We start from the raw sequence: 60,928 nt of genomic DNA, 5'->3' as shown, positions 1-60,928 counted from the left end.
CCTGTTCCGCAAATCTAATTTTCATCACTAAAAGTGGCATTTAGTCTACGAGACCTAATAAATGGCGACTGTTTCATTGGGTACATAGTGGAGAAGATGTAAAGTTGTCCAGGATATACCGTATATACTCGAGTATAAGTCGACCCGAATATAAGCCGACCCCCCTAATTTTACTACAAAAAAAAACCGTAAAACTTATTGACTTGAGTATAAGCCATGGGAGGAAAATGCATGACATTATGTTTGTGCTCATGTTAATCCTAGCCGGCTTCGGGCCTATATGGTAATATCCCAGACGTCTGGGGCATCATCATACAGGCCCAAAGTATTATGGTAGCAGTAGCAGCCTGTTGCCATACAGGTCCAAAGTCTGTGCTAGCATTAGCAGGCTATTACTACTACCACAGGCTTTGGGCCTATATGGTACTGCTAGTACAGGCTTTGGGCCCGAAGCCAGCTAGGATTAACATCGGATCCCAGAGAAGTGAGTAAAACTGTTTATTGTTTTCTCTCACCTTCCCTGGGGCTCCGATTATTATACTCGGGGGGGGGGGGGGGGTCTGAAAAGACCCCGAGTATAATAATAGCGGCAGTGGGATCGCAGCCTGGTCTCGGGCCCACTCACTGCCGGCTTCCGCGGTCTATAGTATAAGGTGAAGCGGGGGTCGGCTGCGATCGTCATAGAACTTAGCCTAAGACTTCTGTTGGAAGAAGTGCTACAAAATGCGCCAAGTTGAGGCCCATTTTTTGGCCACTTTTCAGGCACAAACGCCTTTGTAAACGTGGGCCAGCTGCTCTGATTCCACATTTCTTACACGGACATGTTAGCTGCCCTATACAGCCGACATCCGTTTGTCCATTCATTTCCCTGAGTTGGCTTATTCAACTCTGTTATTTTGGTATTAATCCTTTTTATTTTTAGCTCTCAATGTCTAGTCCCAGATGTGAAAGGAGAAGGAATTGTAAGCACAGGGTGTACTCCAAATGTCCTCAGCGCATGCCAGGCAATAATGAAAGATACAGTCATGAGAAAGATAGCGTCCACCTCTGAATTTTCTGGTCTTACTTATCAGGACATTATAACAAAAAACATCTGGTCCTTGGAAGGTCTTAAAGGGATTGTCCAGGACAACCCCTTTAACTTTTAAATCAGCCAGGGTCTGTGAAAAAAAAAAAAAATCATACTCACCTGTCCCCGAGGCTATGGTGTCCTCCTGGCACAGTCTGGTCTTTCTCCTGTACGTTGCAGATTGGCCTCAGCAGTCACGGGAATTTTTTTCAATGCCCCCAGCTGATTTAAAAGTTAAAGGGGTTGTCCATTTTTGCCTGGACAACCCCCTTAAGATGAGGCAATTACAACCTGAGGTGAAAAAACACACAACAGATTCCACTGGGTCATTTTTTATTGACATGGAGTAGCCATGTGTGAGGACCCTCATGAATCAATGCTTGTACAGAGATGACAAAGTCCTGCTTTTCTGGATGACTTTATCTGTTTCATACATCGTTCTCGTGGAGTTTTGACCATCTCTTCTTTACAACGATGCCTGGGATCATTAAGTTTTGTGGCAAGTTCCCACAACAGCATTTCCATTTGGTTGGGGTCTGGACTGCGACTGGGCTATTACAGTTCCCTGATTCTAGTCTTTTTCAGCCATTCTGTTGTAGATTCGCTGCTGTGCTCTGGATTATTGTCCTGTTACCCAACCCAGCTTTGGGAAAGCTTTAGTTGTTAGATGGCCTCACATCTGACACTGGAATACTTTGGTTTACAGTGTTCATGGTTGACTCAATGAGTGTAAGGTGCCCAAGTCTTGTGGCTGCAAAACAAGTCGGAATCATTCCTCTTACACCAGGCTGGACAGCTGCTACACCAGACACGACATTGTGCATCATAACCAGATATCTCCATTTTCGTCTGCCTAAACTTATTCAGCAATAAATAAGGAATAGTCACAAGGGCATTTTTGTGCCAGTCTTTTCACTTTTACGGAAATGTGCACGGTCTCATCCTGCACCATATTTATCAACAGTTATGCCATATATGTGACGTAAATGTCAGCAGAAAACTGGCACAGAGGAATCGATAAATGTTCTTTGGACGTGGAACTGTCTGATCAACAGCAAATCAGGAGGTTCTTTAAAGGGAGTCTGTCATTGGGGTTTTTTAATTTTAACTAAATCTATCTTAATGTATCCTTTAGAAAGACTATTGTAGACATGGGTGTTTTCATGAAAAAGGAATGGAAATGCCCCCCTGGGCTCCGTGAACACTAATTTGCATAAGAAGCAACATAATAACAGGGAGGATTACAAGTTCCAGCCCAGAATCCTTCCTCCTCCTTAGCATAACCACTAAACCATCATTCTGTCTATATAGAACAGTCTGTGATATATAGTATATGCAGTATGTGATGTTGTTATAAGTATGTTCTGTATGTTCTGTTCTGCTTACTTATTCTGCTTTGTCTGCCTAGCAACAGTGAGGTAGTAATGGAGGAGGAGCTGAGCTTAGGGGGAGGGGTTGTTAGACAGGGAGCCATGATGGAGCATGGAATAAAGTGTTCTGATCTACAAGAGTAACCATCTCATAGTGGACTTATTCCAGAAGACCTGCATCCTCACTACAACACTACAATTGGCGACGAGGATTAAGAATCATCAGCTAAAGGTATTTCACTGCTACAGGAAACTGTTTACAAGACTGCAATCCTAGCACCAGCCATGGCCTGCTTACCCTCCTTTGCTGTATTTGATGTGCACCAGCCCCAAGCAAACTTGGCAGCATGCTGGAATAAATGGCTGAAACGCTTTGAGATATTCCTGCAAGCAATGAACATTACTGACAATGCAAGAAAGAAAGCCATGTTATTACACTATGCAGGGGAGCAAGTCTATGATATCTTCACAACTCTGCCCAATACAGGGGAGGACAGTGACTATGAGCTAAGCAAAGCAGCACTAACTAAGCATTTCTCTCCATACATAAATGCAGCTTTTGAAATTTTCAAGTTTAGACAGTCAAAACAGTCAGCAACAGAAACCATTGATGAATATCATGTCCGCTTAAGACAACTTGCAGCTTACTGTGAATTTGCAGATATAGACAAGGAAATTCTGATGCAAATCATACAAGGTTGTGTGTCCTCTAAGTTAAGGAGACAAGCACTCAGAGATCCCACCATGACTTTAGCAAAGCTACTGGACATTGCACGTATTCATGATGCAGCAGAGAATCGAGCTAAACTTATAGAGAACACAGACTGTATACCAGAGCAGCCATCTTCTGTAGCAAAGCTCACTCAGAAGCCACATGTGCCTCACACACAGGCTGCAGCCTGCTACAACTGTGGAGGTCCTTATCCTCATCAGAAACCATGCCCAGCAAAGGGAGTAACTTGTCATAACTGTGGGAAACAAAATCACTTTGCAAAAGTCTGCAGATCAAAATCACAATCTTCTCTCTCTGCTAAACAAGCCTTGCCACAGAAAGTTCAGGCAGTGCAGTCAGTGTCCCCTGCGGATGAGCCCAGTAGCACCTACTTATTCTCAGTGACTGAGGGGTCTCGCAATGTGCATGCAATGTCTAATCCCAAACAAGTCATCTTAATACATGGCACTCCGGTGGAGACACTGGTAGATACAGGGGCGTCTGTCAATGTTATTAGTCATGCCACTTATAGCCAGCTAAAGAACAAACCTGCTTTGCAATGTACTAACCTGAAGATATATCCTTATGGTTCAGCTACTGCATTACCCTTATGTGGCAAATTTCAGGCATTACTAACGGCTGATGGGAAATCCATCACGGACACTTTCTATGTAGTGGAGTGTTCTGCAGACACTCTTCTCAGCTGCAATAGTGCGGTATCTCTGGGCCTAGTGAAACTGGCAAACAGCGTAACACACTCTTCTGTCCAAACTATTATGCAGAAATATCCTCAACTCTTTCAAGGCATAGGAAAGCTGAAAGACTTTCAAGTGAAATTACACATTGACCAGTCAGTCCAGCCGTCAGTTCAACCTCACAGGCGCATCCCATTCCATGTCCGCAAGCTAGTGGAGAAAGAGCTACAAGACCTAGAGACAGATGATGTTATTGAACGTGTCGAGGGCCCAACTCCCTGGGTCTCACCAATTGTTGTTGCGCCTAAACCTAAGCAGCCTGGTAAAATCAGGTTATGTGTGGATATGCGACATGCCAATCGAGCCATTCAAAGAGAAAGGCACATTACGCCTACCATTGATGATATTCTCACAGATCTAAATGGTGCAAAAGTATTCTCAAAAATTGATCTAAAATCTGGTTATCATCAGCTTGAATTGCATCCAGACTCCAGATATATCACAACTTTTAGCACTCATGTCGGTCTAAGAAGGTTCAAGAGGCTGAATTTTGGCATTTCATCGGCTGCAGAAATCTTTCAGAATGTTATCAGGCAGGTTCTTTCAGGAATACCTGGAGTCCTCAATGTTAGTGATGACATCATTATCTTTGGCACAACCCAAGAGGAACATGACAATCACCTAGAACAAGTCTTTCAGAGACTGCAAACCTGCAATTTAACTGTTAATCCATCAAAATGCGAGTTCAACAAGACGTCATTGAATTTTTTTGGCTACATTTTTTCTGAAAATGGTGTTTCTGCAGACCCTGAGAAAGTAGCAGCCATAACCTCTGCTAGCCAGCCACAAAATGTCTCAGATGTTCGAAGTTTTCTTGGTCTGGTCACATACTGTGGACGATTCATACCTGATCTGGCTACTGTTTCTGAACCCCTACGACAACTCACTAAAAATGATACTCCTTGGTCATGGACAGTTGAACATCAATCAGCATTTGACACACTAAAGTCCAGTCTTTCTAGTGACACGGTCATGGCCTATTTTGACCCACTAAAGTCTACTGAGCTCATTGTGGATGCCAGTCCTGTAGGCCTTGGTGCAATTTTAACTCAGGTGTCCAAAACTGGCAGTATCTCCACAGTCTCCTATGCGAGCAAGGCTTTAACAGAAACGGAACTGCGCTATTCTCAAACTGAGAGGGAAGCTCTCGCAGTTGTATGGGGATGCCTTCATTTTCATCTTTACCTCTTTGGTTGTCCATTCACAGTGGTCAGTGATCATAAACCACTCATTCCAATCTTCAATAAACATTCATCAAAGCCACCCCCACGACTTGAACGCTGGCTACTCCGCCTGCAGAACTATCGCTTTCACTTGAGATATGAGGCAGGAGCTGGGAACCCTGCAGACTATTTTTCAAGACACCCTTCACCACAGTCTACCAAAGATGACTTGCCTGCCACTGTCTTAGCTGAGGAGCATGTAAATTTCATTGTTACACACTCTGTGCCAAGAGCAATGACCCTCGAAGAAATTAAACATGCGGTGGATTCTGATCCCCAACTTCAGTTGGTAATTGACACTGTTCGGTCTAAGAACTGGAACTCTTTTCTAGCTGACACTCGTCTTCAACCGCAGGGCCAAACAGCATATTTACAGGCCTTCTTTAATGCAAGACACTCTCTTTCTGTATCTGACTTAAACATACTACTACGTGGCAACCGCCTGGTCATTCCTCAGAAACTTCAGAGTAGAGTGATCGATCTGGCCCATGAGGCCCATCAAGGTATAGTTAAAACAAAGCAATTACTTAGGGAGAAAGTATGGTTTCCTGGACTAGATAAACAAGTGGAAGCACTTATTGCCACATGTATACCTTGCCAAGCAACTACGGTGGACCATAGCCGAGCACCAGTACAAATGACACCTCTGCCAGACAATCCATGGACTGCTGTGAGTGTTGATTTCTGCACTTTGCCAGATCATTCCTATTTACTGGTTGTCATAGATGATTTTTCTAGGTTTCCAGTCATTGAACCCGTTTCCACCACCTCTGCAAGAGCTGTCATACCAAAACTGGACAAAATCTTCTCTGCATATGGCATACCTGAAACAGTGAAGACTGACAATGGGCCACCTTTCAATAGTGCAGATTTTCAGTCTTTTGCAACTTATCTTGGTTTTAACCACAGGAAAATAACTCCTTACTGGCCTCAAGCCAATGGTGAAGTGGAGCGCTTCATGCAATCAATCAACAAAACTCTTCGGATTGCTACCATGGAACACAAGGATTTGCAGCAAGAATTGTACAGATTCCTTAGACAGTACAGAGCCACCCCACACTCTACTACAGGAACTCCGCCAGCGACTGCGCTTTTCGGCAGGCCTTTGCGCATTAAGCTTCCAAACATCCCAGTAGTTCACGTCCAGACTCCATTGGTCCTCAATGATTCCCTTGCCAAAGGCAGGATGAAAAGATATGCAGATAAGAGAAGTTGTTGCTTCAAACAGCTGGATGTGGGAGACTGGGTCCTCGTTAAAAGGCTGAGACCCAGTGACAAGTTATCATCCCCTTATCATCCAGAACCCTTTCAAGTCACACACGTCAAAGGTACCATGGTTACTGCTCAACGCCAGGGTCATCAAGTGACACGAAATGTCTCCCATTTTAAAAAGCTTTGTGACTACAACCCAGGAGCAAGTGCAGAGGAGACAGATGATGAGGAAATTTCACCAGGTACAACTGGTTCAGCAACACCAACAAGAGATACCGAAAATTCACAGACTGTTTCTGATAACGAGATGTCTCAACGCTACCCGACAAGGATAAATCGAAGGCCACCAACGCACCTCAGGGACTATGTTCTGCAGTAAAATTTTCTTTTCAGTTCGGACCTTTTATTTATTGTTCATTTATAATGTTTGCATTTTATTTTATTTTTTTTTATAAGAAGGGGAGAGATGTGATGTTGTTATAAGTATGTTCTGTATGTTCTGTTCTGCTTACTTATTCTGCTTTGTCTGCCTAGCAACAGTGAGGTAGTAATGGAGGAGGAGCTGAGCTTAGGGGGAGGGGTTGTTAGACAGGGAGCCATGATGGAGCATGGAATAAAGTGTTCTGATCTACAAGAGTAACCATCTCATAGTGGACTTATTCCAGAAGACCTGCATCCTCACTACAACACTACACAGTATCAGTATATAGTGTGGTGTGTGATATGCAGTCTCAGTATACAGTACAGTGTATGTCGTGTCTATATGTCTGTACAGTGTGTGATATGCAGTGTGTAGTAACAGTATATAGTACAGTGCCTGATATACAGTGTGAAGTGTGAGTATATAGTATAGTGCGTGATATACAGTGTATAGTGTCTGTATACAGTGTAATGTGTGATATACAGTGTGTAGTGTCTGTATACAGTGTAGTGTCTGATATACAATGTATAGTGTCTGTATACAGTTCAGTGTCTGATATACAATGTGTAGTGTCAGTATACAGGATAGTGTGTGATATACAGTGTGTAGTGTCTGATATACAATGTGTGATATACAGTGTATATTGTCTGTATACAGTGTAGTGTGTGATATACAGTGTAGTGTGTGATATACAGTGTGTAGTGTCTGTATACAGTGTAGTGTCTGATATACAATGTGTAGTGTCAGTATACAGTTCATTGTCTGATATACAATGTGTAATGTCTGTATACAGTGCAGTGTGTTGTATACAGTGTGTAGTGTCTGTATACAGTGCAGTACATGATCTTGTCCATAGAGGGCAGGCTTTTTTTTTCCTTCAGACATGAAAGTGAAAGTAATGTCTATGAGGAATGTGAGACTGCGCCGCGGCCATTACAGGGTGTAGGACAAGAACCAGGAAATGAAAAGCTGTGGAGAACATGAAGGAGCCGACACATCCCCTCTACTTACTGCTGATGTTACTGGTGACCGCAGGTAAGTGTCAGGGCCTGGGGGTGGAGGAGGATGTGACTACATATAAGTAGTATCTGCCATGCATGGCCCGGATTCAGCTCCTGAGCCTTCTCCATACATCCCTTTCCGGCCAATCACATACATTTACCTAATTATGGATTAGCGATATCACCTCCTGCTATTTCAGCTGCTGACAATAAGCTGATACTGTTTATATTCTGCATCAAAGTTATTTGACTCCTGCAGGTCTGCACAAAATGTCATATAGACACGACATACACTGTACTGTATACTGAGACTGCATAGCACACACCACACCGTATACTGAGACTGCATAGCACACACCACACCGTATACTGAGACTGCATAGCACACACCACACCGTATACTGAGACTGCATATCACACACCACACCGTATACTGAGACTGCATATCACACACCACACCGTATACTGAGACTGCATAGCACACACCACACCGTATACTGAGACTGCATAGCACACACCACACCGTATACTGAGACTGCATAGCACACACCACACCGTATACTGAGACTGCATAGCACACACCACACCGTATACTGAGACTGCATAGCACACACCACACCGTATACTGAGACTGCATAGCACACACCACACCGTATACTGAGACTGCATAGCACACACCACACCGTATACTGAGACTGCATAGCACACACCACACCGTATACTGAGACTGCATAGCACACACCACACCGTATACTGAGACTGCATAGCACACACCACACCGTATACTGAGACTGCATAGCACACACCACACCGTATACTGAGACTGCATAGCACACACCACACCGTATACTGAGACTGCATAGCACACACCACACCGTATACTGAGACTGCATAGCACACACCACACCGTATACTGAGACTGCATAGCACACACCACACCGTATACTGAGACTGCATAGCACACACCACACCGTATACTGAGACTGCATAGCACACACCACACCGTATACTGAGACTGCATAGCACACACCACACCGTATACTGAGACTGCATAGCACACACCACACCGTATACTGAGACTGCATAGCACACACCACACCGTATACTGAGACTGCATAGCACACACCACACCGTATACTGAGACTGCATAGCACACACCACACCGTATACTGAGACTGCATAGCACACACCACACCGTATACTGAGACTGCATAGCACACACCACACCGTATACTGAGACTGCATAGCACACACCACACCGTATACTGAGACTGCATAGCACACACCACACCGTATACTGAGACTGCATAGCACACACCACACCGTATACTGAGACTGCATAGCACACACCACACCGTATACTGAGACTGCATAGCACACACCGTACTGTATACTGAGACTGCATAGCACACACCACACCGTATACTGAGACTGCATAGCACACACCACACCGTATACTGAGACTGCATAGCACACACCACACTATATACTGTAGGTTACGACCCCCTGGGTGTTTGTGATGTTTTGTTGAATATTCAGATTTTTGGCACATGGTCTGGGAGTGCCCGATAATTAAAGGCAGGGGCGGATACAGGGCCGGGCAACCTCTAATGGGGGTGGTAACCCGGCCAATTTCTTTTTTTCTTTATTTAATTTTTTTTTTTTTTTTTTTTCTTTGAACCAGCCCAGAAGAGCTGCCGCGCTCCATGCGCTGGTTCAGACGTCAACATATCAGCGTAGGCGGCATCATGACGCCGCTTACGCTGATACGGAGACATCTGACGAGAGAAGAGGATCGCTGAGGCAGCGGGATCAGCAGCAGCGCAATCGGTAAGTATAATAACATTGTTTTGCTTTATTTACCAACTTCCCCGGACCTGATCACTGCCACCCCCGCTTCCCCTTGAATTATAGGCCGCAGAGGCCGGCAGTGAATAGGCCTGGGCCAGGCCGCGATCCCACTGCCGCTATTATTATACTCGGGGGTCTTTTCAGACCCCTGAGTATAATAATCGGAGCCCCAGGGGAGGTGAGGGAACATAATAAACAATGTTACTCACCTCTCCGGGATCCGATGTTAATCCTAGCTGGCTTCGGGCCTATATGGTAATGCACAGACGTCATGTGGTCTGGTATATTACCATATAGGCCCAAAGCCTGTGCTAGCAGTACCATATAGGCCCGAAGCCTGCTAAGATTAAAGGGGTTGCAGCTGAAGATGGAGGCGTTGCTGGAAAGAGCTCTCGGGCAGCAGTGGGGACGCCCCCATCGCCGTTTGAGCGCTGGGGCCCGCCCTCATTGCTGCGGAGAACTCATTTGCATACCGGTTAAAACCAGTATTTCTAAGGAATGGCGCCGCGGAGACCATGTCTAAAGATAAAAGATGAATAGCCTTACTTAAGGCTATTCCGACGTGATAATTAGAAAAAATGTTGCTTTAGTGGTAGAATCCCTTTAAAGAGAACTTTTTATGGGTTTGGGCAAAGGCAGTTCTATATGCCGCGGGAAAGCCGACAGCGCGCTGAATTCATATATATATTAGAACTGCCTTTGCCCAAACCCATGAAAGGTCCTCTTTAACATCGGATCCCAGAGAGGTGAGTAACAGTGTTTATTATGTTCTCTCATCTCCCCTGGGGCTCCGATTATTATACTCGGGGGGGTCTGTGGCCCCTGTAACCTCTATTATGCCCCACAGCGGCCCCCCTGCAACCTGTATTATGCCCCACGGTCTATACCCTCCAGACCCTCTGGTAAGTAGGGCCCCACCAAAGTCAATTGCCCAGGGCCCCGCAAAGCCTGGATCTGCCACTGATTAAAGGTTTTTGGTCCGAGGTTGTAAACCTGTTATCGCGCTCACTAAACACCCCAATTCCACTCTCACCTGAAATATGTTTGGTGTTTTGGATGAAGAGATGTGGCCACACCACTCTCGAATCTTTTTGTGGGAATTTCTTTCCCTAGGTAGATAGGCTATTCCCTGTGGTGGATGGATCCCCGTGATTATGTGTGACAGGGTTAAGCAGATCATTGTCGTGAAGAAAGTGATCTAGTTAAAAGTATGGCAAATTTTAATGGCGGGTGGGCGGGCCTCACTGAATCAGTCCGTCTATTAGGGCCTTTGACATTCTGCTTATTCTAGGCCTCAGGCAGTACCGCAGGGCTGACAGTAACTCCAACACCATTTAATGATACTAAAATGGCGCTGCTATGTAGTAACCGAGCCAACTAATAAAATAGAGTCCTGGTGCCATTTACTCTGGCTGTAGTGATAATAAGATGACTCTGATGACCCTGACATACAATAATGAGATGACTCTGCTAATTCTACCTTCTGATGATGATAAGAATACTGATCCCACCTTCTAGTGACATAATGACTGCTGACTCCACCCTCTAATGATAATGACACGACTCTGCCGACCCACCTTCTAGTGATGAGCTGAGTCCATCCTCTAATAATAATAAGATGACTCTGCTGATTCCACTGTCCAATGATAATGACATGACTGCTGACTACACCCTCCAATAATGAGATGACTCTGCTGACCCTAACGACAATGAGATCACTTTTTTTTTACACCACTCTCCAATGATGGTGAGATAACTCTGCTGATCCCTCCCTCTAATAACAATGAGGTGACTCTGAGTGTTTTGTTACAGTTGCCACTGCAAAGCTGACAGTGAGATGCAGAAAATAAGAAATGTCAGCTTAATGATACAGTCCTATGAAAAAGTTTGGGCACCCCTATTAATCTTAATCATTTTTAGTTCTAAATATTTTGGTGTTTGCAGCAGCCATTTCAGTTTGATATATCTAATAACGGATGGACACAGTAATATTTCAGGATTGAAATGAGGTTTATTGTACTAACAGAAAATGTGCAATATGCATTAAACCAAAATTTGACCGGTGCAAAAGTATGGGCACCTCAACAGAAAAGTGACATTAATATTTAGTAGATCCTCCTTTTGCAAAGATAACAGCCTCTAGTCGCTTCCTGTAGCTTTTAATCAGTTCCTGGATCCTGGATAAAGGTATTTTGGACAAACAATTCAAGTTCAGTTAAGTTAGATGGTCGCCGAGCATGGACAGCCCGCTTCCAATCATCCCACAGATGTTCAATGATATTCAGGTCTGGGGACTGGGATGGCCATTCCAGAACATTGTAATTGTTCCTCTGCATGAATGCCTGAGGATTTGGAGCGGTGTTTTGGATCATTGTCTTGCTGAAATATCCATCCCCGGCGTAACTTCAACTTCGTCACTGATTCTTGAACATTATTCTCAAGAATCTGCTGATACTGAGTGGAATCCATGCGACCCTCAACTTTAACAAGATTCCCGGTGCCGGCATTGGCCACACAGCCCCAAAGCATGATGGAACCTCCACCAAATTTTACAGTGGGTAGCATGTGTTTTTCTTGGAATGCTGTTTCTTTTTGGACGCCATGCATAACGCCTTTTTTTATAACCAAACAACTCAATCTTTGTTTCCAAAATGAAGTTGGCTTCTCCAAATGTGCTTTTGCATACCTCAGGCAACTCTATTTGTGGCGTACGTGCAGAAATGGCTTCTTTCTCATCACTCTCCCATACAGCTTCTCCTTGTGCAAAGTGCGCTGTATTGCTGACTGATGCACAGTGACACCATCTGCAGCAAGATGATGCTGCAGCTCTTTGGAGGTGGTCTGTGGATTGTCCTTGACTGTTCTCACCATTCTTCTTCTCTGCCTTTCTGATATTTTTCTTGGCCTGCCACTTCTGGGCTTAACAAGAACTGTCCCTGTGGTCTTCCATTTCCTTACTATGTTCCTCACAGTGGAAACTGACAGGTTAAATCTCTGAGACAACGTTTTGTATCCTTCCCCTGAACAACTATGTTGAACAATCTTTGTTTTCAGATCATTTGAGAGCGGGCTGTCCATGTTCGGCGACCATCAAACTTAACTGAACTTGAATTGTTTTGTAGAAAGAAATGGTCCAAAATACCTTCATCCAGGATCCAGGAACTGATTAAAAGCTACAGGAAGCGACTAGAGGCTGTTATCTTTACAAAAGGAGGATGTACTAAATATTAATGTCACTTTTCTGTTGAGGTGCCCATATTTTTGCACCGGTCAAATTTTGGTTTAATGCATATTGCGCATTTTCTGTTAGCACAATAAATCTCATTTCAATCCTGAAATATTACTGTGTCCATCAGTTATTAGATATATCAAACTGAAATGGCTGTTGCAAACACCAAAATATTTAGAACTAAAAATGATTAAGATTAATAGGGGTGCCCAAACTTTTTCATAGGACTGTATGTTCCCATGGGAGTGAAATCCTACAGATTTTTTGCATTGAAAAAATCTCCTTTCCTGCTATAAATCCACGGCAGATAAAATTTCACCAAATGATATGTTTTTTGTTCTGCAAACTCCACAGCATATACCATATATACTCGAGTATAAGCCAAATTTTTCAGCCCAGTTTTTGTGCTGAAAAAGACCCCCTCGGCTTATACTCGAGTCAGCAAAAAAAAAAAAAAAAAAAGCCGCAATATCAATGTATAGAATCTCCCATAAAATAGCGCAAAAAAAAAATTAAAAAAAATTAAAAAAGTAAAAGTTCTAAATCACTGCTTTCACTAGAATACATTCAAAAGTAGAAAATTACTGCAAGACACATACACATTAGGTATCCCTGTGTCTGACAGTGCCCGGTCTACAGAATATAGGGGATCTGCAGTGCTCCTGTTCCGTCGGGAAGGGGTTAATAGGAGCACTGCAGATACCCTATATTCAGCCAGGCTGAATTCCAAGTGGGGGAAGAAAAAACAGTCCTCAAGCTCAGGGAAGGGGCACACAGACACCAAAACATCCCCTCCCCTTTCCCAGCACCAGCAACTACTGCACCCAAAAACTCTGACAATTTTAATTTTTGAAATTTTCCAGTAGCTGCTGCATTTCCCCCCTCGGCTTATACTCGAGTCAATAAGTTTTCCCAGTTTTTGTGGTAAGATTAGGGGCCTCGGCTTATAATCGGGTCGGCTTATGCTCGAGTATATACGGTAATTGACATGTTGCAGATTTTCACATCTTCATGATTTTTTCTAAATTATTTGTAGATGAGATTTCTTAAAATCCTATTTACTTTGCTTTTACTGTAAAATGTCTGAAAAATTTATTCTATGTTCTAAATATATCAGGGAGTCAAATGCATCATTCTTGACACTTGGACATCCTCTGATATGTTCCTTATTGTTTTATCTTTAGATGGTCTGACAGTCACTATGAAGGCGCCGCTTATCTCGGTGCTGAGAGAAGTGAATGTGACAATCCCATGTGATATATCAGACTTTATTCCTGGGAAAACTATCAATGTGCGTTGGACCAAATCACAGAATGGACAGGATCTTCTAGTGTACACTTATACACCTGGACAACGGATTCCCTCCAGACCAGGATCTTACATGGAGGAGGACAGAGAAATACAGAAAGGAAATGCCGCACTTCACATCCCGCAGGTGCAGTTCAGTGATGATGGAGAATACACCTGTTATGTAATAGTCACCCCAGAGGGCGCAGAAGGGAGGAGCAGTCTGCAGGTGTCAGGTGAGTCAGATATGTACAGGGTAATACTGTCCTCCATACCCGGATAAGGTTCCATAACATTCATACAACTCTGTGTCCCTTTAAAATAGATGTTTCTCCAGGAAATTACCTATTGTTTAACCTTTTCACTGCCAGGGGTTTTCACATGTATTGCACCTCTGGTAGCCAAGGCAATTTGCACAGTTTTGAGATGGACAAATGAAACCTTAAATTGTAACGTTAAAAAGAACATATAAAGTAGATACTTGCAGCATTGTCAAGCTGTCACCAAACCACCTAAAATAAGAGTTCAACATGTGCAAAGTTTATTCTTATAAGGCCTACATTTGCATGCGTATATCTTCTTTGACGACCAGAACTTGAAGGATCAAAAATCTGCTTTGAAGCTGGAAATGTTAGAAAAAAAAAAGAAGCATATAAAATGTAAGGCTGAGGCCACATGGGGTATTTTGGTCAGGATTTTGAGGCGGATACGGCCTCAAAATCCTGACCAAAAAGATGGCTCCCATTGAAATCAATGGGAGGTGCTCTGGTATTTTGCATTTCTGTTTTTCCCTCCCCCCCCCCACTCCAAGAGCCATTATTTTTTTGTTTTTCAGTTTACAGGCACATGACGGCTTATTGTTTGCGGGACAAATTGTACTTTGTAATGGCGACATTCAATATCCTGTACAATGTAAAAAAATATATATATTAAAAAAAAAAGTATTTGTGGCAATTTCTTATGGGTTTCATTGTTACGGCATTCACTATGTGGTAGCAATGAACGGTTACCTATATTCTGTGAGTCAAAAAGATCACAGAGAGACCAAATTTAAGCAGTATTTTAAATGTTTTGCTTAGGCTCAGAGGGGTATTACATTATCCCTGTATGTGACAGCATGCTCCCTGTTTGATAGGAGAGGGGATGACATGGACAGAAGTCCTCACTACCACTCTCCCTGGAGTCACATATAGTTTATGCACAGACATTGATGATTTGTCATGGTCTCTGCAACTCTGCCCCTTCCCCCTCCTTCATGCACCTCTAAATGCTGCCTGAGGTAGGAAGGGGGAACAGCGTTTTCACCAACAAATTGTTCTGGATGTATAATGGTATAAACCTAACAACATGGTATAAAATCTGATGAATTGTGTCACACGGTAATACAAAAATTCACTACCTAAAATTTCATTGTGCTGTCTCTTATTGTATAGCTTTGCCTTCCGCTGTCCTGATACCTGGAGACGTTGTCACTGTGGAGCTGGGGAGCGAGAGATCCGTGTCATGTGAGGTCAGCAACTTCTACCCTAAAGATACCCTAAACATCCGCTGGGTGCGACATGAGAAAGATTCTCCTAAATATGTGCTCCTGGAGAGAGAAACCTGCATCGGGGAGAGTATTAATAATACAGATGGGACGTTCAATACTACCAGTCATCTGACCTTATATCCTACAATGGAGAACAACGGCTATAAGTACTCATGTGTGGTGAAGCACCGATCTCTGCGGCAGGACCTGATGATGGGCTTCACCCTGACAGTAACAGGTGATCTGCTTTATTCTCTGATGTGTTGGCTGCCGCTATACTATATGCAGAATGACTAATAATGGGCGAACCTTGCAAAATTTATTTCACAAAAATATGTGAGGTTCATCCACAGATTTCATTTTAAACTGTAAAATTAATAAACGCTCCTTTCCTGGGAGTCCCTGCATCTTCTGGCCTCTTCTGTGACATTAGTTACCCTGGGTCACCACTGAGGCCTGTGGTTGGGTCTCAGCAGACATGTGGGGGGCATCGCATTGTGATACTTTCATCAAAGTGTTATGATATTGATACCCCTCCACTGGACAGATGAGACCGACTCACAGGCCTCAGACCTGGGACCACTGACATATATATATACATCACGAGGAGGCTAAGAGAGGCCGGGGACGCCTGGGAAAGTCGAGGTTGACGCTGTGTTTGAGCCCTGGAAAGAGAAATGTGAGTTGTTTTATTATTGTTGTACACTTTCCCTGGGACTCAAAGTATAATAAAGATTTGTAGGGAAATCCCAAAAACCTTCGGTTTGCCTGAACTTTTTGGAAATTTTCTTGTAAAATCTGTAAGAAACTTGATTTGATATGAGTGTTTTCTTAATCTCGGATGATGTCATGTGAATTGTCCTCTTATCACTTCTTCAATTAGATTTTATACATCAGTCAGATTTAATCCCTGTGTTTATATCAGATTTCTGCAGCCCTGCACCGAGTGGCAGCCCCTTTTCTGTATAACCAGGGGTCGGTCCCTGTTTAATTGGGGACAGCTACCCCTCCAGTCTTGATATAGTGTTGGGAAGGTAACTCGGTCGCAGCAATGGTGCGGACCCAACCAGTGAGACACAGGGTCACAAAATCTTATAGCAAACAGATTTATTTAGAAAAAAAAAAGCAAAATAAATAAACCTTTACGTCAGGCACAAAATGAGCAAAATAAAATACAGCCTTAACTTCAGGCAAAAAGAGTGAAACAAACCCTGCTCATCTAAGCACTAACTAAATAATAAAGACTAACGGTACATGGGGCTTACTGCCAGCCACACGAATCAACAAAAAGAGCTGAAAACAGTCTCTCAGTGTCAGGACAGACCCAGGCACTTCCTCTCGCTGCCAGGACCTGCTCTGAAGTGCAAGCTCTGCAGCCTTTTATGGCCCAGTAACCAGCCTATGACCCACATCTGGGGCTGAGGCCTATTCAAGACCCGCCCTGGACCACACATAGGTCAGAAATTTGGGGGAGATATACCATGACTCCAGCTCTGTGTCTGTCACCTTCTCACAATCGTTACCGATTTCTGAATGGCTCCTCCCCTACATCACACTGCTTGTATATCAGATCTCTCAGCCTCCTCTCCAGATATGATCACTATGTACAGTATAATGTCGGCCTAATGTCTACATTTTTATTTCTTCCATGTGATTACAGAGCGAGAAGATAACACCGGGACAGTTCTCGCTGCCGTACTCCTGACGCTATTCGCTGTGACACTCCTATTATTTGTTGGTTTACTTTACTATCAAGTGTTCAAGAAAGGTGAGACCTGTGTAAGGAGCCGGGTGATCAGTAAGACAGCTTGTCTGTTGGCGGACCATGTGATATTTCAGTCGTTTTCCCCTTTGTTATCTCTTTCTGGAACAGTTGGGTGATTTTGCAGCTTCCACAATGGGCTGTTGTTACGGTTCCGTATATATATATATATATATATATATATATATATATATATATAAATATTTTTTGAACAAGAGAACCTCTAGTCTGTAGAACACTACAGCGAGGTCCACAGGCCCATATGGGCGGCTGTATGTCTGAACTAAATGTGAACAGGGTGCAACACACACTGGCCGAGGTGCGGCGCAGTACTCAATGTGAAAAACTGCAGTGACAGTGGTGTGGTGCAGTACTCAGTGTGAACAGGGTGCAACTAAACCCTGCCAGTTAAGCTCACTGGCCAGGTACACCAATACTGCAGAAACAAACAAGGCTGCCAAGGGTTAAACACTGACCCCCCAGCTATATGTGATGGTTCTGATGTTCCTCCTATTGATGATTAATTGGGCAGATTTACCATTCAGTCAGTATCTGCTCATTGGTTGTGACGGCTCCCGGTCTATTGTGTGTTTTATCTTTTTGCTTCTTACAGATCCCCCCGTCCTTTCTGAGATCATTGGGACCGATCATCTGATTGACATGACCAGGACGACTCTGACTTGTCAGATTATGAACTTCAAGCCTAAGGACCTGGAGATCTCTGTCTGTCTGAAGAGACCTGGGAAAGAGGTGAAGACGATCCACACCTGGACATCCCCCAGAGACCCAGAATCCTCAGCCCCAGCAATGAAGGGTGACAATGGTGGGGATAGTAGTGTGACTATAGAACAGCAGAGTCTGATGAATGGAGATGTCAGTCCCACACAGAGGCCTCTACAGCTGGACATGTCTCCAGTTATAACACCTGATAGACCTCGTCTTCTCCGCTGTATTCCATGGCACAGACTCTCCACTTACAGCTGTCAGTGTTCTGTTCACATCACTCCCAGCTTCTCTGAAGACAATAGAGCAGAATTCTCTGTACAAGTCTCACACCCGACACTGACAGCAGCGGTCTATAAGAAGAGAACATTGCAGGTCTACGGAGGTAAGAATCCTCTTATACCAGGAATGATGATTTGTTCTTCTACTTATTTGAGAATCTCCCTCTATGATCATCATTGGCTCCAGTCAGTAAAGACAGAGAGCCGCTTCTTCCCACTATATCTCCAGTGCTGTTCTGCAGATTTCTCTTTTCTTTATGTTCCTTTGGTTGTGTCACTTACCTCACACTATTCAGGTAAATGTATGTGTTGAGTCCACAGGACTGCGGGGGAGGGTGAATTTCTATGAAATCCTCACAAGAAAAAAGAATTAGTCTATACAGAGTAATCACTTCATATTAAAGGAAGTTGGGTATAAACCTAATCCCAGTCCCGGGTAGAGGAGACTCCACATATATCTAAGTTATTCAGCTTTGGATCCTCATTATCGTAGAAATTTCTGTTTTATTCATATGCAATTGAGGTGAAAAGTGCTAGAGCTGAGAGCAAAGCCCAGGCAAGCTAAGACACGCCCCCGAGGACTTTACTCCTCATTTGCATATACATAAAACAGCGACTTACATGAAAATGAGGCTGAAAGCTGAATAAGAAAGAAATATATGGACAGATATGGGTTTATCACCAATTTCCTGCTGACAGACTCCCTACAAGGCCCCTTCATTACGTCTATGTCTGCTGGTAACCTAGTAATGTTTATCTCCCCGGTGGATTACTTCCTTGTAGTTTATCATCTTATGTCCTTACTATATTGTAGTCTTCCTTCATGTACTGACTCCCTGCTGATGTACAGCAGCCGGTCTAAAGAAGCAACACTGCAGTGTAAGGGTCCATTCACACGGAGTAAACGCGCGCTCATTTTGGCACAATACACGTGTAAAAATAAGACTCCCTTTGACTTAAATGACATTTTTTTATGCGATGCGTTTTTTGAGACGTTTTTTTACACGTGTAAGAAAATGTCAACGGGAGTCTTATTTTTACATGTGTATTCTTTACACGTGTATTGTGCCAAAATGAGCACGCGTGTGAATGCACCCTAAAGCATAAAAGGAGTCTGTAGATCATCCCGAACCTCTGCTGAGCCAGGAGGTGAATCCAATAGTATCTGAGATTCTAACAGAAGATGCAACTGAAGCCATTGGCTATAACCGGCTCATAAAAAGATCGTTGCTTCAATGTAGAATTAAAGGGGTTGTGCAGGATTGTATAACATGGCTTCTTTCTTCATCTTAGGAAGTGACCTCATATCTACAGGTCAGATGTTAATGCTACAGCTCAGTCTCATGAAAATGAATAAGACTGAACTGTGCATGGCCATGTGACCAATAGATGTGATGTCACTTCCTGAGATTAAGAAATCAGGTATGTTTTCAAATCCTGCACAACCCCTTTAAGTGAGACGCAGAGCAACAACCTGTTGATAGGGGGCGGATCACAGACTACCTCAGACTCCAATAGACAGTGCAGCTAACCTGGAGTCACTGATCAGAGCTGAGTCTTAAGGACAAGCTGAAAAGCAGTCCATGTGTCAGCAATGATGAGAAGACATTTCCCGATGCAGTGTCTGTAGATTTATCGTCCACTTTTCGCCTTAGTTTATTCACTAAATTCTCCTTTTCCCCCTGTAGTTGCTCCAGCATTATTAAGGATTGTCAGTCCAGTGTACATGACCCACGGGGAGCCGATGACGCTGACATGTCCGATTATTGGATTTAAGCCCAAACCTTTACAGATAACATGGCTGAAAAAAGATAAGACCAACCAGGAGACAGAAATCATAACCTGGAATTCTAATGATGGGACTGATGTAAGAAATAATATCCACAAAGTAACAGAGAACGAGCACGAAGACAAGTCCTACAGTGTCCAAAGTGCCCTAAAGATTACACCAACTGTAATGGAAGATGATGGAGCCACATACATTTGTAGAACCTATCACCCCGCAACAGATAAAAGGGTAGAAGAAGCATTGGTCATGGCGGTAACAGGTGAGAGGTCACGGACATACATTGCTATACATGTCTCACACATAACACATTCATAAATAGAATAAAGATATAGAAATGTACAAGTGAATCTTACAATCTACTCCCCAAACACAGACACATTCCTGCCTATTACTAACCTGCAGTAGGCCACCCCTGGTCCACACACCGTATGTCTATTATACACTACAGGCCCCTGTGAGATAAGGACCTTCCTCCTTGTGTCTTATCCCACTGACACAGCTGATATTGAGGTGGTGAACTAGTAACCCATAACTGTCCGGTTGCACTGATTTATATGTCTACACCCAGCATTAGGGTAATGGGCTTTGTCACCGACGTGATTTTTTTCTGGACAACTATATCAGAAAACACAGACACAATTTTTTTTACACAAATTGTACAGATTCAGTGATACATTTGTGTAGCTCAGATACAAATACATACATAGAGATAATGGGGTCCCATAGCAAAAGTCAGATTTGTCCCTCACTCTATATGTAGAATAAGAGAAGGGGTACTGTGCATTGTCTGTATATAGAATAAGAGAAGTGGTACTGTGTAGTGTCTGTATACAGAATAAGAGAAGTGGTACAGTGCAGTGTCTGTATATAGAATAAGAGAAGTGGTACTGTGCAGTGTCAGTATATAGAATAAGAGAAGTGGTACTGTGCAGTGTCAGGATATAGAATAAGATCAGTGGTACTGTGCAGTGTCTGTATATAGAATAAGAGAAATGGTACTGTGCAGTGTCAGTATATAGAATAAGATCAGTGGTACTGTGCAGTGTCTGTATATAGAATAAGAGAAGTGGTACTGTGCAGTGTCAGTATATAGAATAAGAGAAGTGGTACTGTGCAATGTCTGTATATAGAATAAGATCAGTGGTACTGTGCAGTGTCAGTATACAGAATAAGAGAAGCGGTACAGTGTAGTGTCTGTATATAGAATAAGAGAAGTGGTACTGTGCAGTGTCAGTATACAGAATAAGAGAAGCGGTACTGTGTAGTGTCTGTATATAGAATAAGAGAAGCAGTATTGTCAGTGGCGTAACTAGGAATGGCGGGGCCCTGTGGTGAACTTTTGACATGGCCCCCTCCTGACCAACACCTATGCTGAAGACCTCGACCGACCGACCCCCACTTCCCCCTCGAGCTCTATTATGCCCCATAGTGGCCCCTGCCCCCCCTGGGCTGGAGATATTGGTGCCGTGTGTTTCGGCACCGATTTCTGCCCACTGTGAGGAATGTGATGCCTAGTGATGACACTGAGCTGTGAAGAGCGCCCCCCCAGTACAAGTCTAAGGATGACCTCTGTCAGGAGGGGCGTTCCTCACAACCCAGCCAAACTGTTAGAAACGCCCATGTCGTGGTGGGAAGAGATCGGTTCCGAAACTAACGGCACCGATATCTCCAGCCCAGGGGCACATAACAGGAAAGCAGACAGTGCACTAATTTCAGTTCACTGTCTTCTTTTTAGCGGTATATAAAACTGCATGTGCAGGAAGACGTGAAAGATACACCCCTGAATACAGAAAGATGAGCAGCATGTAGTGTCAGTTATAGAAGTGCTATAGACACCCAGTGCTCCAGCATCTCAAATCATCACAAGGGCGCCTGTTGGATATAGACCTTAGAAGAAAGTTCCCTATATTTCCAGACCTCCAGGAACTTACAGACATTACTAACCTGGTCACAGTCATATTTCTCTTGGGGTTTTCTCCAGGTTTTATTGGTTTCCTCCGACAATCCATATACACATTGATCATAATACAATACAGGACAAAATGACAGGAAACATAGACTGATACCGTGTCTGATAACTCTGTGTGATGTTCCCTCAGCTGTTCCCGTGCTGGATCCTATAAGGCTGGTAGAAGACAAGGTCCACGTGGGAGACAAGATGAACCTGTCCTGTAGGATACATTCATTCTACCCCAAACCTATAGAGGCTATATGGTACACAGAAGATGGACAGTCACTGCCCTCTGATACCACTGATGTCCTCTGTGACCCATCTGGTCTGTACCACCTCACCAGCACCATGACTTACTCACCAACATTGAAGGACCTGGGAAAGACATTCACATGTGAAGTGAGACATGAGAGTACTGGAGCCCTGAGAACAACTACATGGAGACTGGAGGATCTGGGTGAGTGGTAGAAATGTATAAATTGTGCTCACTATGGTCATATACTGTAGGGATATTATTATGTATCTGAATACTATCAATCCCATGGAGCCGTACACATGAAAAGGGCTCACCTACTAAAAACAAAAAAACAAGTATAATAAACTGATGTGTTCTCGTAATTTTTTGTCATATTCTTTGTGCTGCTTTTCTTCTTCTCCACTTCACAACGATTGGCCATTACTCCATATACTGCATGCTTATAATCTATGTATCAATGTCAGAGTCACTATTTTTGAGGATCTGCACCTTCCAAGATCTCAATTTTCATCTGAAGTTTTGTGAATCAGGTAGTTTATTAGACTTCTGTTATTCTATATCACACAGGGCTGACTCCATACTGTACTGTGTTATTCTATATCACACAGGGCTGACTCCATACTATACTGTTATTCTATATCACACAGGGCTGACTCCATACTGTACTGTGTTATTCTATATCACACAGGGCTGACTCCATACTGTACTGTGTTATTCTATATCACACAGGGCTGTCTCCATACTGTACTGTGTTATTCTATATCACACAGGGCTGACTCCATACTGTACTGTGTTATTCTATATCACATAGGGCTGACTCCATACTGTACTGTGTTATTCTATATCGCACAGGGCTGACTCCATACTGTACTGTGTTATTCTATATCACACAGGGCTGACTTCATACTGTACTGTGTTATTCTATATCACACAGGGCTGTCTCCATACTGTACTGTGTTATTCTATATCACACAGGGCTGACTCCATACTGTACTGTGTTATTCTATATCACACAGGGCTGACTCCATACTGTACTGTGTTATTCTATATCGCACAGGGCTGACTCCATACTGTACTGTGTTATTCTATATCACACAGGGCTGACTCCATACTGTACTGTGTTATTCTATATCACACAGGGCTGACTCCATACTGTACTGTGTTATTCTATATCACATAGGGCTGACTCCATACTGTACTGTGTTATTCTATATCACACGGGGCTGACTCCATACTGTACTGTGTTATTCTATATCACACAGGGCTGACTCCATACTGTACTGTTATTCTATATCGCACAGGGCTGACTCCATACTGTACTGTGTTATTCTATATCGCACAGGGCTGACTCCATACTGTACTGTGTTATTCTATATCACACAGGGCTGACTCCATACTGTACTGTTATTCTATATCACACAGGGCTGACTCCATACTGTACTGTTATTCTATATCACACAGGGCTGACTCCATACTGTACTGTGTTATTCTATATCACACAGGGCTGACTCCACACTGTACTGTGTTATTCTATATCACACAGGGCTGACTCCATACTGTACTGTGTTATTCTATATCACACAGGGCTGACTCCATACTGTACTGTTATTCTATATCACACAGGGCTGACTCCATACTGTATTGTGTTATTCTATATCACACAGGGCTGACTCCATACTGTACTGTTATTCTATATCACACAGGGCTGACTCCATACTGTACTGTAATATTCTATATCACACGGGGCTGACTCCATACTGTACTGTGTTATTCTATATCACACGGGGCTGACTCCATACTGTACTGTGTTATTCTATATCACACGGGGCTGACTCCATACTGTACTGTGTTATTCTATATCACACGGGGCTGACTCCATACTGTACTGTGTTATTCTATATCACACAGGGCTGACTCCATACTGTACTGTGTTATTCTATATCACACGGGGCTGACTCCATACTGTACTGTGTTATTCTATATCACACAGGGCTGACTCCATACTGTACTGTGTTATTCTATATCACACGGGGCTGACTCCATACTGTACTGTGTTATTCTATATCACACGGGGCTGACTCCATACTGTACTGTGTTATTCTATATCACACGGGGCTGACTCCATACTGTACTGTGTTATTCTATATCACACGGGGCTGACTCCATACTGTACTGTTATTCTATATCACACGGGGCTGACTCCATACTGTACTGTGTTATTCTATATCACACAGGGCTGACTCCATACTGTACTGTGTTATTCTATATCACACAGGGCTGACTCCATACTGTACTGTGTTATTCTATATCACACAGGGCTGACTCCATACTGTACTGTGTTATTCTATATCACACAGGGCTGACTCCATACTGTACTGTGTTATTCTATATCACACGGGGCTGACTCCATACTGTACTGTGTTATTCTATATCACACGGGGCTGACTCCATACTGTACTGTTATTCTATATCACACGGGGCTGACTCCATACTGTACTGTTATTCTATATCACACAGGGCTGACTCCATACTGTACTGTTATTCTATATCACACGGGGCTGACTCCATACTGTACTGTAATATTCTATATCACACGGGGCTGACTCCATACTGTACTGTGTTATTCTATATCACACGGGGCTGACTCCATACTGTACTGTGTTATTCTATATCACACGGGGCTGACTCCATACTGTACTGTTATTCTATATCACACAGGGCTGACTCCATACTGTACTGTGTTATTCTATATCACACGGGGCTGACTCCATACTGTACTGTAATATTCTATATCACACGGGGCTGACTCCATACTGTACTGTGTTATTCTATATCACACGGGGCTGACTCCATACTGTACTGTAATATTCTATATCACACGGGGCTGACTCCATACTGTACTGTGTTATTCTATATCACACGGGGCTGACTCCATACTGTACTGTGTTATTCTATATCACACGGGGCTGACTCCATACTGTACTGTGTTATTCTATATCACACGGGGCTGACTCCATACTGTACTGTTATTCTATATCGCACGGGGCTGACTCCATACTGTACTGTGTTATTCTATATCACACAGGGCTGACTCCATACTGTACTGTGTTATTCTATATCACACAGGGCTGACTCCATACTGTACTGTGTTATTCTATATCACACAGGGCTGACTCCATACTGTACTGTGTTATTCTATATCATAATAGGGCTGACTCCATACTGTACTGTTATTCTATATCGCACAGGGCTGACTCCATACTGTACTGTTATTCTATATCGCACAGGGCTGACTCCATACTGTACTGTGTTATTCTATATCACACAGGGCTGACTCCATACTGTATTGTGTTATTCTATATCACACAGGGCTGACTCCATACTGTACTGTGTTATTCTATATCACACGACTGACTCCATACTGTACTGTGTTATTCTGTATCACACAGGGCTGACTCCATACTGTACTGTTATTCTATATCACACAGGGCTGACTCCATACTGTACTGTGTTATTCTGTATCACACATGACTGACTCCATACTGTATTGTGTTATTCTATATCACACAGGGCTGACTCCATACTGTACTGTGTTATTCTATATCACACAGGGCTGACTCCATACTGTAGTGTTATTCTATATCACACAGGGCTGACTCCATACTGTACTGTGTTATTCTGTATCACACAGGGCTGACTCCATACTGTACTGTGTTATTCTATATCACACAGGGCTGACTCCATACTGTATTGTGTTATTCTATATCACAAAGGGCTGACTCCATACTGTACTGTGTTATTCTATATCACACGACTGACTCCATACTGTACTGTGTTATTCTGTATCACACAGGGCTGACTCCATACTGTACTGTGTTATTCTATATCACACAGGGCTGACTCCATACTGTACTGTGTTATTCTATATCACACAGGGCTGACTCCATACTGTACTGTGTTATTCTATATCACACAGGGCTGACTCCATACTGTACTGTGTTATTCTATATCGCACAGGGCTGACTCCATACTGTATTGTGTTATTCTATATCACACAGGGCTGACTCCATACTGTACTGTATATGTAATTGTATTTTCTCTCTTGCAGTTTCTGCGCCCAGTGTTTCTGAGATTTCTTGTTCTCCTCCAACTCCTAAGTCTTGTGACATGGTGACCTTATCCTGTGATGTCAGTGATTTGTATCCTCCGGAGTTTAATGTTCAGTGGTATAAAGGTCTTCAAAAGATATCACAAGATAACTACAAACAAACAGAGTCTAAGCCCTACCAGAGAACCCTAGAGGTGAAGTTTCCAGCAGATTCTGGATGTCATGAGCAGGATTTCCGTATGGAGATGAATCACTGTGGAAAGTCTATTGATAGAAAATTCAGACTGAATCTAGAAGGTAACTATCAGACCGGTCATGTACTGGGGATGAATTGGTCATTATATGTTTCCTGCTATTCCTGACACAACCACACAGTGATCATTGTATAATGAAGTTCTGTAATGGTCCATGATGGGGATTGTAGTCTTGGGTACGTTACTGTGTTGATCAGAGGCTCCTACTTACGGGGCCATTATACCAATATACTGTAAAGTTGCATCAGCTGTTATCTACAGTAATAGAAATGTGGAGGAGTTTTCTAGAAATCTCACCTACATGTTTCAACTAAAACCACAGTGACTTTAACACACAAATGTCAATTATTTCTTACACATGAATTTCAACCTTTTCAAGGAACACACTGTGGCTGCGTGAGCCGAAAAAAGGCATCCCGTATTACATACATTTAGCCCAACGAGCAAATGGGTGAAAGGGGAAAATTAAATTCAAGCTTCTTTTTTGATCCATCTTCTGACTTACAATAATAATGTTTTCCCAGGACATTCGAGTCTTCCAGTCCTTAGTGACATCACCAGTGACCCCAGTAACCCCAGCTATGGACAGTCTGTGACTCTGCGCTGTAAGGTGACAAACTGTAATCCTCAAGACACAGAGGTTAAATGGTTAAAGGGTGAGAAGCCTCTGGAGAAGGGACAAGGAGTAGAGAAGAGAATCCCCGAGAAGGACGGGTCACTATCCTGCTCACTCCAGATAACAGCGACAGCTCTGGACTATGGGAGACCCTTCACCTGCTGTGTGATACACAAGGGCAGGATAGTCAAGAAAGAACATTATCTAACTCTCCCAGGTAAGATACTGCTCAGAGAGGAAATGAATCAATCATATAAAGTAACATATAGGGGGATCTTCTGAGAGGGGTAAAGAACAAAAAAAGCCACGTCACCTGTACATAACCTCTTGTATTATGGCACCAGACAGCTCTTCTGGAGACATAAAGGTGACCAAAGATATCGGAAAGTCGACATCTTAAGTCTTTTCTTATAACATAGTGAGGTAGATGCCGCTGGTGTCACTTAGGAGTAAGGAAATATTACCTGTGTAGATGTACAATATGAAGAGCACAAATGAGAGAAGCAACAAGAACTCTATGTGCAAAACATGTACAACCCAGCAGATAACAACGGATGGGACATCTGCCAGATATCGGCATCTCTCCTGATATAATATTTTACTCTGACGGCCTCAGATTTCTATGTGGATAAAGCTCTGTGCTATTAGGGAGAGCAGTGATTTATGAACAATACTGGGTATGTGCTTCAGCATTAGACTAATATACTGCCTTCCTCAGACCATCCTCTAGTCTCTTGTGCTACTGTTCAGCACTGCCGGCATCACTTGGCACTTTTCCTTGGTCTCCTCTTGCTAGCAGGAAATAGTAGGGTTTCTTATGTGGGACAAGTCGCTGCCATCCATAGAAAATATCATGGCGGTAAATGGTGATTGTGACTGTAGGATTCTGAGATCTGCAATGTGGCCATATGTGTAATACCAACCAGAGTATCTGACATGTGACGTATACAGCAGCCTGAGGATTACAGGGATGGTTTGTGAGGTCTCCTCACTCCGCAGTGCACAGGTAATGGAGTAATCCTTCTCTTTCTTGGTCTCTTGTTACAGATAAACCTCCAGTGTTTTCAGCGATATCTGTGCGGCCGGAGAGACCTGTTGCAGGGAAGGAAGCCGAGTTTGCAGTGACCATATCTGGATTCACACCAGACATCAAAGTGAAATGGTATAAAGACTTCAGCACATTTTCCAGCGATGCCATCACCACGTCAGATTTACAGATCGGAAGGGACTCTCTATGTACTTGTTCCAGCACCCTGAGGTTCACTCCACAGCCCAATGACCATAAGGCGTCCATCCGCTGTGAGGCGACCCATTCTGTCACTAAGAAAGTCCATGAGCAGACGTACACCCTGAACCTCGCAGGTAGGATCACTATATGTCCACAAACTAGAAATACACATATAGTGTAAGAGCAGATTATTGTATGTTCACACTGAGGGTGCTCTCGAGTGGACAGTCTCTCCGTGTAAGGCTCTTCTATGTGTCTTCAGTAGATTCCTGGATTGTCATCTCATGTACTTTAGCACTTCTCATTCATTGCTCTTTTGGTTAATAGGAAGGACGTCAGATGAAGCTGGAAAACATTTACCTTACCCAGGTAAGTGACAGACATGTGGAGATGATATTTCAGGTGTCACCAGGCAGCGACCACCATCATATCCACTGAAATCTAAGTATGGAGCGGAATCTGCAGAGGAAGGAATCAGGAGTTTAGTTTTTGGGGTTTTTTTTTGCTATATTGGGATAGGGTTTTGCAAGCCCAATGTAATTGTAGGGTACCGTAATGTCCTGGAGAGGCCCAAAGTCTTCAGATCATCTTTAACATTTGTTCTCCAGCTGTCATAAATGAATGGGAAAAAGCAGCCCATTCATTTCATGGGGAGCGCACGTATGCCGGCTCCCATAGAAAGCAATGGGACCTGCTTTAAACGCTGCTGATTCGGAACGATTACACGTTCCGAATCAGCCAAAGTATCCCCCGTGTGAAGGGGCCCTTAGTGGGGAGGGCTCTTTAATAATGTAATAATGACTCCCTAGATGAGGAAATGAAGCTGCAGAATTTATTGTCCTTTCTCTTCTTTCCCCCTCAGGACCTCTAAAACTTCGACTGAGAACAAAAGGCATTCAGTGCCTGACAGAGAGTCCACGGGTGGGGGATAAAGTCACACTTACATGTTATGTCGATGGATGTGATGCAAATTATTCTGAGTTTGCTTGGAAGAGAGGAATGCTTCCTCTGGATGGCGACATAAAGACTGAGAATCTAGAGGACGGATCCGGCAGCTTCTCCACAGTCACATTCACAGCACAGGAGACCGACAGAGACTGTAGAATCACATGTGAGGTGAATTATAACTATGAGACCCAAGTGGAACATTTCACTCTGAAGCTTCTATAAAAATCTACAGGAGTCAATGAGAGAAGCTCAACAATGTCTATAGCGAGCACAGGCTCAGTGATGTCTATAGCGAGCGCAGACTCAGTAATGTCTATAGCGAGCGCAGACTCAGTAATGTCTATAGTCCTCAGATAAATGAGAACAAGGATAGACTAATTTATTTCTATGGTCCTGGAATAAACAAGAGACTGAGTGATGTCTATAGTCCTGAGGTATATACAGTGTTGGCCAAAAGTATTGGCGCTCCTGCAATTCTGTCAGATAACACTCGTTTTCTTCCAGAAAATAATTGCAAGCTCAAACTCTTTGGTAATATCTTCATTTATTTTGCTTGCAATGAAAAAACACAAAAGAGAATGAAAAAAAAAAATCAAATCATTGATCATTTTACACAAAACTCCAAAAATGGGCCGGACAGAAGTATTGGCCCCCTCAGCCTAATACTTGGTAGCACAACCTTTAGACAAAATAACGGTGAACAACCGCTTCCGGTAACCATCATCACCGGTATATGAGAGTAAGCGCAGACTGGTAAATGATAGCAAACATGGACTCATTGAAGTCTACAGACCTGAGGTAAATGAGAACATGCACAAAGTCATTGACGTGTATGGTTTGGGGTAAAAGGCAGTGAGCACTTTAATTTCCAGACAGGAATATGTATTGGCAGCTATATACCTCACTATATACACACGTGGACAAAATTGTTGTTTCCCTCGTTTAATGAAAGAAAAACCCACAATGGTCACAGAAATAACTGGAATCTGGCAAAAGTAATAATAACCAAACTACATGTTGACAAGCCACAAAGCTTCTGGGAGAATGTCCTATGGACAGATGAGACAAAAATCCAACTTTCAGCTCTATGTTCAGAGAAAAATGAAGCCTATCTTGAAAAGAAGACTGTCCGTACTGTGAGACATGGAGGAGGCTCTGTCATGTTCTGGGGCTGCTTTGCTGCATCCGGCACAGGGTGGGTTTTTCTTTCATCAAATGAGGGGGACCAATAATTATGTCCACGTGTGTATATATGTCATATTTACTGGTATTTAGGTGATGTGTATCTTGAACGAAGGTCTATAGAAAAATATCACCAACTAAGGGAATGCTAAATAACAGAATAAACCTATAAGATACTGAACAGCATAACACAAATGATGGTTTTATTAGTTCACACGGGGCAAGGGGGGCATATTTTGGTCCTGATTTTGACGCCGTGTCAGAATAGGACCAAAATACGCCTGTCGCGGCTTCCCACCTTGATGTAGGCCCAAATGAACGGGCCTAGACCGGAGCATGCTGCCGCGAGGCGGACGCCGTGGATGAATCAGACGCAGCATCTGCCTAAAGAAAGGGCAGCTCGCTTCTTTTTTCTGTGAGCGGGAACATGGAAAAAAAGTAAACTAGCGGTCTACATAAACCACCATTGTAAGGGGGCGGATTATGACGTGGATTCAGCACCAAAATCCACCCCCTCTTGCCCCATGTGAACGAGCCCTTAGGATTCAGATGCAAGGCCACAGTAACAAGGAGTAAAGTACAGGCTATAGGAGAGCAGCAGAAACAATCTGACAACTGTAAACAGTAGAAAATGCTTCCTAAATTTAATACACCTCTGCAAGCCAAGACTGGCCTCAGACGCCTTCACCAGAGCTCCTTGCAAGAGGAGGTATTTTCGCTGTCCTCGGGTTACGATGTTTCGCGGTTACGACTAGAGATGAGCGAGTAGGTCCTTGCTAGTCGGGAGTGCTGGCAGCTTGCATTTATGTGCGAGCTGACTTTTTCTCATAGGAATGCATTGGCCAGCGTTGATTGGCCAGTGTACAGCATTCGGCCAATCAACGCTGGTTCTGCCAGAGGCTCGTCTGTGAGGAGGAGGAGTCTAAAATCTGACCACAATGGAGACTGCTGTGGTCCGATCTTAGACTCCGCCTCCTCACAGACAAACCAGCGTTGATTGGCTGAATGCTGTACACTGGCCAATCAACGCTGTTCAATTCATTCCTATGAGAAAAAGTAAGGTCCTCGTAAAAAAAAGCAAGCTGCCTGCTCTCTTCCGATTTGCCGTAGGCTCGTCTTTGCTAGCATTCAGAGTGCAATGTCCGATGTAGCAGAGCTGAGTGTGCAGCAGGGTTCAGCTGAACCTGCTGCACACTCAGCTCTGCTGCATCGGACTGCTACATTGGCCAGCACTGCTACATCGGAGATGAAGCAGAGCTGGCCATTGGCTGAGCTGGGCTGCTCCGGAGTAGCCAGGCTGATCGCACGGCCCAATGTAGCAGTGCTGGCCGATGTAGCAATGTCCGATGTAGCAGTCCGATGCAGCAGAGCTGAGTGTGCAGCGGGGTTCAGCTGAACCTGCTGCACACTCAGCTCTGCTGCATCTCTGTGTGTGCTGAGCTCTGCCGCTTCTCCGTGTAGCATTGCTGTGTCAGCACTGCTACATCTGAGATCGGACCCCAATGGAAAATGCTGTGGACGGATCTTAGACTCCGCCTCCTTCGGCAGAACCCGCAAGCTGACAGGGATCCCGACCAGATAGAGCCCCAAAGAGCTGGGTGAGTAACATTTCCCCCCTAAATAGAGGTAATCCCTAGCTAACCCTGCCAGTACATCTATCCCTGTCTCACAGTCACATAGTTGAAGTCCCAAATTAATCGAATGTTAAATCGACCATTCATCTAAATTGGAGGTCACCTGATTTCGGCAGCCAATTCCTTTTTCCTATTTTTTTTTCGATGCCTCCGTTGTCGTAGTTCCGGTCCCACCTCCCCAGCGCAGTTATTGGTGCAAAAAATGCACCAGGGAAGGTGGGAGGGGATACAAATTTGTACTGCATTTGCCTCGTGGTATTCGATTGGAATCGAATACCTCGAACGGCCTGATATTCGATCGACTATGTATTCGATCAAACGGTGTTCGCTCATCTCTAATTATTAGAGAACCTCCAGATTCAGGATATGTAGGTTTTTGAGTCTATTTGAATAATTAATTGAAAGGGGCGTGTCCAAACTAATAGCAGTGCGCAGGTCAATTAGTGAGGTCAATCATTCTGTGAAACAGGTGTGTATCCAGTGGCCCTTATTTAAGGGTGAAGCCAGCACATGCTGTACATGCATTTCTCCTTGAAAGCCTGAGAAATCTGGCTCATACGAGACATTGTTCAGAAGAACAGCGGACTGTGATTAAGCAGTTGATCAGAGAGGGTTAAACTTATAAAGAAGTGCAGACAATGATCGGCTGTTCAGCAAAGATGATCTCCAGTGCTTTACAATGGAAAGCAAAAGCAGAGAGACGTGGAAGAGAATGGATGACTACGATTCATATGGATGGAAGACTAGCCAGAATGGCAAAGATGCAGCCAATGAGCAAAGACAGTCCCAAGTTACCTGCGAGTACTGGGACAGAAGACGCCTGTGTGAAGCTCATCTATTAGCAAGAAGTCCCCCAAAGTCCCACTGTTAAAAGACATGTACTGAAGCAGATGTGACTTGCCAAAAAAACATACCAACTGGCCTAAAGAGAAACGGAGAAACATTTTATGGACTGATGAAGGTAAAATTGTTCTTTTTGGGTCCAAGGGCCGCAGACAGTTTGTCAGACGACCCCCAAACTGTGAATTCAACCACAATACACTCTGAAGACAGTCATGGTGGTGCAAGCATCATGATAGGGGCATGATTCTCTGACTATGGTAGCAGTGCCTATTTATCGCATAAATAAATTGGGTGGTGTCAGCGGGCAGTGGATAGGAGTACCACCTGACATGGGTATGTCTTACTACATTTGTGTCATGTCTGACACAGATAGGTATAGGCCTATACATGCATGTTACTTGATGTGGTTACATATATCTTACTATGTAATACTACAATGGATCCCTACGGTGCTATACTTACTACTAATGTATACATGATATGACGCTTTACATTGCTCTAATTCTCTGATATTATCAGTATTATACTAGCCTACTGCCATTTGTGCTGATACCCTTGTGTACTGTTTGTTTCTATCTTTTCAATTTTATTTATATTTTTGCATGAATGTTTTAAGCAAGTCTTTAATAGAATTTGGATGTTATCACGGCTACTCTGAGTGCTGTTTTTCCTTTCTTGTTCTGTATTTACCACATACCAGGGATCATGGACCAGTTTGTATATATCGAAATTACACTGAAGAGGAAATGCCCTTGAAATTGGCATTTCAACAAGACAATGACCCTAAACACAACAGTAAACTAGCAAAATCTTGGTTCCGGTCCCACAAAATTGAGGTTACAGAGTGGCAGCGCAATCATTAGACCTTAATCCGAACACTTGTGGGGTGACATTAAAAATGCTGTTTCTGAGCCAAAACCAACAACTGCAAATAAATTGTGCGACGTAGTCAAAGTATCCTGGGCTGGAATACTTGTTGATAGGTGCCAGAGAATGGTTGGCTCTATGCAACATAAATGTGAAGCAGTTCTAAAAAAATTATACAACTAAGTATTAGGTTAGTGATTCACAGGAATGCAAAATCCCCCCCCAAAAAACAATAAAATAGTACCAATTTTGAGCTTGTAGAGACGCTGCTATTTTATTGAACAGCCCAATGTTCATTTTTTTTTATTTTCTGTAAAGTGGTTATAAATTCTATAAATTTCCCTTCATGTGTTGATTTATTAAACAGTGGGCAATGTATGCATGGAAATAAAAAACTATTATAAAGATTTTGAGCTTATCTGTGTGTTTACATGGAGAGATAACTGACTTGGATATATAAGATAACTCAATTATCTGAAGGATTGCCCTGCCTGCAAGAGCAGTGAGTCACTTGTCTTATAGGTCCCTTGTTATGGTAATGCAGTGTAAACAATGGGGGGAATAAATTCACATACCAGGCAAATAAAGCAGAATTTTTAAAGCAATATATTTAGGAAAAGGCTTCAATATACATAAGCTACCAGTATAGATAGGATCATTGAGATGGAACAACCCCTTTAATGACTGTAATATCCATTAACAATTTAGGCCTGAATACTTAGAAGAACTTCTGAAGCCCCGTAATCCTTGCCGACCTCTAAGATCAGCAGGCACAAAGAAACTGTCCATCCCCAGGATCCACCTTTAGTGATTTGGAGCAAGAGCCTTCGGACATACAGACCCCTAAGTTGTGGAGCAATGATGAGGAGTGGGCCCAAGCTGTTGTACCAGGACCCATAAGCCTTCAGTTACACCTCTGCCCATACACCAGACAGGCTTGCAGGTCTCCTTCACCACAATATGGCTGATTTTATTAATCTTATCCTAACTCATCTTGACCTATCAATTCACCTGGGTTTCCTGGGAGTCTCTTGGTTTTCGGGTCCGCTCGCTCTACTTTACTTTCACTGCCATCTCATTTGTATTCACTGTCCTGTGATATCACCTCATTGACTATGATCTCCCTCCTCCAGGATGCCATTCATTGTTGGTACCATATAGTGCCAGTGTAATACAATGAAAGCATAGGGAAAAAAGCCTCCCATTGATTTCAATGGGGAGCGCATGTATGCCAGCTCCCATTCAAGTCAATGGGAGCTGCTTTTTATGCGTTCATTCTGAATGTGTTTTTATGATCAGAATGAGCGCAGCGTTACATCATGTGAAGGCTCCCTTAGAGTCTGCATATAAGAAACCAGTCACGTCTTTGCCTTTATCAGGGGCAAGGAGGTAGAATTAACTAATCCTGGCAATTTAGCCAATTTAAGAATGATAAGATTGGATGTGATACTACTGTAAGAATACACAGAATTGTCTTGCGTATGAAACCACTGAAGTACATCATAGCGACAGTGACATCTCCACATTCCCCCACTATATGGTAACACTTGTTAGTTTGCTTTCCCCTATGGTATGTGTCTTCTCTATGACAGATGTGACAGATTTCCGTGTCTCCACAGACTTACTAGAGAGTCAGAGTTCAAATATAGTTTTTATTGAGAAGAACAAAATGAACATACAGCTTTTTCAATTGCACAAAAGAAAAAAAACAAGAAGATAGGGATAAAGAGCCAAAGTAACAGCAAAAAGGACTAGAAGTGGCAACATTATTACCCTGGAATTTTCCAGGACACAACAATAGTAGGTGAAACACACAATGGTAATGCCAGCACATAGCAAGATGTAATATGACAGGCTCATCCGAAAAGGATAAATAGGGGAGCAACAAAAACATAACTAAAGAGAACCTTGATCAACTGTACAGTAAGACAGTGATGGGGAGGGGTCTGGGGAGGGTCAGTAAGGTTACAGAAGGGTAATTTAGTCGCCCAGTGATATGTTTTCGCGTGCAATATAGTCAAACCAAAGAGACCACTTCTTACTTGTTTTAGTGTAACTATGGTTTTTGGAGGCTAGCAACCGTTCCATAGAGTAGTCTAGGTGTACGTGTTGGATCAGTTCCGCTATTGTAAAACAGGAGGTGGTTTTCCGATGCCGAGCAATCATTAGTCTCACAGCCAAAATGATCTGTCCAAGTACAGTACTCAGAGTGTCAGGGAGGGATGCAGAATCCAGAAAACAAAGCGCTAGACCCGGGGACGGTCGCAGTGGGAGACCAGACAAATGTGACAGAAATTGAAAAACTGCAGTCCAGAAGGCCGAGACCGGGAGGCAGTTCCACCACATGTGCGGCATAGTGCCAGTGGCACCACAGCCTCTCCAGCAAAGGATAGGAAAAGATTCTTTTAACTGGTGAAAAACATTTCCCTCAAAGGAATAGACTAATACTAATAGGATTTATTATTGAAATAAAATGATCAGGGGCGGATCAGAAAAGATCCCAGAGTATAATAATTGCTCATAGTTCGTCCACTATGGGACATAATACTGTGTGCAGGGACCACTATGGGCCATAATACTGTGTGCAGGGACCACTATGGGACATAATACTGTGTGCAAGGACCACTATGGGACATAATACTGTGTGCAGGGACCACTATGGGCCATAATACTGTGTGCAGGGACCACTATGGGAACATAATACTGTGTGCAGGGACCACTATGGGCCATAATACTGTGTGCAGGGACCACTATGGGCCATAATACTGTGTGCAGGGACCACTATGGGCCATAATACTGTGTGCAGGGACCACTATGGGCCATAATACTGTGTGCAGGGACCACTATGGGCCATAATACTGTGTGCAGGGACCACTATGGCCCATAATACTGTGTGCAGGGACCACTATGGGACATAATACTGTGTGCAGGGACCACTATGGGACATAATACTGTGTGCAGGGACCACTATGGAACATAATACTGTGTGCAGGGACCACTATGGGCCATAATACTGTGTGCAGGGACCACTATGGGCCATAATACTGTGTGCAGGGACCACTATGGGACATAATACTGTGTGCAAGGACCACTATGGGACATAATACTGTGTGCAGGGACCACTATGGAACATAATACTGTGTGCAGGGACCACTATGGGACATAATACTGTGTGCAGGGACCACTATGGGCCATAATACTGTGTGCAGGGACCACTATGGGCCATAATACTGTGTGCAGGGACCACTATGGGCCATAATACTGTGTGCAGGGGCCACTATGGGGCAGCATAGTAGTGTGTGCAGGAATGTGGTTTGTAAGGGGCGGGGGGGGGGGGGGTCAGCGGGTTGGGGGGGGGGGGCGTTTCTAGTTACACTGGTGTATGATATACAGTATGTAGTGTCAGCATACTGTGCAGTGTGTACTATATCTGTATATCTATATACAGGTCAGACTTGTTTTTCCCCTCATAGAGGAAAGTAAAATTAAGTTCTATGAGGAAGGTGAGACTCCGTCACGGTCATTACAGGGTGTAGGACAAGAACCGGGAAACACAGAGCTGTGGAGAACATGAAGGAGACAACACATCCCCTCTACTTACTGCTGATGTTACTGGTGACCGCAGGTAAGTGTCAGGGCCGGGTGGTGACTACATGTAAGTGTCAGGGTCCGGTGGTGGTGGAGAGGGGGGGTGACTACATGTAGGTAGTATCTGCCATGTATGGCCCGGATTCAGCTCCTGAGTCTTCTCCATACATCCTTTTCCGCCTAATCACATAAATTTACGTGATTATGGATTAGCGATATCGCCGCTTGCTATTTCAGCTGCTGACAATAAGCTGATACCGATTTATATTCTGCATCAAAGTTATTTGACTCCTGCAGGTCTGCAGAAATCGGGAAGGTTACGACCCTCTGGGTGTTTGCGATGTATTGTTGAGTATTCTGATTTTTGGCACATAGTCTGGGAGTGCCCGATAATTAAAGGTTTTGGGTCTGAGGTTGTAAACCTGTTATCGGGCTCACTAAACACCCCAATTCCACTCTCACCTGAAATATGTTTAGTGTTCTGGATGAGGAGATGTGGCCACACCACTCTTGTATCTTTTTGCGGGAATTTGTTTTCCTAGGTAGATGTCACGGTACTAGTGGCACAGGATCAGGAGTCCAGTCGTCGGGTAATGCAGAGGAGGCTGGAGACAGCATGTGGGTAGCCCACAGGGGGGCTGAGGTAATAGTCCAAGATCAGATGAGCAAATAACAGGTAGAAGTCTGTAGTAACTCAGGAGCTGTATTAGAGCTATGGTGAGCTGTCAGCCAGCAGGTAAAGTTCCGAGGAACTAAAGAAGATCTCTAGCAAAGAGGTCTCCTAGGTGTCCAGACTGTATTCAGATAGACAGAATACAATACCAACACAACAGGAAGTGTCAGAGTCACCTATATATATAGGCAACCCAATCAGGATAATACAGGACGGGTTCCAATCATTAGAAGCAGCTGATGAGCCTCAGAAGTAGGCTCCACACAGAAGTCCAACAGGCCGTTATTCAACAAGCTGAATAGCTCAGGAAGCAAGGAGACACTGGGCAAGACAGCAAGTCACTGGTTCAAATCCTGACAGTAGATAGGCTGTTCCCTGCGATGGATGGATCCCCGTGATTATGTGTGACAGGGTTAAGCAGATCATTGTCGTGAAGAAAGTGATCTAGTAAAAAGTATGGCAAATTTTAATGGCGGGCGGACCTCACTGAATCAGTCCGTCTATTAGGGCCTTTGACATTCTGCTTATTCTAGGCCTCAGGCAGTACCGCAGGGCTGACAGTAACTCCAACACCATTTAAGGCTCCATTCACACAGAGTAATGCCAGGCGTCATTTGTGTGTTTTTTATGGCCGTCATAAAACGTTTACATAGAGTTCTATAGGAAATGACGGCCGTAAATTACAGACATCTTTTCCTATAGAACTCTATGTAAACATTTTATGACGGCCGTAAAAGACACACAAATTACACACAAATGACGCCTGGCGTTACTCTGTGTGAATAGAGCCTAATGATACTAAAATGGCGCTGCTATGTAGTAACCGAGCCAACTAATAAAATAGAGTCCTGGTGCCATTTACTCCTGCCTGTAGTGATAATAAGATGACTCTGATGAACCTGACATACAATAATGAGATGAATCTGCTAATTCTACCTTCTGATGATGATAAGAATACTGATCCCACCTTCTAGTGACATAATGACTGCTGACTCCACCCTCTAATGATAATGACACGACTCTGCTGACCCACCTTCTAGTGATGAGCTGGGTCCACCCTCTAATAATAATAAGATGACTCTGCTGACTCCACTGTCCAATGATAATGACATGACTCTGCTGACTACACCCTCCAATACTGAGATGACTCTGCTGACCCTAACGACAATGAGATCACTTTTTTTTACACCACCCTCCAATGATAATGAGATGACTCTGCTGACCCCTCCCTCTAATAACAACGAGGTGACTCTGAGTGTTTAATTACAGTCTCCACTGCAAAGCTGCAAAGTGAGATGCAGAAAATAAGAAATGTCAGCTTAATGGTACAGTATGTTCCCATGGAAGTGAAATGCTACAGATTTTTTGCAATGAAAAAAAATCACCTTTCTTGCTATAAATCCGCGGCAGATAAAATTTCAGCAAATTATATGTTTTTTGTTCTGCAAAATCCACAGCATATAATTGACATGTTGCAGATTTTCACATCTTCATGATTTTTTAAAAAATCTTTTGTTGATGAGATTTCTTAAAATCCTATTTAGTTTTCTTTTTACTGTAAAATGTCTGAAAAAATTCTTCTATGTTATAAATATATCAGGGGGTCAAATGCATCATTCTTGACACTTGTACATCCTCTGATATGTTCCTTATTGTTTCATCTGTAGATTGTCTGAAAGTCACAATGAAGGCGCCGCTTATCTCGGTGCTGAGAGGAGTGAATGTGACAATCCCCTGTGACATATCAGACTTTACTCCTGGAAAAACTATTAATGTGCGTTGGACCAAATCACAGAATGGACAGAGTCATGAAGTTTACACTTACACACCTGGACAACGGACTGCCTCCAGACCAGGATCTTACATGGAGGAGGAGAGAGAAATACAGAAAGGAAATGTCGCACTTCAAATCCCGCAGGTGCAGTTCAGTGATGATGGAGAATACACCTGTTATGTTATAGTGACCCCGGAGGGTGCAGAAGGGAAGAGCAGTCTGCAGGTGTCAGGTGAGTCAGACATGTACAGGGTAATACTGTCTTCCATACCCGGATAAGGTTCCATAACATTCATACAACTCTGTGTCCCTTTATAATAGATGTTTCACCAGGAAATTACCTATTGTTTAACCTATTCACTGCCAGGGGTTTTCACATATATTGCACCTCTGATAGCAAATGCAATTTGCACAGTTTTGAGATGAACAAATGAAACCTTAAATTGTAACGATAAAAAAAATCTTACTAACCCCCCATACATATATATTTTCTGAAAGTAGATACAGTGTTGGCCAAAAGTATTGGCACCCCTGCAATTCTGTCAGATAATACTCGTGTTCTTCCAGAAAATGATTGCAATCACAAATTCTTTGGTGTTATCTTCATTTAATTTGTCTTCAATGGAAAACCACAAAAAGAATTGTCAAAAAGCCAAATTGGATATAATTCCACAGCAAACATAAAAAAGGAGGTGGACAAAAGTATTGGCACTGTTTGAAAAATCATGTGATGCTTCTCTAATTTGTGTAATTAACAGTACCTGTTACTTACCTGAGGCACCTAACAGGTGGTGGCAATAACTAAATCACACTTGCAGCCAGTTGAAATGGATTAAAGTTGACTCAACCTCTGTCCTGTGTCCTTGTGTGACCACATTGAGCATGGAGAAAAGAAAGAAGACCAAAGAACTGTCTGAGGACTTGAGAAGGAAAATTGTGAGGAAGCATGAGCAATCTCAAGGCTACAAGTCCATCTCCAAAGACCTGAATGTTCCTGTGTCTACCGTGCGCAGTGTCATCAAGAAGTTTAAAGCCCATGGCACTGTGGCTAACCTCCCTAGATGTGGACGGGAAAGAAAAATTGACAAGAGATTTCAACTAAAGATTGTGCGGATGGTGGATAAAGAACCTCGACTAACATCCAAACAAGTTCAAGCTGCCCTGCAGTCCAAGAGTACAACAGGGTACCCCGTACTATCCGTCGGCATCTGAATGAAAAGGGACTGTATGGTAGGAGACCCAGGAAGACCCCACTTCGTACCCAGAGACATAAAAAAGCCAGGCTGCAGTTTGCCAAAACTTACCTGAGAAAGCCAAAAATGTTTTGGAAGAATGTTCTCTGGTCAGATGAGATAAAAGTAGGAAAAGGCATCAACATAGAGTTTACAGGAACTGGGACTCTGAAGAGATCGCAGAGTATAATAAAGATTTGTAGGGAAATCCCAAAAATCTTCGGTTTGCCTGAACTTTTTGGAAATTTTCTTGTAAAATCTGTAAGAAACTTGATTTGATATGAATGATTTCTTAATCTCGGATGATGATGTCATGTGAATTGTCCTCTTATCACTTCTTCAATCAGATTTTATACATCAGTCAGATTTAATCCCTGGATTTATATCAGATTTCTGCAGCCCTGCACCGAGTGGCAGCCCCTTTTCTGTATAACCAGGGGTCGGTCCTTGTTTAACTGGGGACAGCTACCCCTCCAGTTTTTATATAGTTTTGGGAAGGTAGCTCGGTAGCAGCAATGGTGCGGACCCAACCAGTCAGACACAGGGTCACAAAATCTTGTAGCAAACAGATTTATTTAGAAAAAAGAGCAAAATAAATAAACCTTCACGTCAGGCACAAAATGAGCAAAATAAAATACAGCCTTAACTTCAAGCAAAAAGAGTGAAACAAAACCCTGCTTGTCTGAGCACTAACTTACTAATAAATACTAACGGTACATGGGGCTTACTACCAGCCACACGAATCAACAGAAAGAGCTGAAAACAGTCTCTCAGTGTCAGGACAGACCCAGGCACTTCCTCTCGCTCCCAGGACCTGCTCTGAAGTGCAAGCTCTGCAGCCTTTTATGGCCCAGTAACCAGCCTATGACCCACATCTGGGGCTGAGGCCTATTCAAGACCCGCCCTGGACCACACATAGATCAGAAATTTGGGGGAGAGATACCGTGACTCCAGCTCTGTGTCTGTCACCTTCTCACAATAGTTACAGATTTCTGAATGGCCCCTCCCCCACACTGCACTGCTTGTATATCAGATCTCTCAGCCTCATCTCCAGATATGATCACTATGTACAGTATATTGTCGGCCTAATGTCTGCATTTTTATTTCTTCCATGTGATTACAGAGCGAGAAGATAACACCGGGACAGTTGTCACTGCCGTACTTCTGACGCTATTTGCTGTGACACTCCTATTATTTGCTGTTTTACTTTACTATCAAGTGTTCAAGAAAGGTGAGACTTGTGTAAGGAGCCGGGTGATCAGTAAGACAGCTTGTCTATTGGCGGACCATGTGATATTTCAGTCGTTTTCCCCTTTGTTATCTCTTTCTGGGACAGTTGGGTGATTTTGCAGCTTCCACAAAGGCCTGTTGTTACGGTTCCATGTATATATATAAATAATATTTTTTGAACAACAGAACCTCTAGTCTGTAGAACACTACAGCGAGGTCCACAGGCCCATATGGGCGGCTGTATGTCTGAACTAAATGTGAACAGGGTGCAACACACACTGGCCGAGGTGTGGCGCAGTACTCAATGTGAAAAACTGCAGTGACAGTGGTGTGCTGCAGTACTCAGTGTGAACAGGGTGCAACTAAACCCTGCCAGTTAAGCTCACTGGCCAGGTACACCAATACTGCAGAAACAAACAAAGCTGCCAAGGGTTAAACACTCACCCCAGGTCAGCAAACACACATGTTCCTGCACACAGCTAGGAGTTACCAAGGGAGTTTGCATGCTCCTGCACACATCTAAGAGTCATCAAACACACATGCCCGTGCAACAGCTAGAAGCCACCACGGAAGTCTGAACTTGCTCCTGCAAACAGCTAGGCGTTACCAATGAAGTTTGACAGTCTAAATAAGGCTATCTCAGAGACCAAACCTGCTGCAGCTCCACAGGCTGGAACGGTCTCTACCGCTCCTAGCCCTGGTGTAGAGCTGACAGTTCAGGGTTTACAGGTCCTAACTAACAGCACCCAGATAGAAGCAGAGAAACCCCACACAGAGGCCTAGTCTGGCAACCTGCCTGAATACTGGAGCCTATACATGAGTCCCCCTTTGACAACAATAACAAAGGATTAAGTCCCGCCCTTCCTATTTCCGGTCGAAGATCTCTTTCCGGTTTTGAGAGTTTGCCATGTCTAGCAGGGGTATAGGCATACTGTTTCGTGGTTACGACGAGCCTGCTGCAGAACCTCATTTGCTAAATGCTATACAGTATATATATTTATTTGCCGAATGCTATATATATGTATAGCATTCGGCAAATGAACACTGATTCTGCAGCAGGCACGTCCTTGCCACGGGCAGGCAAGAGTTTTTCTCATTGGAATGAATAGTCCGATGTTAGACTCCGCCTCCTCAGACGAGCCTCTGGCAGAACCAGCGTTGATTGGCCAAATCACTGGCAACTGGCCAATCAACGCTGGTCTATTCATTTCAATGAGAAAAAGTCAACTGGTAACAGCATACTTACCTGCTCGTAGCAAGGACGAGCCTGCTACACAATCAGCCTTCATTTGCCGAATGCTATACACTGTATAGCATTCAGAAAATGAGGTTCTGCAGCAGGCTCGTCGTAACCCGAGGACCATACCCTGAAGTACATACCCAGCCCTGGTTAATTCACTAAGGAACAGGAAGTCTTCTTGCCGCCCTTCCATTGCGCATGTGCCAACCGGAAGTTCGCAGGGGGACTCATGTATCCCTGAGACTACTGTCATTAAACAATCTTCCATGGACTTTAGGGAAATTCAATCAAAGTGTGAGTCCTGGGTGGGCATCAGCTCACACTATTTAAAGGGAAATCCCCGCCCAATAGGAGCGGTGGTCATGACCTCACCGCTCATGCTCAATAGGGGAGAAAAGGCGCTTGTGAGCGGCTCCAAAAGTCTGAGCATGCTCAGTAGGGCGAAAGCTGGACTTAGACTGACCCGCAGGTGGCGCTGTGCGCTGGGAGAGCAACCTGCGGGACTCAATCCTAACAGCTGTCACTCAGCAATCTCATACTAATGATGGGATCTTCAGCTCCCAAAATTCTCCTTATAAATTATTACAGGCTATAATTGTTCAGTTGAAAGAGCTGGATTGTTCTCAAATAACACATCATTATCCCAGACTCCTGAAGTCATAGATCCAGCGATATGTGGTGGTTCTGATGTTCCTCCTATTGATGATTAATTGGGCAGATTTACCATTCAGTCAGTATCTGCTCGTTGGCTCTGATGGCTCCCGGTCTATTGTGTGTTTTATCTTTTTGCCTCTTACAGATCCCCCCGTCCTTTCTGAGATCATCGGGAGCGATCATCTGACTGACATGACCAGGATGACTCTGACTTGTCACATTATGAACTTCAAGCCTAATAACCTGGAGATCTCTGTCTGTCTGAAGAGACCTGGAAAAGAGGTGAAGACGATCCTCACCTGGAGATCCCTCAGAGACCCGGAATCCTCAGCCCGAGTGATGATGAGTGACAATGGTGGGGATAGTAGTGCGGCTATAGATATAGAACAGCGGAGTCTGATGAATGGAGATGTCAGTCCCACACAGAGGCCTCTACAGCTGGACATGTCTCCAGTTATAACACCTGATAGACCTCGTCTTCTCCGCTGTATTCCATGGCACAGACTCTCCACTTATAGCTGTCAATGTTCTGTTCACATCACTCCCAGCTTCTATGAAGACAATGGAGCAGAATTCTCTGTACAAGTCTCACACCCGGCACTGACAGCACCGGTCTATCAGAAGAGAACATTGCAGGCCTCCGGAGGTAAGAATCCTCTTATACCAGAAATGATGATTGGTTCTTGTACTTATTTGAGAATCTCCCTCTATGATCATCATTGGCTCCAGTCAGTAAAGACAGAGAGCCGCTTCTTATCACTATATCTCCAGTGCTGTTCTGCAGATGTCACTTTTCTTTATGTTCTTATCTGGAAACAATCAAAAATCTTCTATTCACACCAATAATTCATTTCATTATATTGTTGCTGGTGTGAGGTCAGTCCTTGGGTTGTGTCACTTACCTCACACTATTCAGGTAAATGTATGTGTTGAGTCCACAGGACTGCGGGGGAGGGTGAATTTCTATGAAATCCTTACAAGAAATAAGAATTAGTCTATACAGAGTAATCACTTCATATTAAAGGAAGTTGGGTATAAACCTAATCCCAGTCCCTGGTAGAGGGGGCTCCACATATATCTAAGTTATTCAGCTTTGGATCCTCATTATCGTAGAAATTTCAGTTTTAATCATATGCAATTGAGGTGAAAAGTGCTAGAGCTGAGAGCAAAGCCCAGGCAAGCTAAGACACGCCCCCGAGTACTTTACTCCTCATTTGCATATATATAAAACAGCGACTTACATGAAAATGAGGCTGAAAGCTGAATAAGAAAGACTTATATGGACTGATATGGGTTTATCAACAACTTCCCGCTGACAGACTCCCTACAAGGCCCCTTCATTACGTCTATGTCTGCTGGTAACCTAGTAATGTTTATCTCCCCGGTCGATTACTTCCTTGTAGTTTACAATCTTATGTCCTTACTATATTGTAGTCTTCCTTCATGTACTGACTCCCTGCTGATGTACAGCAGCCGGTCTAAAGAAGCAACACTGCAGTGTAAGGGTCCATTCACACAGAGTAAACGCGCGCTCATTTTGGCACAATACACGTGTAAAAATAAGACTCCCTTTGACTTTAATGACATTTTTTTACGCGATGCGTTTTTTGACACGTTTTTTACACGTGTAAAAAAATGTCAATGAAGTCAATGGGAGTCTTATTTTTACACGTGTATTCTTTACACGTGTATTGTGCCAAAATGAGCTGAGACTCTAACAGAAGATGCAACTGAAGCCATTGGCTATAACCGGCTCATAAAAAGATTGTTGCTTCAATGTAAAATTAAAGGGGTTGTGCAGGATTGTATAACATGGCTTCTTTCTTCATCTTAGGAAGTGACCTGATATCTGCAGGTCAGATGTTAATGCTACAGCTCAGTCTCATGAAAATGAATAAGACTGAACTGTGCATGGCCATGTGACTAATAGATGTGATGTCACTTCCTGAGATGAAGAAATCAGGTATTGTTTTCAAATCCTGCACAACCCCTTTAAGTGAGATGCAGAGCAACAACCTGTTGATAGGGGGCGGATCACAGACTACCTCAGACTCCAATAGACAGTGCAGCTAACCTGGAGTCACTGATCAGAGCTGTGTCTTAAGGACAAGCTGAAAAGCAGTCCATGTGTCAGCAATGATGAGAAGACATTTCCTGATCCAGTGTCTGATGGAGATTTATCATCCACTTTTCACCTTAGTTTATTCACTAAATTCTCCTTTTCCCCCTGTAGTTGCTCCAGCATTATTAAGGATTGTCAGTCCAGTGTACATGACCCACGGGAAGCCGATGACACTGACATGTCCGATTATTGGATTTAAGCCCAAACCTTTACAGATAACATGGCTGAGGAAAGATAAGAACAACGAGGAGACAGAAATCATAACCTGGAACTCTAATGATGGGACTGATGTAAGAAATAATATCCACAAATTAACAGAGAACGAGCACGAAGACAAGTCCTACAGTGTCCAAAGTGCCCTAAAGATTACACCAACTGTAATGGAAGATGATGGAGCCACATACATTTGTAGAACCCATCACCCAGCAACAGATAAAAGGGTAGAAGAAGCATTGGTCATGGCGGTAACAGGTGAGAGGTCACGGACATACATTGCTATACATGTCTCACACATAACACATTCATAAATAGAATAAAGATATAGAAATGTACAAGTGAATCTTACAATCTACTCCCCAAACACAGACACATTCCTGCCTATTACTAACCTGCAGTAGGCCACCCCTGGTCCACACACTGTATGTCTATTATACACTACAGGCCCCTGTGAGATAAGGACCTTCCTCCTTGTGTCTTATCCCACTGACACAGCTGATATTGAGGTGGTGAACTAGTAACCCATAACTGTCCGGTTGCACTGATTTATATGTCTACACCCAGCATTAGGATTATGGGCTTTGTCACCGACATGATTTTTTTCTGGACAACTATATCAGAAAACACAGAGAGACAATTTTTTTACACAAATTGTAAAGATTCAGTGATACATTTGTGTAGCTCAGATACAAATACATACATAGAGATAATGGGACCCCATAGCAAACGTCAGATTTGTCCCTCACTCTATATGTAGAATAAGAGAAGCGGTACTGTGCATTGTCTGTATATAGAATAAGAGAAGCGGTACTGTGCAGTGTCTGTATATAGAATAAGAGAAGTGGTACAGTGCAGTGTCAGTATATAGAATAAGAGAAGTGGTACTGTGCAGTGTCTGTATATAGAATAAGAGAAGCGGTACTGTGCGGTGTCAGTATATAGAATAAGAGAAGTGGTACTGTGCAGTGTCTGTATACAGAATAAGAGAAGTGGTACTGTGCAGTGTCTGTATACAGAATAAGAGAAGTGGTACTGTGCAGTGTCAGTATATAGAATAAGAGAAGTGGTACTGTGCAGTGTCAGTATACAGAATAAGGGAAGTGATACTGTGCAGTGTCTGTATACAGAATAAGAGAAGTGGTACTGTGCAGTGTCTGTATACAGAATAAGAGAAGTGGTACTGTGCAGTGTCTGTATATAGAATAAGAGAAGTGGTACAGTACAGTGTCTGTATACAGAATAAGAGAAGAGGTACTGTGCAGTGTCTGTATATAGAATAAGAGAAGAGGTACTGTGCAGTGTCTGTATATAGAATAAGAGAAGTGGTACAGTGCAGTGTCTGTATACAGAATAAGAGAAGTGGTACTGTGCAGTGTCTGTATATAGAATAAGAGAAGTGGTACAGTACAGTGTCTGTATACAGAATAAGAGAAGAGGTACTGTGCAGTGTCTGTATATAGAATAAGAGAAGAGGTACTGTGCAGTGTCTGTATATAGAATAAGAGAAGTGGTACAGTGCAGTGTCTGTATATAGAATAAGAGAAGTGGCACTGTGCAGTGTCTATATATAGAATAAGAGAAGAGGTACTGTGCAGTGTCTGTATATAGAATAAGAGAAGTGGTACTGTGCAGTGTCTATATATAGAATAAGAGAAGTGGTACTGTGCAGTGTCTGTATGTAGAATAAGAGAAGTGGTACAGTGCAGTGTCTGTATATAGAATAAGAGAAGTGGTACTGTGCAGTGTCTGTATATAGAATAAGAGAAGTGGCACTGTGCAGTGTCTGTATATAGAATAAGAGAAGTGGTACTGTGCAGTGTCAGTATATAGAATAAGAGAAGTGGTACAGTACAGTGTCTGTATACAGAATAAGAGAAGTGGTACAGTACAGTGTCTGTATATAGAATAAGAGAAGTGGTACAGTACAGTGTCTGTATACAGAATAAGAGAAGTGGTACAGTACAGTGTCTGTATATAGAATAAGAGAAGTGGTACTGTGTAGTGTCTGTATACAGAATAAGAGAAGTGGTACAGTACAGTGTCTGTATATAGAATAAGAGAAGTGGTACTGTGCAGTGTCTGTATACAGAATAAGAGAAGTGGTACTGTGCAGTGTCTGTATACAGAATAAGAGCAGTGGTACTGTGCAGTGTCTGTATATAGAATAAGAGAAGTGGTACTGTGCAGTGTCTATATACAGGATAAGAGAAGTGGTACAGTACAGTGTCTGTATATAGAATAAGAGAAGAGGTACTGTGCAGTGTCTGTATATAGAATAAGAGAAGTGGTACTGTGCAGTGTCTGTATATAGAATAATAGAAGTGGTACAGTACAGTGTCTGTATATAGAATAAGAGCAGTGGTACTGTGCAGTGTCTATATACAGGATAGGAGCAGTGGTACTGTGCAGTGTCTGTATATAGAATAACAGGAGAAAAAAGGAAAAAAAACACCGAGCAAACCGTAGTGTAGATCTGTATTTTTACTAGTTAGGTATAAAGACAAATACAGGCTCACCTTCGAGGGTTGTGTGGATACACAACACTTTACAGAGCAACAGGATCACTATACAAGGATCCTAAGTTGGATACAGCTGCGAGGTACCTCACACCTCGTGGGTGTATAGATAATGCAAGGATGGACCAAGTTGCCGATTTTACAATTACAAATCCGGAACAAGAAGGACCCGCGCTGAATGGTTAGGTGAAAACGACTTTTTATTGAACAACACACTACGCGTTTCGGGCATGCCAGCCGCAACCTGGAGTGGAAAGGACAAAGAACTATTGCACCTGAAGAAGGGTAGAGTGTAGGCCCGAAACGCGTAGTGTGTTGTTCAATAAGAAGTCGTTTTCACCTAAACATTCAGCGCGGGTCCTTCTTGTTCCGGATTTGTAATCGCAAAATCGGCAACTTGGTCCATCCTTGCATTGTATATAGAATAAGTGGTAATGTCAGTGGCGTAACTAGGAATGTCGGGGCCCCGTGGCGAACTTTTGACATGACCCCCTCCTGACTGACACCTACGCCGAAGACCTCGACTGACCCCCACTTCCCCCACGTGCTCTATTATGCCCCATAGTGGCCCCAGTACACAGTATTATGCCCCACTGTGGAAACACATGAACAATTATTATTATCTGAGGTCTTTTCAGACCCCAGAGTATAATAATTGGAAACCGAGGGGGATACCAACATAAAAAACATTGTCACTTACCTCTCCCCAGCTTCGCTGCACTCCTCGGTGATGTCGACCATCTTCAATGACATCCAGATGTCATATGACCAGGGACACAGGCCCCGGTCATGTAACGTCAGGCATGTCACACAACTAGGCCCGAAGCCTGTCTGGAGCGCGGAGAGGTAAACAACAGTGTTTTTTTATGTTCTCTTACCTCTCCCGGTCTGAAAATACCCCAGAATATAGTAATTTCACCACCTCCAAGAAGTTCAGCTCTTTCTATCATTTAATAGTCACTGCTCCACTGATTCTGGCACAGTTGGAATTCTTTGTCTAGCTCCACCGTTCCCAAGCAATTAAAGAGGACCTGTCATGTCCTCAGACACATGCTGTTTTACATACCCCCCCCCCCCTCGGGCTAGAGATATTGGTGCCTTGTGTTTCAGCACCAATTTCTGCCAACTGTGAGGAATGCGATGACGCTGAGCTGTGAAGAGCGCCCTCCCCAGTACAAGTCTATGGTTGACTTCTGTCAGGAGGGGCGTTCCTCCCATCCCAGCTAAACTGTTAAAAACACCCTTGTCATGGTGGGCAGAGATCGGTTCCGAAACTAACAGCACGGATATCTCCAGCCCGGGGTCACATAACGGGAAAGCAGACAGTGCACTAATTTCAGTTCACTGTCTTCTTTTTAGCGGTATATAAAACCGCATGTGCAGGAAGACGTGAAAGATACACCTCTGAGTATAGAAAGATGAGCAGCATGTAGTGTCAGCTATAGAAGTGCCCGACACCCAGTGCTCCAGTATCTGAAATCATCACACGGGCGCCCATTGTGTGTAGACCTGAGATGAAAGTTCCCTATATTTCCAGACCTCCAAGAACTAACAGACACTAGACGCGGTCATATTTCTCTTGGGGTTTTCTCCAGGTTTATTGGTTTCCTCCCACAATCCATATACACATTGACCGATCACAATACAGTACAGGACAAAATAACAGGAATTGTAGACTGATACCGTGTCTGATAACTCTGTGTGATGTTCCCTCAGCTGTTCCCGTGCTGGATCCTATAAGGCTGGTAGAAGACAAGGTCCACGTGGGAGACAAGATGAACCTGTCCTGTAGGATCCATTCATTCTACCCCAAACCTATAGAGGCTAAATGGTACACAGAAGATGGACAGTCACTGCCCTCTGATACCACTGATGTCCTCTGTGATCCATCTGGTCTGTACCACCTCACCAGCTCCATGACTTACTCACCAACATTGAAGGACCTGGGAAAGACATTCACATGTAAAGTGAGACATGAGAGTACTGGAGCCCTGAGAACAACTACATGGAGACTGGAGGATCTGGGTGAGTGGTAGAAATGTATAAATTGTGCTCACTATGGTCATATACTGTAGGGATATTATTATGTATCTGAATACTATCAATCCCATGGAGCCATACACATGAAAAGGGTTCACATACTAAAAAAAAACAAAAAAAACCCAAGTATAATAAACTGATGTGTTCTCGTAATTTTTTGTCGTATTCTTTGTGCTGCTTTTCTTCTTCTCCATTTCACAACGATTGGCCATTACTCCATATTGTATGGTTATAATCTATGTATCAATGTCAGAATCACTATTTTTGAGGATCTGCACCTTCCATGACCTCAATTTTCATCTGAAGTTTTGTGAATCAGGTAGTTTATTTGATACCGCTGTTATTCTATATCACGCAGGGCTGACTCCATACTGTACTTTATATGTAATTGTATTTTCTCTCTTGCAGTTTCTGCGCCCAGTGTTTCTGAGATTTCTTGTTCTCCTCCAACTCCTAAGTCTTGTGACATGGTGACCTTATCCTGTGATGTCAGTGATTTGTATCCTCCGGAGATTAATGTTCAGTGGTATAAAGGTCTTCACAAGATATCACAAGATAACTACAAACAAAGAGAGTCTAAGCCCTACCAGGGAACCATAGAGGTGAAGTTTACAGTAGATTCTGGATGTCATGAGCAGGATTTCCGTATGGAGCTGAATCACTGTGGAAAGCCTATTGAAAGAAAATTCAGACTGATCCTAGGAGGTAACTATCAGACCGGTCATGTACTGGGGATGAATTGGTCATTATATGTTTCCTGCTATTCCTGACACAACCACACAGTGATCATTGTATAATGAAGTTCTGTAATGGTCCATGGTGGGGATTGTAGTCTTGGGTGCGTTACTATGTTGATCAGAGGCTCCTACTTAAGGGGCCATTATACCAATATACTGCAAATTTGCATCAGCTGTTATCTACAGTAATAGAAATGTGGAGGAGTTTTCTAGAAATTTCACCTACATGTTTCAACTAAAACCACAGTGACTTTAAACACACAAATGTCAATTATTTCTTACACATGAATTTCAACCTTTTCGAGGAACACACTGTGGCTGCGTGAGTTGCGCCGAAAAAAGGCATCCCGTATTACATACATTTAGCCCAACGAGCAAATGGGTGAAAGGGGAAAATTAAATTCAAGCTTCTTTTTTGATCCATCTTCTGACTTACAATAATAATGTTTTCCCAGGACATTCGAGTCTTCCAGTCCTTAGTGACATCACCAGTGACCCCAGTAATCCCAGCTATGGACAGTCTGTGACTCTGCGCTGTAAGGTGACCAACTGTAATCCTCAAGACACAGAGGTTAAATGGTTAAAGGGTGAGAAGCCTCTGGAGAAGGGACAAGGAGTAGAGAAGAGAATCCCCGAGAAGGACGGGTCACTATCCTGCTCACTCCAGATAACAGCGACAGCTCTGGACTACGGGAGATCCTACACCTGCTGTGTGATATACAAGGGCACGATAGTCAGGAAAAACATTTATGTAACACTCCCAGGTAAGAAACTGCTCAGAGAGGAGATGAATCAATCATATAAAGTAACATATAGGGAGATCTTCTGAGAGGGGTAAAGAAAAAAATAAAAAGCCACGTCACCTGCACATAACCTCTTGTATTATGGCACCAGACAGCTCTTCTAGAGCCATAAAGGTGACCAAAGATATTGGAAAGTCCACATCTTAAGTCTTTTCTGATAACATAGTGAGGTAGATGCCGCTGGTGTCGCTTAAGAGTAAGGAAATATTAACTGTGTAGATGTACAATATGAAGAGCACAAATGAGAGAAGCAACAAATCATGTACAACCCAGCAGATAACAACGGATGGGACATCTGCCAGATATCGGCATCTCTCCTGATATAATATTTTACTCTGACGGCCTCAGATTTCTATGTGGATAAAGCTCTGTGCTATTAGGAAGAGCAGTGATTTATGAACAATACTGGGTATGTGCTTCAGCATTAGACTAATATACTGCCTTCCTCAGACCATCCTCTAGTCTCTTGTGCTACTGTTCAGCACTGCCGGCATCACTTGGCACTTTTTCTTGATCTCCTCTTGCTAGCAGGGGATGGATTACTTATGTGGGACAAGTCACTGCCATCCATAGAAAATATCATGGCGGTAAATGGTGATTCTGACTGTAGGATACTGAGATCTACAATCTGGCCATATGTGTAATACCAGCCAGAGTATCTGATGTGTGACGTATACAGCAGGGACGGCTTGTGAGGTCTCCTCGCCCCGCAGTGCACAGGTAATGGACTAATCCTTCTCTTTCTTGGTCTCTTGTTACAGATAAACCTCCAGTGTTTTCAGCGATATCTGTGCGGCCGGAGAGACCTGTTGCAGGGGAGGAAGCCGAGTTTACAGTGACCATATCTGGATTCACACCAGACATCAAAGTGAAATGGTATAAAGACTTCAGCACATTTCCCAGCGATGCCATCACCACGTCAGATCTACAGATCGGAAGGGACTCTCTATGTACTTGTTCCAGCACCCTGAGGTTCACTCCACAGCCCAATGACGATAAGGCGTCCATCCGCTGTGAGGCGACCCATTCTGTCACTAAGAAAGTCCATGAGCAGACGTACACCCTGAACCTCGCAGGTAGGATCACTATATGTCCACAAACTAGAAATACACATATAGTGTAAGAGCAGATTGTATGTTCACACTGAGGGTGCTCTCGAGTGGACAGTCTCTCCATGTAAGGCTTTTCTATGTGTCTCCAGTAGATCCATGGATTGTCATCTCATGTACTTTAGAATTTCTCATTCATTTCTTTTTTGGTTAATAGGAAGGACGTCAGATGAAGCTGGAAAACATTTTTCTTCTACCAGACCAGACTCAGGTAAGTGACAGACATGTGGAGATGATATTTCAGGTGTTACCAGTCAGCGACCACCATCAGATCCACTGAAGTCTGAATCTGCAGAGGAAGGAATCAGGAATTTAGTTCTTTTTTTGCTATATTGGGATAGGGTTTTGCAAGCCCAATGTAATTGTAGGGTACCGTAATGTCCTGGAGAGGCCCAAAGTCTTCAGATCATCTTTAGCATCTGTTCCCCAGCTGTCATAGACCCTGCAGACACACGAGGAAGAACTTCTCTCAAGGGTTTATACTTGTTGGGGATTTTCTGATCTTAGTGGGGAGGGCTCTTTAATAATGTAATAATGACTCCCTAGATGAGGAAATGAAGCTGCAGAATTTATTGTCCTTTCTCTTCTTTCCCCCTCAGGACAACTAAAACTTCGACTGAGAACAAAAGGCATTCAGTGCCTGACAGAGAGTCCACGGGTGGGGGATAAAGTCACACTTACATGTTATGTCGATGGATGTGACGCAGATTATTCTGAGTTTGCTTGGAGGAGAGGAATGTATCCTATTAATGGGGACATTAAGAATGAGAATCTAGAGGACGGATCCGGCAGCTTCTCCACAGTCACATTCACAGCACAGGAGACCGACAGAGACTGCAGAATTACATGTGAGGTGAATTATGACTATGAGACACTAGAAGAACATTTCACTCTGAAGCTTCTATAAAAATCTACAGGAGTCAATGGGAGAAGCTCATCAGTGTCTATAGAGAGCGCAGACTCAGTGATGTCTATAGTCCTGAGATAAGTGAGAACAAGGATAGACTAATTGATGTCTATAGTCCTGGAACAAATGAGAGCGAGCACAGACTCATCAATGTCAGTAGTCCTGGGGTAAATAACAGCACAGATTTAATGATGTTTATCGTCCTAGGGTAAATGAGAACACGCACAGATTCGCTGATGTGTATGGTCTTGTGGTAAAACGCAGTGAGTATTTTAGTTTCCAGAAAGGAATATTATTGGAAGCTAGCTCGCTGTGTATGTATTCTATTAATATTATAAATGTGAAAAGTTTGGATGATTGTGGGTTTGCATGTTTGGATGTTTGGATGTTTGTTCCTCAATCATACCCGAACGGCTAAATGGATCTCCTCGAAATTTCGCACACACCTACATATTGGCCAGGAAGGGGTAATAGGCTACTTTAAAAGTGTCTCACTCACCCCAAGACGCCACCAAAGACCCTCCAAAGTTGTCTCCTGCTCCGCTGTCGGCCCAGGCATGACGTCACCGCAGAGACTTACACACAGCTGCTATTGGTGCATGCCGGTGTGTGGGCAGGATAGGGAGCCAGCACAGCGGCCCATAGGTTGCTGCCGAATTGTGAGCGTGGCCAGCGCGTGGGAACCCGACACTGAACATGGTGGCTGCCCACATCGCTCCCAACGCCGCTGACATGCCGGTCGGCCACACATTGCCTCAGGCCGGCGTAGCATGCAGCAGCGCATCCAGCCCCAACAAGCCCAGCCGCACCTACTAGCGAACTGTGTGGCCGGAAACACAGACGCCATGGGAAGGACCACACATGCTCGCTGAAGCTGCGGCCACAAGACACACACCTCCCCAGCATGTAAATAGTGAGTACTGCGGGAACAGGGATCGGCGGGATGCTTAAGGGACAGGAGGGGGGTAGCTGGTGCTATGGGTTACGGAGGGGGCCGGGGGTGCAGGTTTGGCAACAAAGGGCAGAAGGTAAGTAGGGGGGAGGGGGGCCAGATTGCACATGTGGAAAAAGGGGGGAGGGGGTACATGTAGGAGGTGACTGTAATCTCTAAAGGGGGGAGGGGGCCAGGGATGCGGGAGGGGGGTAAGGGGAGACCCGGGGGTGGGGGGAAAACGGAGGGCTGGAGGTGCAGCAGCGGGGCCATGGGGTCCCGGCCCACGATGCTGTGGGAGGGGCCCGCTCCGGCTGCAAGGAAAGGGCCATGGGGGGCCACGGGCGGCGCTGCAGGTGGTTCGCACAAGGGTGAGGGCACAGTGGACGAAGTCACGGGTTATAGCTAGTATACTCATATAACATAACTACTGGTATTTAGGTGATGTGTATCTTGAACCAAAGTCTACAGAAAAATATCACCAACTAAGGGAATGCTAAATAACCAAATAAACCTATAAGATACTGAACTAACAAATAACATAACACAAAGGATAGTTATTATTGGAACCATACTGAGGTTGGGATGCAGTATACAGTCATACATCATAGTCCCGGACTCCCAGGATATATATGCTGTATATAGACAGAATTTATAAGAAATATACAAGTTATTGGGTGCCACATACCAGACAGATCCTCATGGCAAAGCCCACATTTAGTGTTAAAGCAGATGTGGTAGCTAAAAACCACACAGACATGTATACCCACAAAACCAGGCAGCCATTAACAGTGAAGTCATTAACCCCTTCCCAATATCTGCTGTACTATTACGGTGGCTGCCAGGTGTTGAAACATGGCGGCCGCTTGGGGGCTGGCAGCCTCCATAGCCTCCGGGTGTCTGCTGGCAGCATGTGGGCACTGTCATTTTCCTGGGAATCGCTGGCACCCGGAGGAAGCTCTGAGTCCAGCTTCCCATTGCTATGACAACTGGGAACCTTGTGAAGGCTCCCCAGCTTGTCATTCAGTACATTCTATTGCAGGCTACTCTATGTAGCCTGCAATAAAACTGCTGTATTTTTGCAAAAATAAAAAGTATTATAAATTCTAATCGCCCCCCCCCCCCCCTTTTTCCTAGAACACATATAAAAGTAGTTAAATACAGTGAAACAGCTACACATTAGGTATCCCTGTGTCCGAAAACGCCTAATCTACAAATCTAGAAAAATATTTTTCCTGTACGGTAAACGCTGTAGCTGGAAAAAAAAGTCAGAGTGCCAAACGGCACAGAATAATTAATGATAGCATCATGAAGAACAGTTTGTCCCACAAACATTAAGACCTCATATGGGTCTGAGAGTGGAAAAGTAAAAAAGTTATGGGGTTTGGAAGGGGGGGGAGTCAAAAAAGTAGCAGGAAGGAGTTAAAGGGGTTTTCCCAAGAAATGACATTATAGCATATCCAAAAGACCTTTGGGGCCTGCACCTATATCTAAAATGTAGCCCCCCAGCCTCTATGCTCAACTACTTTCTTTACTATAACCTCGCTGTGAAGACGGTCAGTTTCCATAACTCCTATAGAAGTGAATGGGAGTTAGAGAAACAGTGTGGAGTAGTGAGCTATGTTGTTTCTGTAACCCCATTCACTTTTATGGGAGTTACAGTTATTGGGTCCTTCCTGGCTGGCCGACCATAAAGAGTATCTCTTGGCTCATCATCATCATCTCCAGTCCCCTTAAAAAATTGGAGCTCCCCAGGTCTTGGTGTTATGCCATATACCATTTATAGACTTCCATTAGGCAAATTAACCCAGAGTTCTGGCCTGGTCTATCGCTGCTATGCACATGATACCTATCTATCCATAGCCTTCAAGCCCGGACTCAGTGACCCATCTCCTGCCACATATTCATGCCTTGCTGAACTACAAGAATGGATGAATGACAGCTGGCCAAAGCTGAAAATGGATAAAATTAACATTTAATTGTTGGATGCCAGCGCTTAGTGGAAAAATGGCGACTTTTACATCCCCCCCCCTATCCCTAGGAAACACAACTCTTTAAAGATCAGATTGTGAGTGAAACTTGGGCATAGTTATTGATGGGGAATTGTCTCTCAAATCTTCGTACTTCCACCTGAGGAACATTGCGAAGATCAAACACCTTATTCCAACAGAAGATCTCTCCACGCTGGTCCATGTCTTCATAACCTCACGTCTGGACTACTGTAATGCGCAACACATAGGTCTTCCACATAAAGAAATAATACACCGCCTTCAGGTAGTCCAAAATGCTTCAGCGAGGTTAATAACCGAACAACCCCAACATGCTGCAATTACTTCCATCCTCCATGGAGAGTAACTATTAAAGTCAGGTCAATGACTGTAATATCCATTAACAACTTAGGCCTCGACTACTTAAAAGAACTTCTGAAGCCCCATAATCCTTGCCCACCTCTAAGATCAGCACAAAGAAACTGTCCATCCGCAGGATCCACCTTAAATGATCTGTAACCTGAGCCTTCTGGCAAACAGAACCCCTAAGTTGTGGCTTGGGGAGCAGTCAGGAGGAGGGGGCCCAAGCTGAACTGTTGTACCAGGACCCATAAGCCTGTTACACTTCTGCCCATACGCCACACAGGCTTCCAGGTCACTCTCAAATCCTAAGCTATTTATACCGTACATGTGCAGGTAGGAAGTGACGTCATCCAGACTAATAGATCGATCATCATCTCATAGTATTTGTGCTCTCTATAGATATCACTAGTACATACTTTCCAAATTTCCATTTACTCCACTTAGCGACGGAGCATTTGATCCAAAAATATTCTCTTCTACAAGGAAGACAAAAGTTGTGGATTTGTCTTTTCAAATGGTCTCTCATCTGATTGGAATCCATTCATTACACCCTACATATGCGGAAATAGTGTTATGTTTTGGGGTATTTATTCATGTAATTATTGGTTTTACTCACCTCCTGTTACTGTGATATAAGTTGTCACTTTTATATTCTTCTTCACTATGAGTGAAGGTCGTAGTGCAAGAAACACATGAGAGAGGACGAGAAGTCACGTTACCTCATATATATATATATATATATATATATATATATATATATATATATATGGAAGATTTTTTTAAAGGGGTTTTCCAGGATTTGGAGCAACCTGTGTGGGGGCTGGGGAAGATGTAAAATTTAAAAAAAAGCATACGCTAAAGCACTACAGCAGTATTCCTGCCCCCCCGTGTGACCACTGACATCAGTCAGCAGCCTCATCAGTTGCTAATAAAGAACCAGTGACGTCCAGTCCTTCCCTAGTGATGTCACCGATTCATCCCAGCAGTCACATGCGGCACAAGATTTTCAGCAATGCTGGTGGTAGAGCATGGGAGACAAATCAGTATGCTTTTTTTTAAAAAAAAAAAAAAAAAAAAAAAAAAAAACATTTTACACCTCCCTCAGCCTCCACATAGGTTGCTCAAATCCATGGACAACCCCTTTAGAAGAGTGTGTATTTATATACATCCATAATGTCATGGAGATTCAGCCTACATAAGTTAGATTGCAGACTGTGAGAGAGTGAAGGGTGTGGTCTGGGAAGACAGGTACATTCCAGCCAGGCACCTAAAGGGTGTATGGTAAAGACCCAAACCAGGGAGGCCAGCTGGATAATCAAGGCCTGATATAGTCTGTGTGTGAAGACTGGGAAGTGTGGCACCACACTGACAGAGCTGACCTGTTCAGACCAAACATACAAAGCAGGTACTGTGCACCCGTTGTTGTTGCCGAGGTGGGAGTCTGGTAGCCAGGCTTCTGTATAGACAGGGAAAAGTTTGCTTGTGTTTAGTTTAGTTTTCAGCCGAGAAGGTTTTGTTTTGTTTGTGTGCCTTTGCAAAGGCTATTAATGCACTGCAAGTGAATAAAGCCTGAAGTTGTGTGCAACCCAGTGTCTGTGTCCCTGTTTCCTGCACTGCTACCGTGCATCTACCTGAGCGGTTCCCCACAAGACCTATCGAAAGCGTCAACTTTTCTCCCCATGGCTGTCCCATTGGTTTGGATAGAAAGCTGATTTTCACACTTGAAATAGCTGTCAGTAGATAATGGCAGACAGGGCCTCACTAATACGTCATCAAGGAAAAGATTAATGCGGTTACAATTGATTTCTGGACACTCTTTGATAAGGTGTGGTCTCTCTGGATTGATAAATCGAACATCCCGAGTCTGGCCTACAATCACTGACCCCATATCACAGGAGACAAAGTTTTCTTATTTCATAACTCTCATTCAAGCATGTTAATTACAGACATGTTTGCCGATATCACTGATATTTTTGTTTATTCTTATGTTTTTCTTGTTTTTGTGTATTCTAAGTTTAAGCTTTGTTATAATAACACTTCTTCATATTGCTAGCGTAACGTTTCCTTACCTGTTATTTTATCATTCAATAAATGTCTATGAAACTCAAATGGATATATTTGTGTATCTGTATTACACTAGGGTCACACGTCAGGGCATCGACCCCCGGATATAACAGGCAGCACAAACATTCCAGTACATAGATGATAAGTGTTGAGGTGCATGTAAGGAATCTGTTGATGGAGAAAGTCTCATCTGGTTACCGTTTCTTATTTGTGTTGTATAGTTCTGCAGCACTTGAATATGAGGAGTTGCAGCAAAAGTTTCCAGTGGTCTTGGGGATTTTAGTAGTGAGTTTGATGGAGTTTTTGTGACCTTTAACATCTGTCAACTACTGGATGCTAGAAAATTCTTGAAGGTTTTGGCACATTTAAAATGACTCCTGGCCAGTGGGGTGACATATTTTTTAGGAAGAAGTCATTTAGAAGGATGGACAATGTCGTGTCAGTATAGCTCTGATTTGACTGTTAGGCATTAAAGGTGTTAATAAAGATAAAAATCTAGAAATTTATAGTCTATGGGGTCCGTGTGGTTTCTGAGCTAACTGCTTTTTAATGCGTTCGGTATTCTGTTCAGGGGTCCCTAAGCAAACTCCCCAAATTGAATACCGAACGCAGATGTGAACTAGGCCTAAGAGTATAGTGCA

At 43.5% G+C, this 60,928-nt stretch overlaps 1 protein-coding gene across 2 annotated transcripts; it reads left to right on the top strand.

Moving 5' to 3' along the window:
* The first annotated feature begins 7,657 nt into the window (after positions 1-7,657).
* On the top strand, positions 7,658-55,118 carry LOC142212858 (uncharacterized). 2 transcript variants are annotated; one of them, XM_075280936.1, is made up of 12 exons: positions 7,658-7,797; positions 14,028-14,366; positions 15,564-15,896; positions 42,491-42,598; positions 44,637-45,137; positions 46,725-47,084; positions 51,062-51,370; positions 51,794-52,090; positions 52,578-52,886; positions 53,687-54,001; positions 54,192-54,245; positions 54,634-55,118. In XM_075280936.1, exons 1-12 carry the CDS (start codon positions 7,743-7,745, stop codon positions 54,939-54,941), a joined length of 3,288 nt encoding a protein of 1,095 aa, XP_075137037.1. In that variant the 5' UTR covers positions 7,658-7,742; the 3' UTR covers positions 54,942-55,118. The 2 variants fall into 2 exon arrangements, with proteins under 2 accessions (XP_075137037.1, XP_075137038.1); XM_075280937.1 differs by lacking the exons at positions 42,491-42,598; positions 44,637-45,137; positions 46,725-47,084; ... (4 more) ...; positions 54,192-54,245; positions 54,634-55,118 and adding exons at positions 17,319-17,426; positions 18,034-18,528; positions 20,113-20,472; ... (4 more) ...; positions 28,954-28,995; positions 29,489-30,013.
* Positions 55,119-60,928: the final 5,810 nt, after the last annotated feature.

This window comes from Leptodactylus fuscus, chromosome 7 (assembly GCF_031893055.1).
Source record: "Leptodactylus fuscus isolate aLepFus1 chromosome 7, aLepFus1.hap2, whole genome shotgun sequence".
Lineage (NCBI taxonomy): Eukaryota > Metazoa > Chordata > Amphibia > Anura > Leptodactylidae > Leptodactylus > Leptodactylus fuscus.
This window is presented reverse-complemented; position numbering and strand designations above follow the sequence as displayed.

Excerpts from the sequence above, each read along its gene's own strand:
- LOC142212858 (XM_075280936.1), top strand. The coding sequence starts at position 7,743 with ATGAAGGAGCCGACACATCCCCTCTACTTACTGCTGATGTTACTGGTG. Across the intron at positions 7,798-14,027 it reads GATGTTACTGGTGACCGCAG|ATGGTCTGACAGTCACTATG; the intron begins GTAAGTGTCAGG and ends TTTTATCTTTAG. Across the intron at positions 42,599-44,636 it reads CTATCAAGTGTTCAAGAAAG|ATCCCCCCGTCCTTTCTGAG; the intron begins GTGAGACTTGTG and ends TGCCTCTTACAG.